Source organism: Salvelinus alpinus, chromosome 22 (genome assembly GCF_045679555.1).
Source record: "Salvelinus alpinus chromosome 22, SLU_Salpinus.1, whole genome shotgun sequence".
NCBI classification, from domain to species: domain Eukaryota; kingdom Metazoa; phylum Chordata; class Actinopteri; order Salmoniformes; family Salmonidae; genus Salvelinus; species Salvelinus alpinus.
This window is the reverse complement of record NC_092107.1, coordinates 29,747,332-29,818,039: the sequence shown is the minus strand read 5'-3', so window position 1 is coordinate 29,818,039 and position 70,708 is coordinate 29,747,332. Positions and strand designations below refer to the sequence as shown.

At 41.8% G+C, this 70,708-nt stretch overlaps 2 protein-coding genes across 5 annotated transcripts; both read right to left on the bottom strand.

Annotated features, from left to right (window-relative positions):
- Positions 1-24,911: 24,911 nt before the first annotated feature.
- Positions 24,912-29,738, bottom strand: LOC139549397 (glutamine amidotransferase-like class 1 domain-containing protein 3, mitochondrial). 4 transcript variants are annotated; one of them, XM_071359866.1, is made up of 5 exons: positions 29,611-29,738; positions 26,398-26,510; positions 25,886-26,057; positions 25,519-25,720; positions 24,912-25,408 (listed from the first exon to the last, which is right to left on the bottom strand). In XM_071359866.1, the coding sequence occupies exons 2-5, from the start codon at positions 26,503-26,505 to the stop codon at positions 25,216-25,218; spliced, it is 675 nt and encodes a 224-aa protein (XP_071215967.1). In that variant the 5' UTR covers positions 26,506-26,510; positions 29,611-29,738; the 3' UTR covers positions 24,912-25,215. The 4 variants fall into 4 exon arrangements, with proteins under 4 accessions (XP_071215967.1, XP_071215966.1, XP_071215965.1 ...); XM_071359865.1 differs by lacking the exon at positions 29,611-29,738 and adding an exon at positions 28,954-28,984; XM_071359864.1 differs by lacking the exon at positions 29,611-29,738 and adding an exon at positions 28,491-28,770.
- Positions 29,739-54,075: 24,337 nt separating this feature from the next.
- Positions 54,076-70,061, bottom strand: LOC139549392 (uncharacterized). Its single transcript, XM_071359859.1, has 11 exons — positions 69,986-70,061; positions 60,571-60,760; positions 58,863-60,416; positions 58,398-58,490; positions 57,704-57,808; positions 57,414-57,523; positions 56,889-57,083; positions 56,391-56,553; positions 55,884-56,049; positions 55,490-55,584; positions 54,076-55,197 (listed from the first exon to the last, which is right to left on the bottom strand). The coding sequence occupies exons 2-11, from the start codon at positions 60,725-60,727 to the stop codon at positions 55,112-55,114; spliced, it is 2,724 nt and encodes a 907-aa protein (XP_071215960.1). The 5' UTR covers positions 60,728-60,760; positions 69,986-70,061; the 3' UTR covers positions 54,076-55,111.
- Positions 70,062-70,708: the final 647 nt, after the last annotated feature.

Here is a 70,708-nt window from a genome sequence, read left to right as displayed (position 1 = left end):
TACCACAGCATTCTGCAGCTATACTCCATCCCATCTGGTTTGCGCTTAATGGGATTATTATTTGTTTTTCAACAGGACAATGACCCAAAACACACCTCCAGGCTGTGTAAGGGCTATTTGACCAAGGAGAGTGATGGATTGCTGCATCAGATGACCTAGCTTCCACAATCATCTGACCTCAACCCAATTGAGATGGTTTGGGATGAGTTGGACTGCAGAGTGAAGGAAAAGCAGCCAACAAGTGCTCAGCATATGTGGGAACTTCTTCAAGACTGTTGGAAAAGCATTCCTCGTGAAGCTGGTTGAGAGAATGCCAAGAGTGTGCAAAGCTGTCATCAAGGCAAAGGGTGGCTACTTTGTTATATTCTTCATATATTTAGATTTGTTTAACTCTTTTTTTGGTTACTACATGATTCCATGTTTTATTTCATAGTTTTGATGTCTTCACTATTATTATACAATGTAGAAAATTGTAAAAAATAAAAATATAACTTTAATGAATGTGTCTCCAGACTGGTTATTTTAGGAGGACTGCTGTGGCTGGGTAGAGGTAGGGGGCTTATTTCACCACCGAACTATTCCTAATGCCTTTCACTTTAACCACCACACACTGCTTTTTAATCTAATCTTTATATCAGCATAATTCACAGTGTGTGTGGCAGGAGTTGGAGTGGGGGGAATGAGAGTGCTCAGTGTTCACCAAACCAGCATGCAGTATGCACAATGTCCAAAGGCCATTTCTTAGCAAGCAAAATCCGGTGTGGACGATTAGGCAATAGCCTCTATACATCCAGATACATTATCAATATTCTAGTGATTGGATTATCTATTGACTCATGAAAAGAAATGGAGGTTGCCTATGCCTACTCACAGGGATAATGGCAATGTAGGAAATAAGAGATCATGAAACGATAATCATATTATTTAATATTTTTTCTTTGAGCTAATTTTTTTTTTTTTAAACATATCGGTTTGTCTTGTTCCATTCATATTTGTTTCCCCGTGCACGTATCTCGTTTCATACTGCTTTTGGGAGAGTTGTACCGTTTATGTGCACACCGTTGACAGGAGGATGGCCAGCTGTCAAACATTAACGCCAGGGTAAATCAAATATGACGTTCAGTCCACATTTTTTGCGGTTGCCTAAAACGCATGTGAGTTGGATTCGATTAATTTGGTCATTTATTTTTCCAACTTTCTACTTAAAACAAAATATTAATCAAAAGTTAGGCTAGGTTATCGTCACTTGCTCACTGGATATTATACATTTTATGGGCATGTGAATTTACGGATTGCTACATTTCAGGAATCATAAACATTTCCGCACATTAGGTCCAATTGTTGCCACAACAAAAAAAACTCACCAAACAAACAGGTTTCCAGAGGCACACGCCTAGGATAAACAGCTCAAGAAGGCAGACGCAAAATGGAATGTGGGATTTGGTGAATATAAGTGACTTTAAACCTATATAACGGTGTCGCGAACTCCTATGATATTCCTCCTGGAATAAATGGAACACGGGGACGAGCACCATGGAAGAAAATGCCTTGATTGAGGGGCGTCATGCGCACAGGAGCGGACTATGGCTTTAAGCAGTGGGTATCCAAATGCGCATTGCAGTAGGGCTATCATCATACTATACGAATACACATGCAATGTGAATTATTTATGTGTTTGTTTAATAGATCAGTTATCATGGTGGTTTATTATACTCCTCAAGTGATATTTTATTAAGTATAGATTGATGAATAGTGATAATTTTACCCTTTCTGGCAATGTGATACACTAACATAAAATGTGACATACAAATGGGAACTGTGTGCATTATTCGTTGATATGCATTTCTTTAAGACTTTGTTGGGGGCCTAGCCCGAACCATGAAAAACAGCCACAGACCACTATTCCTACTCCACCAAACTTTACAGTTGGCAATATGCATTGGGGCAGGTAACTTTGTCCTGGCACCCGTCAAACCCGGATTCGTCCGTCGGTCTGCCAGATGGTGAAGCGTGATTCATCACAACAGAGAACGCGCTTCCACTGCTCCACAGTCCAATGGCGGCAAGCTTTACACCACTCCAGCCAACGCTTGGCATTGCGCATTGATCTTAGGCTTGTGTGCATCTACTCAGCCATGGAAACCCATTTCATGAACTCCCAACGAACAGTTATTGTGCTGACGTTGTTTCCAGAGGCACTTTGGAACTCGGAAATGAGTGCTGCAACCGAGGACAGATGATTTTTACGTGCTGTGCGGCCGAGCCACTTCGCAGCTGCGCCGTTGTTGCTCCTTGACGTTTCCTACTTCACAACAACAGCACTTACAGTTGACCGGGGCAGCTCTAGCTCTGGCTGGGCCACTCAAGGACATTCAGAGACTTGTCCCGAAGCCACTCCTGTGTTGTTTTGGCTGTGTGCTTAGGGTCATTGTCCTGTTGGAAGGTGGACCTTGGCCCCAGTCTGAGGTCTTGAGGGCTCTGGAGCAGATTTTCATCAAAGATCTCTGTGTACTTTGCTCCGTTCATCTTTCCCTCGAACCTGACTAGTCTCCCAGTCCTTGCCGCTGAAAAACATCCCACAGCATGATGCTGCCACCACCATGCTTCACCGTAGGGAGGTGCCAGGTTTCCTCCAGACGTGACACCTGGCGTCAGGCCAAAGAGTTCAATCTTGGTTTCATCAGACCAGAGAATCTTGTTTTCTTGTTTCTCATGTTCTAAAAGTCTTTAGGTGCCTTTTGGCAAACTCCAAGCGGGCTGTCATGTGCCTTTAACTGATGAGTGGCTTCCCTCTGGCCACTCTACCATAAAGGCCTGATTAGTGGAATTCTGCAGAGATGGTTGTCCTTTGGGAAGTTTCTCCCATCTCCGCAGAGGAACTCTGGAACTCATTCAGATTGACCATCAGGTTCTCCCAGACCAAGGCCCTTCTCCCCCAATTGCTCAGTTTGGCGGTTTTGCGGTCTTCGTGGTTCCAAACTTCTTCCATTTAAGAATGATGGAGGCCACTGTGTTGTTGGGGACCTTCAATGCTGCAGAAATGTTTTAGTACCTTTCCCCAGATCTGTGCCCTGACACAATCCCGTCTCTGGGGCTCTACGGACAATTCCTTTGACCTCATGGCTTGGCTTTTGCTTTGACATGCACTGTCAACTGTTGGACATTATAAAGACAGGTGGGTGCCTTTCCAAATCATGTCCAATCAAGTTGTAGAATCATCTCAAGTATGATCAATGGAAACAGGATGCACCTGATCTCAATTGCAAGTCTCATAGCAAAAGGTCTGAATACTCTGGTATTTCTGTTTTTTATTTTAATGCATTTGTTACAATTTCTAAAAAACTGTTTTTGCTTTGGCATTATGGGGTATTGTGTGTAGATTGATGAGAAAAAACTCCCAATTTAATACATTTTAGAATAAGGCTGTAATGTAACAAAATGTTGAAAAAGTAAAGAAGTCTGAATACTTTCCTAATGCAATGTAATTATTTTGGGCTGATTTTGTGGTATGGGCCTATCGTTTTAAGATCTTACATTGAAATATGATGTTTAGACCAATAGAATTATACACTTTCCACAGGGATATCAGAAAATTAAACTTGGCATGCTTTTTATTATTGAGGAGAACTTATTGAAGCAAGAACGATCAGTTCAGTTCACCAGAGTGTTGGGTAATCGATGGACCATAATGAAACTATGGCTTTTTTCTTAAGAAACGGTGTGAGACAACACTTGGCTTGGCTCCTGTGTTGAAGTTGCCAAGAAGTGTCCAAAAAACACCCCATGTAATAGAGACATTAGGTGGGAACAGATTGTGTAAATGTGGTCAAACCTGCCTCTTTAGAGCCACTGAACTGGTCTAGGAATAGATGCTATCTTGATTGTAGTGTGGGACACATTCACCATTGTAATCCCAGAGCCTAAGTAATATCTGCTCTTCACTCCTTTAGGAATTCTGCTCCTGCTGTTGTGCGTGGTTTCTTTTGAGGTACCCAAAGCCAAGACGAGACCAATCGACTTTGTGTGCAACGCACACGCCAGGAGAAACATGAACAACATGAAGGACCTGGAGGTTGCCATGGTGAGAGACAGAAACTTGGCAATCACACAGAAATCCACACATTGTGTCTATCTTATCTGTTTTATGTACACTGAACAAAAATATAGATGCAACATGCAACAATTTCAAAGATTTTACTGAATTACAGTTCATATGGGGAAATCAGTACATTTAAATTAATGAATTAGGTCCTTATGTATGGATTTCACCTTACTGGGAATACAGATAAGCATCTGTTGGTCACAGATTCTTCACCCAGAAGAAGGCACAGTGATGTCGAAACGTTGGTGTTTATTTATCTGATCAATTACTGGGAGATTATACATATGGAGTGTTCGACTCTTTTTGTTTTTATAGGTCACAGATACTTTACCTTAAAAAAAATGGGCCTCACAATGGGCCTCAGGATCTCGTCACAGTATTTTTGTGCATTCAAATTGCCATCGATAAAATGCAATTGTGTTCGTTGTCTGTAGTTTAAGCCTGCCCAACCATAATCCCACGGCCACCATGGGGCACTCTGTTCACAACGTTGACATCAGCAAACCACAAGCCCACACGACACCATGCACATGGTCTGTAGTTTGGACTTACTGTCCAAAAACATTGGAGGAGGCTTATGGTAGAGAAATTAACATTAAATTATCTGTCAATAGCTCTGGTGGACATTATTGCAGTCAGCATTGCAATTGCATGCTCCCTAAAAACTTGAGACATCTGTGGCATTGTATTGTGTGACAAAACTGCACATTTTAGAGTGACCTTATATTGTCCCCAGTACAAGGTGCACCTGCATAATGATCATGCTGTTTAATCAGCTTCTTGATATGCCACACCTGTCAGGTGGATGGATTATCTTGGCGGAGAAATGCTCACTCAAAAATGCTCACTCAAATTTGAAACAAGCTTTTTGTGAGTATGGAAGATTTCTGGGATCTTTTATTTCAGCTCATGAAACATGGAATCAACACTTTACTTCTCATTATATTTTTGTAAATATGTTTCTTTAATCCATCCAGGTTGGCTGTAGTGGTTCAGACCAACTCCCCTCCTCCCTTCAGCTACCCTGTGTCAGGATTCTGAAGGCAACCTGGGATCACAAATCTGTAAGCGTTTCTCTCTATAACACTTACATCTATAATGCTCTATAACACTTACATCTACAGTATAACGCTCTATAACACAAAGTCAAAGTTTCAAATTGATTGTGTGTGTGTTTATTTGTGTGTGTGTGTGTGTGTGTCCTTAGCTACAGCAGAAGCGTGCTGAGGTGAGAGGGGCTCTGGGAGTGTTGTTGGACGGTGTAGGGAGAGTGAGGAAAGAGACCAAACTCAGCTGTCAGTCATCTTTGCTGGAAAGACTTGAGCATGGAATCACAAACTACCTGCACATAGTCACCAAACTGGACATCAAGGTGAGACAACACACGCACGCACACACACACTTTAATTCTTTCCAGCCCTCTCTCTCTCTCTTCCTCTCTCTCTTCCTCTCTCCCAATCTCCCCTCACAAACACTTGACTGTGTGTCTGTTGGTCCACAGAGTGACTTGACAGATCCAGACCCAGGCTGTCCCAGCCAGCAGAGCCGGAGTCTGACCCAGGTGCTGCAGCTGTACGGCAGGCTGCTCCGGGGGAAGCTGGAGTGGCTCTCCCTGGACCTCAGAGACAGCTGTCTGGACCAGAGTTGATAACCTGGGATTTCTTCTATCCCTCTCCATTATTATCAACGCTGAACTGGATGAGGTAGCATTCCCTGGTAGAGGCTATCTCTACTACATGGCAGTGTTTTGCTGCCACCTGTATTTATTAATGGAGTTACATTACCCTCTTCTGGTCATATACAGTATGACATGGTGTTGTACCTGTTGAGGAGTAGTTGGGATCTGAGTAGGCTACAAATGGCTACTATCAAAAGCAGGCACTATCAGAGAGAACAAGACCAAGACCAAAGAGATTGGACCTATGCTCTTATTAGATAAGACAATTTTAAAGACTTTTAACCTGACTTTAAAGTGCCTCTGTGCCAAATTGGAAGAAGACTATCAACAGTATTTTCAAATGGGAATATCAAAAGAGTAAAGGTAGCCTAACTTGCATGGATTTTCACAGCCATGTCAGGAGGGAAAGAAACATCCATGCTGGAAATATAGTTGGTTAAAATTGATTACTGCACTGGTTGGAAGAATGGAAGAGGAATATAAATCAAAGGCATATTTTTGAAGAATTACTATTTTGGAAAAAGTTGAGCCAGATGACAATGAAAATGTCAAGAGGGAGAAAGAGTGTGTTGTATTCTATATGTATCTCTCTGTGTATAATGATTGATATTAAAGTGTCCTTGTCAACAAAACATTTTGGACTATGTCATATTTTATATTGCATTATTATTTGCTCAAATTTCTGTATTTGCTTAAAATGTGTAAAATGCATGATATGGTCTATTATATGGAGTTGTATTACAACATTAAATCATTGATAAAGTGCATTCCATTAAAGGCCCAGTGCAGTCAGATTTCTGTTTTCCAGTGTTTTGTAGCATATTGTACAACAGCTGATGAAACTAACACTGTAAAAGTGTGAAAACATTTGATCAGTGTTATTTTCTGATAATTACTGGTTGAAAATACAATCTACACAGGACCTTCTAATCAGTAGGTAAGTAAGCAGAGTTGCAAAGAAAAAGACATCTCTCAGACTGGCCAATAAAAATTAAAGGTTAAGATGGGCAAAATAACTCAGACACTGGACAGAGGAACTCTGCCTAGAAGGCCAGCATCCCAGGGTGTCGCCTCTTCACTGTTGACGTTGAGACTGGTGTTTTGCGGGTAATATTTAATGAAGCTGCCAGTTGAGGACTTCTGAGAAGTCTGTTTCTCAAGCTAGACTCTCTAATGTACTTGTCTTCTTGCTCAGCTGTGCACCGGGGCCTCCCACTCCTCTTTCTATTCTGGTTAGAGCCAGTTTGCGCTGTTCTGTGAAGGGAGTAGTACACAGCGTTGTACGAGATCTTCAGTTTCTTGGCAATTTCTCGCATGGAATAGCCTTCATTTCTCAGAACAAGAATAGACTGACAAGTTTCAGGAGAAAGTTATTTGTTTCTGGCCATTTTGAGCCTGTAATCAAAACCCACAAATGCTGATACTACAGATACTCAACTAGTCTAAAGAAGGCCAGTTTTATTGTTTCTTTAATCAGGACAACAGTTTTCAGCTGTGCTAACATAATTGCAAAAAGGTTTTCTAATGATCAATTATCTTTTTTAAATTATAAACTTGGATTAGCTAACACAACGTGCCATTGGAACACAGGAGTGACGGTTGTTGATAATGGGCCTCTGTACACCTATGTAGATATTCCATAAAAAATCTGCCGTTTCCAGCTACAAGAGTCATTTATAACATTAACAATGTCTACACTGTATTTCTGATCAATTTTATGTTATTTTAATGGACAAAAAATGGTATTTTTCAAAAACAAGGACATTCCTAAGTGACCCCAAACTTTTGAACAGTAGTATAGGCCTACATGCAAATGTTCCAAAATGCAATTTGTTGGAAAACACCAATCTAAAATGCGCACCACACATGCGAGTAGTTTCAAGATGCAACAACTATCATGGGTTGCAGATTTTATTTAACCTTTATTTTAACAGGGAAGACATATTGAGATCTAGGTTTCTTTTGAAATTTGCCCTGCATGATACTGCATAAATATACACAAAATATATATACATATTAAAATGCAAAAACCCAGTCATGGGAAGCACAAATTCAACATCACATATCACAAAAAAACGGTGATATTCCCCCACAAATAAGTCCCTAATCAATGCTTTAAATTACCCGAATGGCACCAGAACATCAAGATTAAATGTATTTTGAATCTTGTTCCAGTAATAAGGTACATTAAAACTAAAAGCAGATTTACCTAGCTCGTGGAGACCTTAGGAACCTCAAGAGTTAACCAATCCTGTGAACGGGTTAGGCAACTCAGGTGTCTATACTTCAACAGCAAAGTTAGGCAAGACAGAAGTTTATGAAGTAGGTCCTTGTAAACAAAAAGGGAGTAATGTAGAGATCTACAGGTCTTTAACAAAGTCCAGACAACCTTAAGATACAGGATGCAGTGATGAGTATCAAAACTCTTACAGGTAACAAAACAAAGAGCACTATGGTAAATGGCATCTAAAGGTTTAAGAGTAGTGTCGTAGAAAATCACTTCAAATATAACTCTTACAAGAACTTTGTGAACTCAAATAAGATTTTTAATACAAATTGTATCACAATCTGGAATGTCCGCGGAACACACCCCGCGGCACACACACCGCGGAACACCCCCCCTTCCCAGAGCCTTAGCTCCTATATTTATACACACATAGCACTATGTCCATCCCTTATGCAAATGAAGTCTCCCTTCTCAAGTCATTCGCCACCACTATCCTCTAGTTCAAGCTTCCCGCTTGTTCACGCCCAATAACGCCCACATCTGCTCTCAGCTAGACTACAATGGTGGCCGGACCCTCCATCCTAGTGTGTCAGCATAATGTGTCAATGTACTCTTTGTTTTGTTTGCCTTTATTGGAATCAGCAGATTCAGCCCTATAGGCCTTCTTTTTAGAAGCAGCTGACTATGGATCCCTCTATCTTTAGTGTGTCAGCATAATGTGTCAATGTACTCTTTGTTCAGTTTGCCTTTATTGGAATCAGCAGATTCTGTACTATACGCCTTCTTTTTAGAAGGAGCTGACTATGGGTCCTTTTTATCATTAGTGTGTCAGGTCAGCAGACCATGTGTCTCCCCCTTTCATTAATGTGTCCAATTGTCTTAGGCATATTTCTCTGGTATGTGTCTTATTGGAATTGTCAGACTATATGTCTCTTCTACCATTAGCATCCAGTTGCCTTATGTTACTACTACAATCCCCCCTCTGGGGCTAATTAGCCACATAAATTATACAAACAAGACTTTGGGATAGTAAATGAGAATACCTATGATAAACAAGAAAATACAAAAAATAAAAACAAAGTGAAGCATATAAACCAACTAGACCAAACATCTCCAATGTGAAATAGGAGTAAAAGATCTAATCAGAAACATAAAAAACAAAAACTAACTAGACCAAACATCTCCAATTGTCATAAGAGTAATAGATCAAATTTGGTATAAAAAATATAAGGATAAAATATTACATATTTGATGAAGCATGAGCGTGTAGGTACATAGCCTTGCCTGAGGTTATCTCAGTTATGTGAAAATTAAAATAATACAAGGAGTATAATAATAAATGAATAAGGAAAAAAAATCAAAGACCTACATGCAGTTACAAAAGAAAATTGACACAACATCATTCTAAATTTAAGCATTTCAACATGATCCTCCTTGCAGACATGAATTTGGAAATACAGCATATACAGGTAGACCATCCTTACAAAAATCATGGCAAGCATAACCACCTCCAGGAACTACTCTATATAGACAGTTTGGATTCCCAAAGGGGCAGTCCAAAGGTCCACCGACCGCATTACAAGGCTTTCCATACTTATTAGTATACTTGCCTGGGCTACTCGGTACAGGATCAATCACCACAGGAGGGTCATCTCTCCTTACAGACATCTATTTAACTGTTGTCTGAACCACAATTGACTTTACCAGGGGTATAACACAACAAAATGCAATACCCAAAGCCAACAACCCTCCTCCCAACATGATGGTCATCCTAGCAAACACGACACAAACTACACCCTTCTCCACTAAGAGCCAATTAAGTATAGTTAATGAATCCCTGTTGATTATATCATATATAATTAATCCATTCTAAGTTCATATTTGGTGTTATCCACAGAAATATAGATTCAAATCCTGATATATCTAATTCTGTCGCTTTTACAATGTTCTTATCTTGAGGTAGATCATTAACTTTTATCAGAAAGTTCCAAATGTCAGTAAAAAACTCTCCTGACTCTGATGTCTCAGGATGCTTTGTGGGTACAGTGATCTGCTTGGTAAGGGAGGTCGATGTCATCTCAGTGGTAGCTACTGTGGTCGTCACAGCAGCCGCCACCCTTGTTGTTGTCACAGGTTCTTCCTGTTCAGGTGCAGGGGTAGGATCAATCTTAATGACCGTGGTGCTACTCCCTTCGGTCACTGTTGTTCTTGCTATTTCAACTATTAATTCTTCACCTTCAACTGGTTCAATCTGATACATGATGAGCACCCTCTCGTCTTTTTCTTTGATTAATGTCAGGTCACATCCTTTCGGATCCCAAACAACTTGTCCCTTTGTTTGGTGATGTGTCCATTCACAGAGTGCCATCTCCGGTAAGGGTTTGATCCTTATGATTGAGATAGACTTCAGTTCTCCAGCTTCTGTTATAAGTTGAGGTGGAACAGAGATTCTAACCTTGTCAGTCTTTTTGGATTGTTCGGCTGATTCCTTTCTTCTCTTCCTGCTTCCACCATACATCTTGATTGTGCATTAGTCTGTTGTTTCTATACTAGCATTCACTGTTACTTCTGTTATGTCAATGTCATTATTCTTTTGTTGTTCTAACTTCAATTGTCTGTAAAGGAGACCATTCAAGAGTTTAAAAGTCAATTGTGGGGAAATCCCCATTTTTCTTCAGCTTGCAGGACTTTTCCTCCTCTTTCTTCACCTGAGGCTCCCTCCTCAGGCCGGACTTAACTTCCATCTGGAAGGTTTCAATTTTTAGGGAAAAGATGTTCTCATTCTGTGCCTTGTGAGGCCTCTCCTCCTCTTCTGGGTGCATTAGTCGGTGCACTTGTCGTATTTTGGCTTTCACTTCATTTGCTGTTTTCTTGGCTCCTCCCTGGCGTCTCAATCGTTTCCGCTGCTCCTGCTCCCTCCGGGCTCCCTCCTGGTGAATCAGCATCCTCAGTGTCCTCATCTCTATGTGGTTGTATCCTTCTCTCTGTTGGGACTCAGCTGCAGTGGTTCAGATGGTACCACGTCTGGCTTCTTTTCACTTGGACGGCCGTTCTTGTTGCTTTGGCCACCTCATAGGGTCCTTCTCTCCTCGGTTGAACCCACTTCCTCCGGAACACTCGAACGTGGACTAGATCTCCTGGTATCACTGGGAGAGGTCCTTCTGGTCCCCTTGGATCATCAGACGCAGAACCTCTCGTCCTGGTTCAGGTTTCTGCCTTCTTTCTGTGAGGCATTCATACTTAGAAACTTATGGCCTCTGTTCTATGATTGCACCATACATCCTCTTACTTCCATCACTCATCACACAACAAACAGACATTCCAGCTGAAGCTGGCGAACCCCTCTCCTTCTGGTTTCCTAAACATAAGACTTGGAAAACAACAGACAAAACATAACAGCATTGACAATGTTATGTGTTATGCATAAATATATTCATGCAAACTGAAATCTGAGACCATGACAATTCCCACTCTCTCTTTACCTGACTCTATGCCTCCAGGATACTTTTCTGCTGGACTCCACAAAAATAAAAGCCCTAAAAAGCTTCCTCATGCTTCCACCCAGTCTTCCCCTTTCGGCCACAGGTTCTGAGAGGTGTTCCCAAATCATGTCATTTTTACTTAGTTTCCCATCTACTCCATTTCAACTGATAATCATGTGCATAACCTACAATTAACATTCTCTCTTCTTGAATTAATTCAACACTGTATATGCTTTCATATCAATCCCTTTAACATGTTTGTTTAGAGTATAATATCCTATCATCCATTCTCTTTCACATGATGTATTAAAAATAAAACAAGTAGCCTCCAAACTCAACCCAGTATGTCTATAGTGGAATCTAATCTCTCTCTCTTTCTCTCTCTGATTCCACATCCTCTGTCATGGTGTTTTCAAGCTCACCCATTATTCAGCTGGACCTTACTTCTCGTGAGACTTATGCACCCACCAAAGAGAGACATGAAGAATTTTACCACTGCAGTGTTGTAAGAAGTATACCACCAGCCTGGTGTATCTTGATGTACACTCAATCTCCAGAATGCAGCCCAAGCCCTTCCATTTCTGGCTGTTTTTTCCTGAGGACATACACACTAACACATGGGTTATTCCCTGACAACAGACTTCCTTCTTATAGCAAGATCACTAAATCTTAATTTTTAATAACAGCCCTATGTAACCATTCTGCCTCAAATACCTGGCCTCCTGCCACAGAAATATTCATAATGATAGTCAAATGATTGTCCCTACAGCAACTGCTGTAAAATAACATATAATCATTCAAGCGTTTTCCAGTTGGATTAATATCCAATCCTAACAAAACTATGTCATAAGTTTCTTAAACTTTTGCTCTAATGTTCAAAATGCCACCACTTATTCTTTTTACCATATCTTTAGATATGTGAATTGTTCTATTTACTTTTAGAATTGTCCCTATATTTTACACAGCCAGCTGTCTTTCCTTTTCTGTGAATTATCTCTATTTTTATACATATTTTCTAGAAATAACACCCCTTCACTATCATTACCTTCTTTTATGAGTCCCCTAACCCATAACTGCCATTGTTTGATACATACTTAAAACATCCTTAAGTCAATTTATATATCATTTATATCAGTCCCTCCTCAGGAACATATACACAACCTTATGTTCCTCATAACAAAAATAAATTGACCAAACGAGAAAAAGAGAAAAAAAATAATGATAAAAAAAAAATAATAATAATAATAATAATAATAATAATACTTGCACATTTGCAATATTACCACTATTTGTAATGTAATGGAAAACGTCCATCCGTGTCATTCTATGCCAATGTTATTGTTGGTCTCTTTCTTCTTCATTCATGGGTATCTTCGCACAACAGACTACCTATTTATTCAATTGAACATTACATTTTATCATCCCAATTCCAATGACATTATAAAACGAAAGAAACAAAAAACCTTTAATCTAAAATTCTGTAAGTTCTGTCAACCTCCTTGTCTCAGGATTAGTTTCCAGAGCTTCCCTAAGCCTATTAACGTTAAACAGTTCTATATCCAAATAACTAAACAGTTATACTTTTTATTTTATACATTTTCCAACCCAATATTCATGATAACAATCCTTAGTGTTTACTTTAACTCAAATTTGACCTTATCTATTCAATACACAACATCCCTTTAATAATTAACATTTATACTAAACACTTTAAATACCAGTACTATCTATTTTCCCAATAGCCCTTTTGTCTCAGTTTCTCTCATGAGTGGCCTGATAATAAAAAGGTCAGTACCCCAATTCCTTTAAGTCATTATTCTCCCAACAAATATAATGTCATTTCAGCATGTCTTTTTTAGATACAGTTCACAGGTCATCAGACACAGTTGTCCCTCACTATTCAGCCGGTTAGGGTGGGTTTGAGCTCCACACCCACTTGTAGTGATATTCTCTCCCATGCCTTAAAGCATTCTGACGTCACCTTCTTATGATAACTCCCTTATTCCACCAGTGTTCTCTCAGATGAATTATAGATGATGTTTTTATCAACAAAACCCTTTGGAGTAACTTTCATCACTTTCTATATGCAGAATGAACAAAACACATTAGTGTATTTATCCAAAGACCATAACCCCAAGGAACTGATAGTTTTACCCATGAACCCATGTTATATCAAAATTAAAATTAAAATAAACCTATTCGAATAACTTATTCAATTTAAGGGTACAACTCTTCATAATTTTCCCAGGGACATAATAGATTTTCAAAGTAATTATACAGTTTGAATAGAGTCTGGTGTCTTTTATACATTTTATAAGTATATCCCACCTGTTCCAACAATTTCTAGTAAAAGGTGATCAGTCTTTCACAGGAAATTCTTAGGATTCAGGGCATTTTGACACCATTAACATGTTTCCACTCCCCCTTTCTTTAGGAACAACTTAAATACAGTTTTCAAAAACATTACCAACCTTTTGCATACCCAATTTGAAACTGAATTGGAAAAAGCCCTTCCAATAAATCTACTAATGTATATTCATTCCCAGTACATGGTGCACTCACTAGTAAACCATAGCCAATAGCACACAGGGACTGGACTCACTTATCCAGAACTCTATTTAGTAGCCTTATCCAGATATTTTAAATTTTAAAGCGTCTGACTTTAATTAACTGCTTTCCACAGAAATGCAGACTCCAATGATATTTTGACCAGAGAAGACTAAACCCTTTTTTGTTCCTGGAAAAGAAAGTATACATATCATTAATATTCACAATGTTACCTTTGAATCAGCAAATAGTTTTTATTCCATAAACGTCTTAACAGTTTTCAGAGAATGACGGTATAGAATGTCTAACAATTAAAATTCCATCTGTACTCTACTATATGTCGAGTCAAACGTGATCTAATACTTCTACTTGACCACATATAAACTGTAATCTCTATGAACCACTCATTGTTCGCTCAGAGACAATACACCGCCAAGTAAAAATTCCATTCTCACTAACCTCAAACCGATTAGTTGGTTGTTATTTTGACAAGGAAATAAACTCTCGTATATCGGCATTTCCTGCTACCGCACTAAGTTCTAGTGTCACCTTACACTAATTTTCCCCATATTCGCTATAACCATATTCAAAACAGGGAGCTATTTTCTAATTCGTTTTTAGATATTGGCAATAGTTCCACTAATCACCCGCACGTCTGCGAGGACGAGTGGAACCACATTTGTCTTTTATAGTAATGTATTTGCTGATGATAGAATGTTACCGGGTAATGGCGTCCCCCATTATCCAGTTTTTTCATATTCAATCCGAAGTCGGTAGAACTAATGTGCGCGTCTTTTAGTGAATCCATGGCTTTTTTTTTTTTTAAATCCCTCAATGCTATGGTGAAACAATCCTTTTGTTTTCATGCCACTATTTATTTATTTATTTTGTCTCTACTTTCTTACCTCTTCTCCATATTCTTATTGTTTGATCCTATGGTCAATGTACTAGTGAGTCAAGCCACCCCTGTTCTCCTTTTTATCCTGGCCACTCGATTTTGCACCGCTGTCTACCCTGCAGGCTAGTTTTCAGACCGTAGCTTCTGTAGACACAGAGTGTCTGACGGCCTGTTTTTACCTCCTTCTTTGTTTCACCGTACGCGAATTCTTAATGTGTCCTGGATTCCACTATTTATCTTAACCAACTTAGATTTGTTTTAACGTTATAGTACAATTTCAGTTCATTGGCGCTCCTACTTTCTGTTTTGTTTCACACTTTTCTATCCGTATTTATACTATTCGGTTAACGCCTATTTAAGTATTTTTATTTATTATTTGTTTTGACACCTTTTTAGTAATTCTACTATGGTCGCTTATTACTTTATCACATCAGTGTTTTTATCCTTGATTACAACTTATTTTACTTCGATGTTTCTTAATTTCGTTCCCTCTATCTTAGTATTTAGAGGCACCCTTTCTTTACGTTCTACTCTGTCACAGGAAGGCTGCGCGCACCCTCTTCAGGACGCTCTGCCTACACGCACACAACCTGTCCTATCTTTCTTCCTAATGTTCTATCTTTACACAGATCCACTCATTTCTTACAACATTTTCATTCATCCTTTTATGTTTCATCCGTTCATTCAATCCCTTTGTTTTTACCTCAAAACAACTCAGTCTTTCTTCATTGACTTAATTCACTTCCTCCTACATAAGCCTAGACTTCTACAATATGACGAGACTACTGTCTAATCGGATCAGCTTGTCCTCATATCCTATTCAACCCCCAATACTTATCTTTTCTTCTATTATTAGAGTAGCATTGTGGCATGACCTACTGAATTACCAAACCCTGGTAGCTAGACAGAGCGGTTTTTTATTCGCAGGATTTCTTTTGCATTTGAACGCCGCACAATCGGGCCAACGTTTTTCCTGCACCTACTACTTCACTCATACAGTCCTCCTTTCAGAGCGGAAACTATGAATATTTATTTAACTACTGATTTATGTTTTGACCGTATAAGTTACTTTTGCAGTTGAACGCCGCACAATCGGGCTAACGTTTTCCTACAACCTACTGATTTATGCTTTGACCGTATAAGCTACTTTTGCAGTTGAACGCCGCACAATCGGGCTAACGTTTTCCTACAACCTACTGATTTATGCTTTGACTGTATAAGCTACTTTTGCAGTTGAACGCCGCACAATCGGGCTAACGTTTTCCTACAACCTACTGTTTTATGCTTTGACTGTATAAGCTACTTTTGCAGTTGAACGCCGCACAATCGGGCTAACGTTTTCCTACAACCTACTGATTTATGTTTTGACCGTATAAGTTACTTTTGCAGTTGAACGCCGCACAATCGGGCCAACGTTTTCCTACAACCTACTGATTTATGCTTTGACCGTATAAGTTACTTTTGCAGTTGAACGCCGCACAATCGGGCTAACGTTTTCCTACAACCTACTGATTTATGCTTTGACCGTATAAGCTACTTTTGCAGTTGAACGCCGCACAATCGGGCTTACGTTTTCCTACAACCTACTGATTTATGCTTTGACTGTATAAGCTACTTTTGCAGTTGAACGTCGCACAATCGGGCTTACGTTTTCCTACAACCTACTGTTTTATGCTTTGACTGTATAAGCTACTTTTTGTAGCCCTGCGCCTGAGCCCAGCCGCTCAACTAGAGAGTACAAACAGTTGCGCCGATCAGCCCACACAAGGCTGCTCAAAATGAATGGTCCGACGAGAGGGGCAGTCCGAATCACACACACCCGACACGAGTCGCCCGCTCAGGTTGACTGAGGTGTGTTTACGCACATCCCAAAACAGATCCTGATACGGTCGAACCCGGCCAAGCAGAATCAGACGGAACAACTCCCCCAATCAAACCAGACACATGAACCTGTCTCGAGCAGTCCAACCAGAACAAATGCCCGCTCCCCCCAGCCAAACACCCGACACAAGCAAAGTTCACAGTTCCAGTTCACTCAATCTCTAGACATGCGCATTCATACAAAACCCAAACTCACACATGCATGCACATTTATTTGAATTCAAAAGTTCTTTCGTTTTTATCGTTTTTTAGGAAATTTGAGAGAGAGACCTACATGACATTCCTCCCGCTGAGACAGGACTCTGAAGCAATCTACACAAACATTTCAACTATTGTAAGAACTTGCTTACCGTATATAGTTGGGTGGCCACCTCTGTTTGTTTAGATTGTCCAAAGAACCCGTCAGCCAAGAACATCTCCGTCCCTGTCACTCCTGGCAAGCTCGCCAATTATGTCGTAGAAAATCACTTCAAATATAACTCTTACAAGAACTTTGTGAACTCAAATAAGATTTTTAATACAAATTGTATCACAATCTGGAATGTCCGCGGAACACACCCCGCGGCACACACACCGCGGAACACCCCCCCTTCCCAGAGCCTTAGCTCCTATATTTATACACACATAGCACTATGTCCATCCCTTATGCAAATGAAGTCTCCCTTCTCAAGTCATTCGCCACCACTATCCTCTAGTTCAAGCTTCCCGCTTGTTCACGCCCAATAACGCCCACATCTGCTCTCAGCTAGACTACAATGGTGGCCGGACCCTCCATCCTAGTGTGTCAGCATAATGTGTCAATGTACTCTTTGTTTTGTTTGCCTTTATTGGAATCAGCAGATTCAGCCCTATAGGCCTTCTTTTTAGAAGCAGCTGACTATGGATCCCTCTATCTTTAGTGTGTCAGCATAATGTGTCAATGTACTCTTTGTTCAGTTTGCCTTTATTGGAATCAGCAGATTCTGTACTATACGCCTTCTTTTTAGAAGGAGCTGACTATGGGTCCTTTTTATCATTAGTGTGTCAGGTCAGCAGACCATGTGTCTCCCCCTTTCATTAATGTGTCCAATTGTCTTAGGCATATTTCTCTGGTATGTGTCTTATTGGAATTGTCAGACTATATGTCTCTTCTACCATTAGCATCCAGTTGCCTTATGTTACTACTACAGTAGCTGCACTTTGATAAATAATATTGCCATAATCAAGAACAGATAAAAATGACTGAATAATCTGCTTCCTAATGCTTAGTCAGGCATGATATGTTTCTGTAGAAAAAAGCCAACTTTAAATCTTAGCTTCTTAACCAGCTCAACAAATCAAATCATATTTTATTTGTCACATGCGCCGAATACAACAGGTGCTTACTTACAATCCCGTAACCAACAATGCAGTTTTAAGAAAAATACCAAAAAAAGTAAGGAATAAAAGTAACAAATAATTAAAGAGCAGCAGTAAAATAACAATAGCGAGGCCATATACAGGGGGTACCGGTCAATGTGCGGGGCACCGGTTAGTCAGGTAATTGAGGTAATATGTACATGTAGGTAGAGTTATTAAAGTGACTAATGTCGTGGCAATTTCCTGTATGAGGAGAGTTACAAACCACACACCAGTCAGAGTTATACTTAAACTTCATATTTAATAATATGAGCTTTACCATAGCCCTGTGACTTTCAACAATTCACTATCTATAATGAATTGTTGAGAGTCCCAACATAATGGCAACTGAGATCTTTTATAGCAAAGATACACCCCTCTCAACTTACATGACGAACCACAGATCTTAGGAACTCTTCACAAAGGGCCTTTTACTTGAGAAAGGAGTATCCCTTAGCCAGATTGCATTCGCTATAAATTATCGCTCAGTTTGGTCTCTAAAACGAGGTTCTAATCTTGTTCCTGGTACTTCATAGTGGTACTCATCCAAGGCATAACTCAATTGTCAACTCTATATACCCCCATCTCAAGTAAACCCCCTCTTCTCCCCACTCCTGGACAAGCTCACTGAGGGGAGTGACTTGCGCACAGACATTGTGGAGCCAAGAGACAATTGGTTCCCCCTTAATCACGCCATCCCTTCACATGGTTTAACAGATACATTCACATATGAAGACAATGTTCCATTCTGTACTCCTCCCTTTCTGATATTCTGCATATTACCAGAGACATGTAAAAGACAAGCCTGACCTCTCCCCTCTCTGGGCCCCAAGTGACTGAGCCCTAGCTGAGAAAGGAAAAGTGCAACTGCCAACAGTATAGTCCAATGGGATACATTCTAATGACAAGTATCTCACATAAGCATATTATGTAAATAAAACATCTTATTTATCTATGTTACCCAACTAATTTTGATTCATCTGCCACACTATGCATAGATAACAACAGAGTAGCAGAAGCGTTAAAGAGGAGGGGGGGAGGGGGAAATGCATATAGTCTGGGTAGCCATTTGATTATATGTTCAGCAGTCTTATGGCTAAGGGGTAGAAGCTGTTTAGAAGCCTCTTGGACCTAGACTTGGCGCTCTGGTACCGCTTCCCGTGCGGTTGCAGAGTGAACAGTCTATGACTAGGGTGACTGGAGTCTTTGACAATTTATAGGGCCTTCCTCTGACACCTCCTGGTATAGAGGACCTGGATGGCAGGAAGCTTGGCCCAAGTGATGTACTGGGCTGTACGCACTACCCTCTGTAGTGCATTGCGGTCGGAAGCCGAGCAGTTGCCATACCAGGCAGTGATGCAACCCGTCAGAATGCTCTCGATGGTGCACCTTTTCAGGATCTGAGGACCCATGCCAAATCTTTTCAGTCTCCTGAGGGGGAGACTGATACCTCGAGACTTCCTTAGATATCGTGCACCAGCTGTTGTCTACAAACATAGACCGCCACCCCGTCTTACCAGAAGCTGCTGTTCTGTCCTGCCGACGCAGTGTATAACCCGCCAGCTGTATGTTATTCATTTCGTTGTTCAGCCACGACTCGGTGAAAGATAAGATATTACAGTTTTTAATGTCCCGTTGGTAGGATATCTATCTATGTTTTATAAACGTCAAATCCATACCAATCCATGTACGTAAGTATTTATATATGGGAACATGTTTGATTGGAGCACCATCTAATGAGAGAACATGTAGTTAATCTGAAACATTCTTATGAGAGTATTGCCTGTATTAAGCACAAGATTTAAATCAGCAAGGGATTCCTGCATAGCTATCAAATCTAACTGTAGTTTTGACACAGCCAGATCAACAGTCGGGTTAATAGCATAGAGTTGAAGTCGGAAGTTTACATACACTTAGGTTTGAGTCATTAAAACTCGTTTTTCAACCACTCTACACATTTCTTGTTTTAACAAACTATAGTTCTGGCAAGTTGGTTAGGACATCTACTTTGTGCATGACACACGTGATTTTTCCAAGAATTGATTAGACAGATTAATTCACTGTATCACAATTCCAGTGGGTCAGATGTTTACATATACTAAGTTGACTGTGCCTAAAACAGGTTGGAAAATTCCAGAAAATTATGTCATGGCTTTAGAAGCATCTGATAGGCTAATTGACATCATTTGAGTCAATTGGTGGTGTACCTGTTGATGTATTTCAAGGCCTACCTTCAAACTCAGTGCCTCTTTGCTTGACATCATGGGAAAATCCAAAGAAATCAGCCAAGACCTCAAAAAAAAGATTGTAGACCTCCACAAGTCTGGTTCATCCTTGGGAGCAATTTCCAAACGCCTGAAGGTACCACGTTCATCTGTACGCAAGTATAAACACCATGGGACCACGCAGCCATCATACCACTCAGGAAGGAGACGCGTTCTGTTTCCTAGAGATGAACGTACTTTGGTGCGAAAGTGCAAATCAATCCCAGAACAACAGCAAAGGATCTTGTGAAGATTCTGGAAGAAACAGGTACAAAGTGTCTACATCCACAGTAAAACGAGTCCTATATCAACATGACCTGAAAGGGAGCTCAGCAAGAAACGAGCCACTGCTCCAAAACCGCCAGCAAAAAGCCAGACTACGGTTTGAAACTGCACATGGGGACAAAGATCGTACATATTGGAGAAATGTCATCTGGTCTGATGAAACAAAAATAGAACTGTTTGGCCATAATGACCATCGCTACGTTTGGAGGAAAAAGGGGGAGGCTTGCAAGCCGAAGAACACCAGCATCGTGGCAGCATCATGTTGTGGTGGTGCTTTGCTGCAGGAGGGACTGGTGCACTTCACAGAATAGATGGCATCACGAGGAGGGAAAATTATGTGGATATATTGAAGCAGCATATCAAGACATCAGTCAAGAAGTTAAAGCTTGGTCGCAAAGGGGTCTTCCAAATGGACAATGATACCAAGCATACTTCCAAAGTTGTGGCAAAATGGCTTAAGGACAACAAAGTCAAGGTTTTGGAGTGGCCATCACAAAGCCCTGACCTCAATCCTATAGAAAATTTGTGGGCAGAACTGAAAAAGCATGTGCGAGCAAGGAGGCCTACAAACCTGACTCAGTTACACCAGCTCTGTCAGGAGGAATGGGCCATAATTCACCCAATTTATTGTGGGAAGCTTGTGGAAGGCTACCCGAAACGTTTGACCCAAATTAAACAATTTAAAGGCAATGCTACCAAATACCAATTGAGTGTATGTAAACTTCTGACCCACTGGGAATGTGATTACAGAAATAAAAGCTGAAATAAATAATTCTCTCTACTATTACTCTGACATTTCACATTCTTAAAATGAAGTGGTGATCATAACTGACCTAAGACAGGGAATTTTTACTAGGATTAAATGTCAAGAATTGTTAAAAACTGAGTTTAAATGTATTTGGCTAAGGTGTATGTAAACTTCAGACTTCAACTGTACATAATAGTATCATCCGCATATAGATTAATTTTTTTATTTTTAACAGACTGACCAATAATGTTTATTTAAATAGTGAAGAGAACAGGTCCCAAAATTGACCCCTGTTGTACACATTTATGTACATCAAGAAATGCAGACTTAACCCATCAATCACGATGGTCTGAGTTCGGTCACTAAGATAATCATTAAACCATGAACAGGTGTCAAAGCTCAGGCCTATCGAGGACAATTTATTCAATAAAATAGCATGATCAACAGTTTTAAAAGCTTTTGACAGGTCCATTTCATTTGTCTATTTAAATTATTGCCTAGATAATTAACAACTAATGTGGTTGCTGTAATAGTGCTATGCCAAGGCCTAAACCCTAATGGTTAACATTCAAAATGAATTTCTCAGATTAAAAAAGAGCAAAGTTGTACATTTACTAAGGTTATTAAGCCAACATTGATGGGTGTTCCACACTTAAGCAGACCGGGATCCAATTGGTCAGCCCCTTTGGATTTCTTGTTGTCTGTTGCTAGCAAAGCATTCAGGAATTATTTTTCTGTAAATAGCCTGAAAGAAAAGCTCTGACTATCATTTGTCTGATCATTTAGCATCCAACCCAATATCATTGTGAATTGTGTTAGAAGTTATTTCAAAGAGAAAGCCAGCTGAAATAAAATGGTGAATAAGTGCATCATGATTACATTTTTTTCTGTAATGAGGCCAATGTCTGAATGAATTTGTTGTGGCAGGGAGGAGGAAGTAGAACCCTTAAGGGATTTGACAGTTTTCCCTAATTTAGCAGGGTTCCCATTACAATCCAAAATAGTGGTTACATACAAACATCTGATTTAGCCTTTCTGATTTGTCTTACACAATGCTTCCTCAGTTGCTTAAAAGCTTGCCAGTCCGGGCCTAAGCCTGTGTTCCTGGCCTTGACCCAAGGATCATATATTTTATGAATGACTTCTGATAATTCCAGGCATTTGATCTAACCTTAACCCTTATTTATTGTCCACAATAGTATTGAAGACATCTGAAAAAAGGCTCAAGGCTCACTGACGTTTTTAACGTTTATTTTAGTGTTGACACAGGCTTACATTTTTGTATTCTCACATCTGTAACACAACCTGGGCAATGGTCACTAATATCTTGGGTGGAGACACCAATAGAAACATATTTCTCTGGTGTATTCACTAGAATAAGATCAATGAGAGTCAACTTTGAAGGATCTTTAGGTTTGGGCCGTGTAGGCATAGTCACCAGCTGGGTGAGGTTTAGATCATTACACGTCTTTTAGATTGTCTGAAGCCTACATTTCCCAATCATAATTTAGGTCACCCAGGATAATAACTTCTGATTTAGTAAAAGAAGACAACTAGTTAACTCCGTAACTGCACGAAGATTAGCCGACAGTTATGGATACATTTTCCACAAAGGCTTAAAGATAACTCACATTTTTTTGACAAGGGACATGGATTTCAGTACAGACAAATATTTTTTCTTATAAAAATTGCCACTCCACCACCTCTCCCCTGTCTGTCAGCTCTGAACACATAACCTTCAATATTAATATTGTCCAAAATGTCGCTAGAGATCCAAGTTTGTCAATACCAGAATGTACGAATTTGTTTGTATAGCCCAGATCTTTATGTAATTCAGTTTAGGAAATAAGCTACTAATGTTGATGCAGCAACCCAAGTGCTTTAAGATTTCTTGCCTTTTGCTGCAGTCAAATGTCCTAGTGGCCTCACGAGTGGAACGTTATTAACGGCTGGGTTTCCCTTTGTAGTCTAATAGTTTGCAAGCCCTGTCACATCCGACGAGTGTCAGAGCCGGTGTAGTAGGATTCAGGTTGTATACTCAATACCATTGGATGAATCCCGGAACATATTCCAGTCCTGTAGCGTGGCATCCGCATCATCTGACCACTTCCGTATTGAGCGAGTCACTGGTAATTGCTGAATTAGTTCTAGCTTGTAAGCAGGAATCAGGAGGATATAATTATGCTCACATTTTCCAAATGTAGGGCGAGGGAAAGCTTTGTAAGCATCTCTGTGTGTGGAGTAAAGGTGGTCTAGAGTTGTCTTTCTCCTCTGGTTGCACATGTGACATGCTGGTAGAAATGAAGTCAAACATAATTAAGTTTGCCTGCATTAAAGTCCCCAGCCAACTCTCAATGAGGATTTTCTTGTTTACTTATACAGCTCGTTGAGTGTGGTCTTAGTGCCAGCATCGGTTTGTGTTTGTAAGACTGCTACGAAAAATATAGATGAGAACTCTTGGTAGATCATTTGGTCTACAGCTTATCATGAGGTACTCTACCTCAGGTGAGCAATACCTCGAGACTTCCTTAATATTAGACATCGCGCACCAGCTGTTGACAAAATAGACACACCACCCCTCGTCCTACCAGATGTAAATGTTCTGTCCTCCCGATGCATGGAAAACCCAGCCAACTGTATATTATCAGTGTCGTCGTTCAGCCACGACTCGGTGAAACATAAGATAGTTATTAATGTCCCGTTGTTAGGACAGTATCGAACGGAGATCATCCAGTGATTGCACGCTGGCCAATAGAGGTGGGTTACACTCTTGCTGACAAATTCTCACAAGGCATCCCGATCTCCGACCGCTATAGTTACATCTTTTCTTCAAGCGATTGACAAGGATTTGGGCCTGGTCTGAGATGCAGTATATCCTTTGCGTTGGATTCAAATAAAAAAATTCATTGTCTAGTTCGAGGTGAAGTTGCGGTTCTGATACCCAGAAGCTATTTTCGGTCATAAAGAGACGGTAGCAACAGCATTAACTACAAAATAAGTTAATGCGAAACACACAAAATAGCACACCTACAAAGGTGGTTTGAAATATCTGATTCCAGTGGATGAAAAATATCCCCATCGCATCAAAGATCCAACACCATATTTTACGGTAGGTATGGGGTTGTTTTCTGCTCATGCATCCTTATTTCAACGCCAAACCCACCACTGGTGTGCATGTAATCTGACCATAGCATGGGTTTCAATCCAAGTGCCATTTATCTAACGCCAGCAGTTTAAATTAGTTGGATGACATGAAGAGCTCACACACACGTGGTAGTTTGGCATCGAAATAAGGATGCAAAAGCGTCGAAATAAGGATGCACAAGCGTCGCTGCTGAACCCCTAATAATAAAACACCAACAAATAGGGTTTCACACGGCGTCGCTGCTTGAGCCCCTAATGATAAATCATTCATTCCAGAATTGATTGTTTTACATCACTTTTATTACAATTTTAAATAGTAGCACAGATCACAGTACATATGGTGCAACAGAAACATGTAGCTTCTGATGTCTGTTTCAGCTTTCTAAACAATCCAGTAAGTGACACTAGTCAAATCAGTTCAGGATGGTCTCCTGGAAAACAACAAACATGATTCTAAGTGAGAGTCCTAAATGACATCCTATACAGTGCACTTCTTTTGATCAAGGCCCATAAGCACTATAACAAGGGAATAGAGTGCCATTTGGGACAAAAACAAAATCAGCATTCTGATTCCCAGACTTTCTAGGCCAGTTTGAGCAGCTCTGTAACCATGACACCCACCCCATCAAACACCTCGTGTATTGGAGCGTTACACATGAAGGCAGAGGTGGTGACCAGCTTGTTCTTTACGTCGACGTGCACCTCCCCCACATTCTTATTCACGTGTTTACAGCCCAGCTCAGTCATGGTGGTTGCCGTCTGGGCATAGGGCCATCTAGTGGTGGGAGGGAGAAGAGCAGCAGGGGCTAAAAACACATACCTCTTATATTCAAACAGAGACATAGTGTATACACACGGTCTCACACACCACTGACACTAACCCACCTCTCACACTCGTTGTCCTGTCCCACAGTGATCTCACATCCCGGCAGGGCCCTAGCAGCCAGGACAGGGGAGATGCAGCACATAGCCAGGGGCTTGCCTACTTCGTGGAACCCCTTAATCAGCTTCTCTACCTGGGGCTGAACTGTGTACTCCTTCCCCTTCACAGCCCAGTCAGAAAGGTTCTTGGCCACGCCAAAACCACCTGCAGGACACAACAGTTGGGTTGAGCACAGTGTAGAGCAGTGGAAACCAGCCCTGGTCCTGGAAAGGTAAAGGGTGAGTAATGGTTGTATGCTGATGATAATGGAAGCATGATAGTGACGAAGGTATATAATGATGAAGGTATAAATTAAGGAGTAATGCTTACCTGGGATGACGAGGGCGTCGAAAGCGGTGATGTCCAGTTTGGTAAGATCTGACACGTCACCGCGGGCGATACGAGCACTCTCCTGCAGGACGTTGCGTTTCTCCTCCGTGGGTTTCCCCTCGCAGTGGTTCACCACATGCATCTGATCCACGTCAGGGGCAAACATCTGGACCTGTGGTGATGAGGGTTTAGACCGTCAATACTATACATCTACACCTACAGTACAGGCCAGAAGGAGTTTCATAGTAGTGTTCATGGTAATGAGGTTGGAACCTGCATTCCCAACGACAAGCCCTCAGGGGGAGACTACGATTGAAAGTACAGCAGTAAGAGGAGCAATCAGAGGCATATTGACAACATGCACATCAATGCAAACTCTGCACCACTTTCTAGACTAGAGGATGTCTGAAGTTGTCACAGGAATCTGACTATAGATTGGGCTTGTACAGTCAGAAGGTTAGCATGAGAAGCTTGAGTTTGAACTACCCATGGAAACGTTAAAGAGTCCTTACCTTAGCTCCAGCCCTGCTGAGGTGGACCAGCACAGCAGACGCCTCGTGGATCTCTGTCCCATCGTAGACCCCACACCCTGACAGAACTATTGCTATGCACTTCACCATGACTTCTGCAAAAGACACACAAGAATTACAGTATGGAGACAGTGATGCACAACAAGCAGTTAGATTAAACTGAATTCTAGATTGTACCCGTCACAAAACACCTATTGTTCTCTCATCAATACACATCACATGGCATGTCGGGTAATGCGTCAGGTAAGGTACACTAGTGTCCCAAATGGCACCCTATTCCCAATATAGTGCACTGCTTTTGACCAGAGCCCTGGTTTAATAGTAGTGCACTACATTGGAAATAGGGTGCAATTTGGGACAACGAAGACAGGTGAGCATGATGTGAGAATGACTTCCCAGCAGCAGAATCTATCAAATATTTAAAGACCTGAGGCCTCATTTATCAACGGAGAGTAAATTGCTTACTAAATTCTGGTATACGTGGAGATTCTAGGATTTGCAAGCGCAACAAATTGGGATTTAGCAAACTGTCGTACGCGATACACACGTCCATATTGCGAGGCTACAACCCGCCTTAAATTCTCTCCAGTCACCTTTTATGGTAGCAAAAACACACTAATAATGCTGTATGATTTGGAGATGTTGGAACAGGGCCATGATCATTTCTAAAATAAAGCACAATGGCATTATCCCATTTCTGTAGGGGTGTGGGCAGAATGCTTTAACCTATAGTGCACAGGTGTCAAACTCATTCCACGGGGGGCCGAGTGTCTGCGGGTTTTCGCTCCTCCCTTGTACTTGATTGATGAATTAACATCACTAATTAGTTAGGAACTCCCCACACCTGGTTGTCTAGGGCTTTATTGAAAGGAAAAACCAAAAACCTGCAGACACTAGGCCCTCCGTGGAATGAGTTTGACACCCCTGCTATAGTGAGTGCCAAATGATAAACACTGGCCTCCTGAGTATCATCACATCAGTCTCTAAAGGACTGTGTCCAGGCAACACACCAATGCCTCTAGTCAACAATACCTGGTACAGGTAGAGAGCCAGGTGTGGAGGGAGGGAGGAAAAGTACAGAATCCACAGAGATGATGTGATAAGCATCGGGTCACTGATCATTCTAAAGCACGGTTCAGATAGGCCTACAACAGGTTAAGACAACTTATGCAGCAGGTTAGGAGAATTAGGTTGAGGATAAGCTAAACTTTTCCAATGCGACTCGAACATATCTAGTTACAACCAGGTCTGCCCTTAAAACAGCCTTGGTTTCCACAAATGCGATGTTGCTAACGCAGTACGCTAAAAGAAACAGAACCCCTGAGCTGTATTCGAATACTCATACTAACCGTACTATTTGTGACGTGCTTGAGTATATAGTATGCTTATTGGTCATAGTATGTATATAGTTAGTATGCCAAAAGTTCCCGGATGTCGTACTAAATTCGCCAAAATATGAAGTATACACACAGAGGACACTATTTCAGTACTTTAGGTCCTGTAATGCAATTCTTAAGGAAATGGCTTCACGTAGTTTTCAGATTTGAAGAAAATATGAAGAGGTATAAAGAGAGCGGATACAAATTCAGTGCTTTAACGAATTATGACAAACTTATGAAAATTGAGCAATGTAATAAAGTAAGGACTTTCCAAATAAGTTACCTTACACGTTGTTGGCTGATAAGGACAACATAGCTAACAAATTACTAACCACATAGCATAGCTTTACAATAGTACCGGTAACGTTATGTTGTTAGCTACTTATACATCAAACTTGCCAGTATATTCACTATAGGCTAACTACCCATCGTCTATTGACTCATTCTTAGTTTAGCTAAATAGTATAGTCGTTGTGCGTTCTCAATCGACATTCAGGGGCTTTCGTAAATTCGCGCTGGCCATCTAATGTTACTCCGATTTCAGAACACACTCGTATAAACGCTGAATAATTACATTTACGAGCGCTCAACACCAGTTGAATATGGGCGGTGTCAGTAAACATCAGCAAAAAAACGTAATTAAATTGTTGCCAGCTGCAGTTGCAGTCACCAACGGATAACATGAAAACTTCCTACCCAGCTCTGCTAGGGCGAGTAAAATGGTCTGTGGTCTCATGCGTGTCTGGAAGTAGCTAGCCAACGTTAGATTGGGTGCGTGACTGCCGTTATATACAACGCTCAATCAACCCTACTCCTCGGCGGGAGCGTCCAGTCTGTGCCATGAGAGCCAAACGCTCTGAATTTACAAACGGACAATCTGACAACGCTCTGAATGTACGAGCGCAATCTGGCACTCCTGAAGTGGTAAAATGTACAACTAATCATTTGTTGTTATGCTAACTAGCTGGCAAGATGTTGCATAGAAACGACTTCCGGTAGACTGTCAAAGAGCTAGTAAACTCAACTGAAAGGATACTGTTCGTTTACAGTATACTAAAATGAACTAATAGTATACAGTATGTTAGTATGGGTACACAGTATGTTAGTATGGGTATACTAACACAGCTCTGGTCTGTTAAACCCGATTGGCTGAACGCACCATCTGGGATTAGCATAGTGGTGGAAAATTGTGTTTCATAAGGAAAGTACGCATACAATCGAAGCCTCTCGGTACGAGCCGGTCCACAAGGGATACTAATCTATTGACGGTTGCATACAATGCGTTTGGATGGTAAAAATTACACGACTCAATATCGCCTTCTGCCGGCCTTTGGGTTAAACGTTATGAAACAAACAAAGTTGCCACTGTTGTAGCCAGGTGTCGTAGCAAACGAGAATCATGAAATACATGCACCAGAAACAGACCACATATCAGCAAGCTAGCCAAGATAAGAATGTTCTTAACTGACTTGCCAAGTTAAATAAAAAAAGGTACCACACGTTTGTTTTTTTTGTAAAAAAAAACTGCAGCAAAAATAAGACAAAGAACACAGAAAGCGCACTGTTATTTTGGTAAAACGTAGCCTTTCCGTCTCGTCGCAAGTCTTTATCTAATTAACATGTGGAATTTTACTACCTCCAACAGCAGAGATGCGTCTTAAAACTGCCTAAAACAGTATCGGCTGTTAGATGTGAACCAGTCATCACATATCCACAGCTATTGTGTTACATTAAACTCTAAATACAACATTAATGCTAAACTGTTTACTTAGGCTACATAGATGCAGTATTAATTGATCGACAACGTTATTCTCACCTTGTTACAATAGTAGGTCTTCCTATTCACTCCGAACGCTACTGCGTTAATATCCTCCTTCTGTGGCCCCTCCCATGGAGGCGGGGACTGGAGACTAGTGACGCTGGGAGGGAAAAGGGAAACTTACTTGCCTTACTGCCCTCTGTTTGCTCTTTTTCTAAATCTCTCAGAATCAGACACTGGATGGATGGTGTCAGTGTGTCAATATTGATGAAGACACTGTATACTGAACAAAAATATAAACGTAACATGTAAAGTGTTGGTCCCATTTTTCATGAGCTGAAATAAAATATCCCAGAAATATTCCATTCACACAAAAAGCTTATTTCTCTCAAATGTTGTGCATAGATGTGTTTACATCCCTGTTAGTGAGCATTTATCCTTTGCCAAGATAATCCATCCACCTGACAGCTGTGGCATATCAAGAAGTTGATTAAACTGCATGATCATTACACAGGTGCACCTTGTGCATTGGGGAGTCACAAAATCAGAACATTGTCTTACCTGCTACACTGGAAGCACAACTTTTGGTCAGGGCAAGCAGCATGCAAACCACAACCACGTTTCTTTGAAATGTGTAGGCATGTCTCACACTCTGCAAATGTTATGCATACAATGTAGCAGGCCATTAAATTAGATTTTTCTGTTTCCTTGCTGTTGTTTGATTAAAGACAGACGATATTCAGGCAAGTGACTCTAATATTTGGACAACCAACAAATACTGCTGACTTGCCCGATGTGCCAGTGCTTTTCAGGCCTTATTATCAAACTGTGTGTGTGTGTGTGTGTGTGTGTGTGTGTGTGTGTGTGTGTGTGTGTGTGTGTGTGTGTGTGTGTGTGTGTGTGTGTGTGTGTGTGTGTGTGTGTGTGTGTGTGTGTGTTTCTCACAGGTGAATTTCAAATTGTAACAACATCAACCACACAGAGTCAATGCCATGCTTCCTTCTGTGCAACCTATGATATGTTATAGGGTGCATCTGTCTCACGTTAGACTACCTTTCCATGACCATGAAGTGGAACTGTGATACATAAATGACCAAGACAAGGTGCATTATGAGTTTCATCTCTCTGTTCAAATGGGCAATCTCTAGTTAAAACAATAAACAGCTGCGGGATGGGGCTGAAATAAATGTAACCATGCTCAAATTTATTGACAGAACTATTAATGCAAGGACTGATCATCCATTATGTAAAACGTATAGTTTTGACCATGTTTTGAGGCTATAGCCTACAGTGTTTGTTTGCAATTCAAAAAGCTATATCCACCAACTTTTCACATTTGTGTTTTTCTTGTCAGAAATGATTGCTTATGAGTACCTTCATGCGTGTCTAAAATATTACTCTTTTCACATTTGCCATCACATAGATTTTAGATGTGTATGACATTTTTTATATTTTTTTGCAAAACGCTATATATCCATTGTTGTTCATGTCCTGTGATATGTGGTTTTCTCACCTAGCAATCTTGAGATGAATGCACTTACTGTAAGTCGCTCTGGATAAGAGCACCTGCTCAATGACTAAAATGTAAAATATTATTATTATTTTAAACATGTTAAAATATTTATTTATTTATTTTTAAAATGTAGTTATTTGTTACATTTGACAGTGTATAACCTAGCAGTACTACCTATTTTTCTGAGAGTGAGGTGGAAATATAGCATTTTGCAAAAAAACATGATTATTTGTCTTTCTCAAAAAAATGTATGTAGCAATCACAGATTGCCCCTTTAAAAGACAATAACAAAAAAGGTGTCCATTTCAGATTTTCAGCATTTTGACATAGATAAGAAGGACGTGACTAGCTTTGACATTTCGGCTTATTCAATGCATGTCCAACATCAGGCTACAACTTCGTGGGCATCCTTGGGATCTCCGGCGGTAGGTCTATGTGAAAATTCTGATTTCTGACTGATCATGTCAAGTTACAACACTTTTTATATAGCCTAAAACCGTCTAAAGAAGTAGGCCTGTATTGCAATATATTATTGAGTGTATTCAGCTTTGAGAAGTTTATCATAAAAACAATACCTGGCATGGAAAACCGATTATTGACGACTTCATAATAGTATATTGATCAACAATCAAAGCATATTCTATACAAAAAGAAAGGAGTGGGAACTTTTATTTTTGGTTATTTTCCTTTTATTTGGATTATCCTAGTATGTCTCATATAAAATATTATGATCACACATATTTTTATGAAGGTTTATATCGTCAATGTCTGATGAACTCCATTTTTGCCAATTTACATTATTGTACATTTATTAAAAGAATATGCTACGTGTATGACAAAACATACATTTTTATTATGACCAGTTTATAAAAGCAATAAGGCATCTCGGCGGTTTGTGGTATATTGCCAATATACCCCGGCAAAGGGCTATATCCAGGCACTCCCTTAGCCGTGGTATATTGGCCCCAAGGGCCTTATTGCTTCAATAACAGCTGAATTGATCAGCTGTTGTACTATATGATACAACATTTTATATGATACGGAATTTTGACTCCACTGGGCATTTAACAAGGTTTGCCTTTACTCATGGCCTCTCTGGAAGTTTTTAGAAAACATACACTGAAAAAAAATACAAACGCAACATGCAACAATTTAAAAGATTTTACTGAGTTACAGTTCATATAAGGAAATCAGTCAATTTAAATCAATTCATTACGCCCTAATTTATGGATTTCACATGACTGGGAATACAGATACTTTATGTACCTGTTGGTCACAGATACCTTAAAAAACAGGTAGAGGCGTGGATCAGATAACCAATCAGTATATGGTGTGACCAACATTTGCCTCATGCAGCGCCACACATCTCCTTTGCATAGAGTTGATCAGGCTGTTGATTGTGGTCTGTGGAATGTTGTCCCACTCTTCTTCAATGTCTGTGTGAAGTTGCTTTCCTGTAACAGTCTCTGTTTTGGAAATAAGAGGTTTTCATCAGACAGCGACGATATTATATTTATTATAGATTAATGAATGTGGCAATTAATTAATTGGCTTATTATTTTATTTGGTTCTTTCTCAAAATGGCTTAATGAAAGATGTGAGCAGAGGTGGCACCACAGGTCCCAGAGTGGACGATTTATTTTTCTCCTGATGGTAACTAGGTAAAACTACTGAATCTAGTTGAAGCAGGGACCTTAAGAGTTGTCCAATTGCCTGGGGAAAGTAAACTGGGCATTTGGAAAGTTGAGCTTGCTCTAAAGTTGTTTGTTGAAAACAACCAAACTGTTAAGAATTGCAGTAAACCTAAAACTGAGCTTTCTGGTTAATCCGCATTGTTTAAGTAAGAGATGGACAATTTCTGGCATTTCTGGCAGCCGGGCAAGTTGAGCCTGCTCCAGGGTTGCCGCATTAAGCAGGTGATTTTTTTGAATCAATAACCAAACAGCAAATAATTCCAGTAGACTCATTTAGGGCTAGGAGCTATACTGGGGACTCGCAAAAGCAGTCAATTTTCTTACTTGCTACACTGGAAGTGTAACTTTTGGTCAGGGTGAACAGAGTGCAAACCAAGCCCAGGTTTCTCTGAAATAAATAAGAGTATTTGGCTCAAACCCCCCCCCACAGATTCTTTATTGCATTTAAAACGAATTTCCTGCATTTTGAAGGCCCAATGCAGCTGTTTTTATTAGATTTTTTCTGTTTTATCTCAATTTTAAATAATTTCTGGTTAACAACTGGTACCTTCCTGTAATACTTTTCTGTTAAAGGGGTCAAAATGAAACAAAAATAGTTATTTTTTAGCAAAAAACGATTACTCATAGCAACATGTTGCTAGGACTGTCTGGGAGTGGTCTGAGTGGGGACGGGAAGGGTAACAAAGTGGTGCATTAACCACAGTGTGGATCAAGTCATCAGAGAAGAAGAGCCTAATGGGAGGGAAATGTAGTCAAACCTGAAACTAGCTGTTATTAGCGGAGAGGTTTGGAACTGGTCTATTAACTTATACCGCAACTCCACCTATGCTAAACCTGCGTATTAAAACATCCTGTGTTGATTGTATTTTCAACCAGCAGGTATCAGGAATTATAAACCGTGTGTTTCGAGCCCTAAATGCTGATTGGCTGAAAGCCATGGTATATCAGATCGTATGCTACGGATATGACAAAACATACATTTTTATTATAACCAGTTTATAAAAGCAATAAGGCATCTCGGCGGTTTGTGGTATATTGCCAATATACCCCGGCAAAGGGCTATATCCAGGCACTCCCTTAGCCGTGGTATATTGGCCCCAAGGGCCTTATTGCTTCAATAACAGCTGAATTGATCAGCTGTTGTACTATATGATACAACATTTTATATGATACGGAATTTTGACTCCACTGGGCATTTAACAAGGTTTGCCTTTACTCATGGCCTCTCTGGAAGTTTTTAGAAAACATACACTGAAAAAAAATACAAACGCAACATGCAACAATTTAAAAGATTTTACTGAGTTACAGTTCATATAAGGAAATCAGTCAATTTAAATCAATTCATTACGCCCTAATTTATGGATTTCACATGACTGGGAATACAGATACTTTATGTACCTGTTGGTCACAGATACCTTAAAAAACAGGTAGAGGCGTGGATCAGATAACCAATCAGTATATGGTGTGACCAACATTTGCCTCATGCAGCGCCACACATCTCCTTTGCATAGAGTTGATCAGGCTGTTGATTGTGGTCTGTGGAATGTTGTCCCACTCTTCTTCAATGTCTGTGTGAAGTTGCTTTCCTGTAACAGTCTCTGTTTTGGAAATAAGAGGTTTTCATCAGACAGCGACGATATTATATTTATTATAGATTAATGAATGTGGCAATTAATTAATTGGCTTATTATTTTATTTGGTTCTTTCTCAAAATGGCTTAATGAAAGATGTGAGCAGAGGTGGCACCACAGGTCCCAGAGTGGACGATTTATTTTTCTCCTGATGGTAACTAGGTAAAACTACTGAATCTAGTTGAAGCAGGGACCTTAAGAGTTGTCCAATTGCCTGGGGAAAGTAAACTGGGCATTTGGAAAGTTGAGCTTGCTCTAAAGTTGTTTGTTGAAAACAACCAAACTGTTAAGAATTGCAGTAAACCTAAAACTGAGCTTTCTGGTTAATCCGCATTGTTTAAGTAAGAGATGGACAATTTCTGGCATTTCTGGCAGCCGGGCAAGTTGAGCCTGCTCCAGGGTTGCCGCATTAAGCAGGTGATTTTTTTGAATCAATAACCAAACAGCAAATAATTCCAGTAGACTCATTTAGGGCTAGGAGCTATACTGGGGACTCGCAAAAGCAGTCAATTTTCTTACTTGCTACACTGGAAGTGTAACTTTTGGTCAGGGTGAACAGAGTGCAAACCAAGCCCAGGTTTCTCTGAAATAAATAAGAGTATTTGGCTCAAACCCCCCCCCACAGATTCTTTATTGCATTTAAAACGAATTTCCTGCATTTTGAAGGCCCAATGCAGCTGTTTTTATTAGATTTTTTCTGTTTTATCTCAATTTTAAATAATTTCTGGTTAACAACTGGTACCTTCCTGTAATACTTTTCTGTTAAAGGGGTCAAAATGAAACAAAAATAGTTATTTTTTAGCAAAAAACGATTACTCATAGCAACATGTTGCTAGGACTGTCTGGGAGTGGTCTGAGTGGGGACGGGAAGGGTAACAAAGTGGTGCATTAACCACAGTGTGGATCAAGTCATCAGAGAAGAAGAGCCTAATGGGAGGGAAATGTAGTCAAACCTGAAACTAGCTGTTATTAGCGGAGAGGTTTGGAACTGGTCTATTAACTTATACCGCAACTCCACCTATGCTAAACCTGCGTATTAAAACATCCTGTGTTGATTGTATTTTCAACCAGCAGGTATCAGGAATTATAAACCGTGTGTTTCGAGCCCTAAATGCTGATTGGCTGAAAGCCATGGTATATCAGATCGTATGCTACGGATATGACAAAACATACATTTTTATTATAACCAGTTTATAAAAGCAATAAGGCATCTCGGCGGTTTGTGGTATATTGCCAATATACCCCGGCAAAGGGCTATATCCAGGCACTCCCTTAGCCGTGGTATATTGGCCCCAAGGGCCTTATTGCTTCAATAACAGCTGAATTGATCAGCTGTTGTACTATATGATACAACATTTTATATGATACGGAATTTTGACTCCACTGGGCATTTAACAAGGTTTGCCTTTACTCATGGCCTCTCTGGAAGTTTTTAGAAAACATACACTGAAAAAAAATACAAACGCAACATGCAACAATTTAAAAGATTTTACTGAGTTACAGTTCATATAAGGAAATCAGTCAATTTAAATCAATTCATTACGCCCTAATTTATGGATTTCACATGACTGGGAATACAGATACTTTATGTACCTGTTGGTCACAGATACCTTAAAAAACAGGTAGAGGCGTGGATCAGATAACCAATCAGTATATGGTGTGACCAACATTTGCCTCATGCAGCGCCACACATCTCCTTTGCATAGAGTTGATCAGGCTGTTGATTGTGGTCTGTGGAATGTTGTCCCACTCTTCTTCAATGTCTGTGTGAAGTTGCTTTCCTGTAACAGTCTCTGTTTTGGAAATAAGAGGTTTTCATCAGACAGCGACGATATTATATTTATTATAGATTAATGAATGTGGCAATTAATTAATTGGCTTATTATTTTATTTGGTTCTTTCTCAAAATGGCTTAATGAAAGATGTGAGCAGAGGTGGCACCACAGGTCCCAGAGTGGACGATTTATTTTTCTCCTGATGGTAACTAGGTAAAACTACTGAATCTAGTTGAAGCAGGGACCTTAAGAGTTGTCCAATTGCCTGGGGAAAGTAAACTGGGCATTTGGAAAGTTGAGCTTGCTCTAAAGTTGTTTGTTGAAAACAACCAAACTGTTAAGAATTGCAGTAAACCTAAAACTGAGCTTTCTGGTTAATCCGCATTGTTTAAGTAAGAGATGGACAATTTCTGGCATTTCTGGCAGCCGGGCAAGTTGAGCCTGCTCCAGGGTTGCCGCATTAAGCAGGTGATTTTTTTGAATCAATAACCAAACAGCAAATAATTCCAGTAGACTCATTTAGGGCTAGGAGCTATACTGGGGACTCGCAAAAGCAGTCAATTTTCTTACTTGCTACACTGGAAGTGTAACTTTTGGTCAGGGTGAACAGAGTGCAAACCAAGCCCAGGTTTCTCTGAAATAAATAAGAGTATTTGGCTCAACCCCCCCCCCCCCACAGATTCTTTATTGCATTTAAAACGAATTTCCTGCATTTTGAAGGCCCAATGCAGCTGTTTTTATTAGATTTTTTCTGTTTTATCTCAATTTTAAATAATTTCTGGTTAACAACTGGTACCTTCCTGTAATACTTTTCTGTTAAAGGGGTCAAAATGAAACAAAAATAGTTATTTTTTAGCAAAAAACGATTACTCATAGCAACATGTTGCTAGGACTGTCTGGGAGTGGTCTGAGTGGGGACGGGAAGGGTAACAAAGTGGTGCATTAACCACAGTGTGGATCAAGTCATCAGAGAAGAAGAGCCTAATGGGAGGGAAATGTAGTCAAACCTGAAACTAGCTGTTATTAGCGGAGAGGTTTGGAACTGGTCTATTAACTTATACCGCAACTCCACCTATGCTAAACCTGCGTATTAAAACATCCTGTGTTGATTGTATTTTCAACCAGCAGGTATCAGGAATTATAAACCGTGTGTTTCGAGCCCTAAATGCTGATTGGCTGAAAGCCATGGTATATCAGATCGTATGCTACGGATATGACAAAACATACATTTTTATTATAACCAGTTTATAAAAGCAATAAGGCATCTCGGCGGTTTGTGGTATATTGCCAATATACCCCGGCAAAGGGCTATATCCAGGCACTCCCTTAGCCGTGGTATATTGGCCCCAAGGGCCTTATTGCTTCAATAACAGCTGAATTGATCAGCTGTTGTACTATATGATACAACATTTTATATGATACGGAATTTTGACTCCACTGGGCATTTAACAAGGTTTGCCTTTACTCATGGCCTCTCTGGAAGTTTTTAGAAAACATACACTGAAAAAAAATACAAACGCAACATGCAACAATTTAAAAGATTTTACTGAGTTACAGTTCATATAAGGAAATCAGTCAATTTAAATCAATTCATTACGCCCTAATTTATGGATTTCACATGACTGGGAATACAGATACTTTATGTACCTGTTGGTCACAGATACCTTAAAAAACAGGTAGAGGCGTGGATCAGATAACCAATCAGTATATGGTGTGACCAACATTTGCCTCATGCAGCGCCACACATCTCCTTTGCATAGAGTTGATCAGGCTGTTGATTGTGGTCTGTGAATTGTTGTCCCACTCTTCTTCAATGTCTGTGTGAAGTTGCTTTCCTGTAACAGTCTCTGTTTTGGAAATAAGAGGTTTTCATCAGACAGCGACGATATTATATTTATTATAGATTAATGAATGTGGCAATTAATTAATTGGCTTATTATTTTATTTGGTTCTTTCTCAAAATGGCTTAATGAAAGATGTGAGCAGAGGTGGCACCACAGGTCCCAGAGTGGACGATTTATTTTTCTCCTGATGGTAACTAGGTAAAACTACTGAATCTAGTTGAAGCAGGGACCTTAAGAGTTGTCCAATTGCCTGGGGAAAGTAAACTGGGCATTTGGAAAGTTGAGCTTGCTCTAAAGTTGTTTGTTGAAAACAACCAAACTGTTAAGAATTGCAGTAAACCTAAAACTGAGCTTTCTGGTTAATCCGCATTGTTTAAGTAAGAGATGGACAATTTCTGGCATTTCTGGCAGCCGGGCAAGTTGAGCCTGCTCCAGGGTTGCCGCATTAAGCAGGTGATTTTTTTGAATCAATAACCAAACAGCAAATAATTCCAGTAGACTCATTTAGGGCTAGGAGCTATACTGGGGACTCGCAAAAGCAGTCAATTTTCTTACTTGCTACACTGGAAGTGTAACTTTTGGTCAGGGTGAACAGAGTGCAAACCAAGCCCAGGTTTCTCTGAAATAAATAAGAGTATTTGGCTCAAACCCCCCCCCACAGATTCTTTATTGCATTTAAAACGAATTTCCTGCATTTTGAAGGCCCAATGCAGCTGTTTTTATTAGATTTTTTCTGTTTTATCTCAATTTTAAATAATTTCTGGTTAACAACTGGTACCTTCCTGTAATACTTTTCTGTTAAAGGGGTCAAAATGAAACAAAAATAGTTATTTTTTAGCAAAAAACGATTACTCATAGCAACATGTTGCTAGGACTGTCTGGGAGTGGTCTGAGTGGGGACGGGAAGGGTAACAAAGTGGTGCATTAACCACAGTGTGGATCAAGTCATCAGAGAAGAAGAGCCTAATGGGAGGGAAATGTAGTCAAACCTGAAACTAGCTGTTATTAGCGGAGAGGTTTGGAACTGGTCTATTAACTTATACCGCAACTCCACCTATGCTAAACCTGCGTATTAAAACATCCTGTGTTGATTGTATTTTCAACCAGCAGGTATCAGGAATTATAAACCGTGTGTTTCGAGCCCTAAATGCTGATTGGCTGAAAGCCATGGTATATCAGATCGTATGCTACGGATATGACAAAACATACATTTTTATTATAACCAGTTTATAAAAGCAATAAGGCATCTCGGCGGTTTGTGGTATATTGCCAATATACCCCGGCAAAGGGCTATATCCAGGCACTCCCTTAGCCGTGGTATATTGGCCCCAAGGGCCTTATTGCTTCAATAACAGCTGAATTGATCAGCTGTTGTACTATATGATACAACATTTTATATGATACGGAATTTTGACTCCACTGGGCATTTAACAAGGTTTGCCTTTACTCATGGCCTCTCTGGAAGTTTTTAGAAAACATACACTGAAAAAAAATACAAACGCAACATGCAACAATTTAAAAGATTTTACTGAGTTACAGTTCATATAAGGAAATCAGTCAATTTAAATCAATTCATTACGCCCTAATTTATGGATTTCACATGACTGGGAATACAGATACTTTATGTACCTGTTGGTCACAGATACCTTAAAAAACAGGTAGAGGCGTGGATCAGATAACCAATCAGTATATGGTGTGACCAACATTTGCCTCATGCAGCGCCACACATCTCCTTTGCATAGAGTTGATCAGGCTGTTGATTGTGGTCTGTGAATTGTTGTCCCACTCTTCTTCAATGTCTGTGTGAAGTTGCTTTCCTGTAACAGTCTCTGTTTTGGAAATAAGAGGTTTTCATCAGACAGCGACGATATTATATTTATTATAGATTAATGAATGTGGCAATTAATTAATTGGCTTATTATTTTATTTGGTTCTTTCTCAAAATGGCTTAATGAAAGATGTGAGCAGAGGTGGCACCACAGGTCCCAGAGTGGACGATTTATTTTTCTCCTGATGGTAACTAGGTAAAACTACTGAATCTAGTTGAAGCAGGGACCTTAAGAGTTGTCCAATTGCCTGGGGAAAGTAAACTGGGCATTTGGAAAGTTGAGCTTGCTCTAAAGTTGTTTGTTGAAAACAACCAAACTGTTAAGAATTGCAGTAAACCTAAAACTGAGCTTTCTGGTTAATCCGCATTGTTTAAGTAAGAGATGGACAATTTCTGGCATTTCTGGCAGCCGGGCAAGTTGAGCCTGCTCCAGGGTTGCCGCATTAAGCAGGTGATTTTTTTGAATCAATAACCAAACAGCAAATAATTCCAGTAGACTCATTTAGGGCTAGGAGCTATACTGGGGACTCGCAAAAGCAGTCAATTTTCTTACTTGCTACACTGGAAGTGTAACTTTTGGTCAGGGTGAACAGAGTGCAAACCAAGCCCAGGTTTCTCTGAAATAAATAAGAGTATTTGGCTCAAACCCCCCCCCCACAGATTCTTTATTGCATTTAAAACGAATTTCCTGCATTTTGAAGGCCCAATGCAGCTGTTTTTATTAGATTTTTTCTGTTTTATCTCAATTTTAAATAATTTCTGGTTAACAACTGGTACCTTCCTGTAATACTTTTCTGTTAAAGGGGTCAAAATGAAACAAAAATAGTTATTTTTTAGCAAAAAACGATTACTCATAGCAACATGTTGCTAGGACTGTCTGGGAGTGGTCTGAGTGGGGACGGGAAGGGTAACAAAGTGGTGCATTAACCACAGTGTGGATCAAGTCATCAGAGAAGAAGAGCCTAATGGGAGGGAAATGTAGTCAAACCTGAAACTAGCTGTTATTAGCGGAGAGGTTTGGAACTGGTCTATTAACTTATACCGCAACTCCACCTATGCTAAACCTGCGTATTAAAACATCCTGTGTTGATTGTATTTTCAACCAGCAGGTATCAGGAATTATAAACCGTGTGTTTCGAGCCCTAAATGCTGATTGGCTGAAAGCCATGGTATATCAGATCGTATGCTACGGATATGACAAAACATACATTTTTATTATAACCAGTTTATAAAAGCAATAAGGCATCTCGGCGGTTTGTGGTATATTGCCAATATACCCCGGCAAAGGGCTATATCCAGGCACTCCCTTAGCCGTGGTATATTGGCCCCAAGGGCCTTATTGCTTCAATAACAGCTGAATTGATCAGCTGTTGTACTATATGATACAACATTTTATATGATACGGAATTTTGACTCCACTGGGCATTTAACAAGGTTTGCCTTTACTCATGGCCTCTCTGGAAGTTTTTAGAAAACATACACTGAAAAAAAATACAAACGCAACATGCAACAATTTAAAAGATTTTACTGAGTTACAGTTCATATAAGGAAATCAGTCAATTTAAATCAATTCATTACGCCCTAATTTATGGATTTCACATGACTGGGAATACAGATACTTTATGTACCTGTTGGTCACAGATACCTTAAAAAACAGGTAGAGGCGTGGATCAGATAACCAATCAGTATATGGTGTGACCAACATTTGCCTCATGCAGCGCCACACATCTCCTTTGCATAGAGTTGATCAGGCTGTTGATTGTGGTCTGTGGAATGTTGTCCCACTCTTCTTCAATGTCTGTGTGAAGTTGCTTTCCTGTAACAGTCTCTGTTTTGGAAATAAGAGGTTTTCATCAGACAGCGACGATATTATATTTATTATAGATTAATGAATGTGGCAATTAATTAATTGGCTTATTATTTTATTTGGTTCTTTCTCAAAATGGCTTAATGAAAGATGTGAGCAGAGGTGGCACCACAGGTCCCAGAGTGGACGATTTATTTTTCTCCTGATGGTAACTAGGTAAAACTACTGAATCTAGTTGAAGCAGGGACCTTAAGAGTTGTCCAATTGCCTGGGGAAAGTAAACTGGGCATTTGGAAAGTTGAGCTTGCTCTAAAGTTGTTTGTTGAAAACAACCAAACTGTTAAGAATTGCAGTAAACCTAAAACTGAGCTTTCTGGTTAATCCGCATTGTTTAAGTAAGAGATGGACAATTTCTGGCATTTCTGGCAGCCGGGCAAGTTGAGCCTGCTCCAGGGTTGCCGCATTAAGCAGGTGATTTTTTTGAATCAATAACCAAACAGCAAATAATTCCAGTAGACTCATTTAGGGCTAGGAGCTATACTGGGGACTCGCAAAAGCAGTCAATTTTCTTACTTGCTACACTGGAAGTGTAACTTTTGGTCAGGGTGAACAGAGTGCAAACCAAGCCCAGGTTTCTCTGAAATAAATAAGAGTATTTGGCTCAAACCCCCCCCCCACAGATTCTTTATTGCATTTAAAACGAATTTCCTGCACTTTGAAGGCCCAATGCAGCTGTTTTTATTAGATTTTTTCTGTTTTATCTCAATTTTAAATAATTTCTGGTTAACAACTGGTACCTTCCTGTAATACTTTTCTGTTAAAGGGGTCAAAATGTAACAAAAATAGTTATTTTTTAGCAAAAAACGATTACTCATAGCAACATGTTGCTAGGACTGTCTGGGAGTGGTCTGAGTGGGGACGGGAAGGGTAACAAAGTGGTGCATTAACCACAGTGTGGATCAAGTCATCAGAGAAGAAGAGCCTAATGGGAGGGAAATGTAGTCAAACCTGAAACTAGCTGTTATTAGCGGAGAGGTTTGGAACTGGTCTATTAACTTATACCGCAACTCCACCTATGCTAAACCTGCGTATTAAAACATCCTGTGTTGATTGTATTTTCAACCAGCAGGTATCAGGAATTATAAACCGTGTGTTTCGAGCCCTAAATGCTGATTGGCTGAAAGCCATGGTATATCAGATCGTATGCTACGGATATGACAAAACATACATTTTTATTATAACCAGTTTATAAAAGCAATAAGGCATCTCGGCGGTTTGTGGTATATTGCCAATATACCCCGGCAAAGGGCTATATCCAGGCACTCCCTTAGCCGTGGTATATTGGCCCCAAGGGCCTTATTGCTTCAATAACAGCTGAATTGATCAGCTGTTGTACTATATGATACAACATTTTATATGATACGGAATTTTGACTCCACTGGGCTTTTAACAAGGTTTGCCTTTACTCATGGCCTCTCTGGAAGTTTTTAGAAAACATACACTGAAAAAAAATACAAACGCAACATGCAACAATTTAAAAGATTTTACTGAGTTACAGTTCATATAAGGAAATCAGTCAATTTAAATCAATTCATTACGCCCTAATTTATGGATTTCACATGACTGGGAATACAGATACTTTATGTACCTGTTGGTCACAGATACCTTAAAAAACAGGTAGAGGCGTGGATCAGATAACCAATCAGTATATGGTGTGACCAACATTTGCCTCATGCAGCGCCACACATCTCCTTTGCATAGAGTTGATCAGGCTGTTGATTGTGGTCTGTGGAATGTTGTCCCACTCTTCTTCAATGTCTGTGCGAAGTTGCTTGATATTGGCGGGAACTAGAACACACTGTCTTACACGTCAATCCAGAGCATCCCAAACCAACTCAATGGGGGACATGTCTGGTGAGTATGCAGGCCATGGAAGAACTGATGAATGTTCAGCTTCCAGGAATTGTGTCCAGATCCTTGCGACAGGGCCATGCATTATCATGCTGAAACATGAGGTGATGGCAGCGGATTAATTGGACGACAATGGGACTCAGGATCTCGTCACAGTATCTAAAACAACATTGGAGGCAGCTGGTAGAGAAAATAACATTAAATTATCTGTCAACAGCTCTGGTGGACATTACTGCAGTCAGCATTTCAATTGCACGTTCCCTTAAATCTTGAGACATCTGTGGCATTGTGTTGTGTGACAAAACTGCAAATTTTATAGGGGCCTTTTATTGTCCCCAGCACATGGTGCACCTGTGTAATGATCATGCAGTTTAATCAACTTCTTGATATGCCACAGCTGTCAGGTGGATGGATTATCTTGGCAAAGGAGAAATGCTCACTAACAGGGATGTAAACACATGTATGGATTTTTTTAAATTTCAGCTCATGAAACAAGGAACCAACACTTTACATGATGTGTTTATATTTTTGTTCAATTTAGAGTGGACATTAAAAGAAATTGAGTGGTGTTTTAAGGACAATATAGAAAATACAATGGCTGTGACAATGTATACCAATTCAATTTCAGCCTCAAAGCTTTTTTTTCTAAATTAAAGAAAAATATTTGGTTCGCTTGCCACTTTATATACAACACAAATTATTAAAACATAAAAACACATTTTTTTTTTTTTTTTAAGGTTCACATGAAGAGGACTGTTCTCAACATTTGCAATTTTTTTTGTTTGTTGCAGATAGCTTATACCATTCTGGCCCAGGCACAAAACAAGCCATGGGTAAGTAAGTAAGTAAGCCTTGGACAAGTAAACCTTGTCTGAGCCAAAAAGGCCATAGGGGCAAGAGCCTATCTTTTGTTAATGTAGGGTGAAGCAGCTTGATGTACAAGTCCACCCCCTGGACAGGACAATAGTATTTTGCAGGGCCTTACCCCAAATACATCTCCTTAATGCTGAATGCCAAGCAGAGAGGCATCAGGTCCCATTCTCAACTGGGCATCGAACCCTGACCCTTTCGATCTCATGTCTCCCTCCCTTATATGCCGACTATGCATCACACTCTGCAAAAGTAATGAGTCTGATGTAGCTGCCCAGTAAATTAGATTTTTTTGTTGTTTCCTCCCTGTTGTTTAATTAAGTGATGGACAAATTATGGCATTTCTACATGTAAACAAGAATTTTCCAATTTTCGGGCAAGTTACCCCAATCTTCAGGCAACCAAAACATACTGCTGACTTGCCTAATGGGCCAGTGCCTTTCAGGCCTTAATGTTAATCCCTGTGTAGGGTATGACAAGCTAGAATGGCGCCGGAGAGGAAGGCTGACATTTTACGTGCTCCTAACCAACTGTGCTATTTTGTTCGTTTTTTTTGTGTTGTTTGTAACTTATTTTTGTAACTTATTTTGTACATAATGTTGCTGCTACCATCTCTTATGACCGAAAATAACTTCTGGACATCAGAACAGCGATTACTCACCACGAACTGGTAGAAGCTTTTTCCTTTAACGAGTCCGACGAGTCCGATGTGAAGGATATACTGCTTTCCCGGGAACAGGCCCAAATCCCTGTCATTTGCGTGAAGAGAAGACAGAGAAAAAGGGGGCGGAGATCGGGCTGCCTTCTGAGAATTTATTGGCGAGAGAGTAAACCCATGCAATCATTGGAAAATAAAATCGATGACCTACGAGCAAGATTAAACTACCAACAGGACATTAAAAACTGTAATATCTTATGTTTCACCGAGTTGTGGCTGAACGATGACATGAATAACATACAGCTGGTGGATTTTATACTGTATCGGCAGGATAGAACAGCAGCCTCTGGTAAGACAAGGGGTGGCGGTCTATGTATATTTGTAAACCACAGCTGGTGCAAGATATCTAAGGATGTCTCAAGGTTTTGCTCAGCTGAGGTAGAGTATCTCATGACAAGCTGTAGACCACACTATCTACCTAGAGAGTTTTCATCTGTATTTTTCGTAGCTGTCTACATACCCCCACAGACCGATGCTGGCACTAAGAACACACTCAATGAGCTGAAAACCATTAGAAGTAAACAGGAAAACGCTCATCCAGAGGACGTGCTATTAGTTGCCAGGGACTTTAATGCAGGGAAACTTAAATCTGTTTTACCAAATATCTACCAGCATGTTAAATGTGCTACCAGAGGGAAAAAAACTCTAGACCACCTTTACTCCACACACAGAGACAAGTGCAATGCTCTCCCTTGCACTCCATTTGGCAAATCTGACCATAATTTAATCCTCCTGATTGCTGCTTACAAGCAAACGTTCAAGCAGGAAGCACCAGTGACTCGGTCAATAAAAAAGTGGTCAGATGAAGCAGATGCTAAGCTACAGGACTGTTTTGCTAGCACAGACTGGAATATGTTCCGGGATTCTTCCGATGGCATTGAGGAGTACATCACATCAGTCACTGGCTTCATCAATAAGTGCATCAATGACATCATCCCCCACAGTAACTGTATGTACACACCCCAACCAGAAGCCATGGATTACAGGCAACATCCGCACTGAGCTAAAGGGCAGAGCTGCCGCTTTCAAGGAGCGGGACTCTAACACGGGAAGCTTACAAGAAATCCCGCTATGCCCTCCGACGAACCATCAAACAGGCAAAGCATCAATACAGGACTAAGGATTGAATCATACTGAACCGGCTCCGACACTCGTCAGATGTGGCAGGGCTTGCAAACTATTACAGACTACAAAGGGAAGCAGAGCCGAGAGCTGCCCAGTGACACGAACCTACCAGACGAGCTAAATTACTTCTATGATCGCTTCGAGGCAAGTAACACTGAAACATGCATGAGAGCATCAGCTGTTCCGGACGACTGTGTGATCACGCTCTCCTCAGCCGATGTGAGTAAGACCTTTAAACAGGTCAACATTGACAAGGCCACAGGGCCAGACGGATTACCAGGACGTGTACTCCGAGCATGTGCTGACCAACTGGCAAGTCTTCACTGACATTTTCAAACTGTCCCTGTCTGAGTCTGTAATACCAACATGTTTCAAGCAGACCACCATAGTTCCTATGCCCAAGAACACTAAGGTAACCTGCCTAAATGACTACCAACCCGTAGCACTCACGTCTGTAGCCATGAAGAGCTTTGAAAGGCTGGTCATGGCTCACATCAACACCATTATCCCAGAAACCATAGACCCACTCCAATTTGCATACCACCCTAACAGATCCACAGATGATGCAATCTCTATTGCACTCCACACTGCCCTTTCCCACCTGGACAAAAGGAACACCTATGTGAGAATGCTATTCATTGAATACAGTTCAGCGTTCAACACCATAGTGCCCTTAAAGCTCATCACTAAGTTAACGACCCTGGGACTAAACACCTTCCTCTGCAACTGGATCTTGGACTTCCTAACATGCCGCTCCCAGTTGGTAAGGGTAGGTAACAACACACTCACCACGCTGATCCTCAACACAGGGCCCCTCAGGGGTGCATGCTCAGTCCCCTCCTGTACTTCCTGTTCACTTATGACTGCACGGCCAGGCATGACTCCAACACCATCGTTAAGATGGCCGATGACACAGCAGTGGTACCTGTAGGCCTGATCACCGACAACAACGAGACAGCCTATAGGGAGGAGGTCAGAGACCTGGCCATGTGGTCCCAGGACAACAACCTCTCCCTCAACGTGATCAAGACAAAGGAGATGATTGTGGACTACAGGAAAAGGAGGATAGAGCACGCCCCCATTCTCATCGACGGGGCTGTAGTGGAGCAGGTTGAGAGCTTCAAGTTCCTTAGTGTCCACATCACCAACCATCTAACATGGTCCAAACCCACCAAGACAGTCGTGAAGAGTGCACGACAAAATCTAGTCCCCTAGATTCTAGATTTGGCATGGGTCCTCAGATCCTCAAATGGTTCTACAACTGCACAATTGGGAGTATCCTGACTGGTTGCATCACTACCTGGTATGGCAACTGCTCGGCCTCTGACCACAAGGCAATACAGAGGGTAGTGCATACAGCCCAGTACACCACTGGGGCCAAGCTTCCTGCCATCCAGGACCTCTATACCAGGCGGTGTCAGAGGAAGGTCCTAAAAATTGTCAAAGACTTCAGCCTCCCTAGTCATAGACTGTTCTCTCTGCTACCGCATGGCAAGCGGTACCCGGGGGGCCAAGTCTAGGTCCAAGAGGCTTCTAAACAGCTTCTACACCCAAGCCATAAGACTCCTGAACAGCTAATCAAATGGCTACCGAGACTGTTTGTATTGCCATACAAATTGCTATTTGCTTGCTGTTTGGGGTTTTAGGCTGGGTTTCTGTACAACATTTTGAGATATCAGCTGATGTAAGAAGGGCTTTATAAATACATTTAAATTGATTTGCCCCCCCTTTTACGCTGCTGCCACTCTCTTTTATTATCTATGCATAGTCACTTTAATAACTCTACCTACATGTACATATTACCTCAATTACCTCGACTAACCGGTGCCCCCACACATTGACCCTGTACCGGTAACCCCTGTACAGTATATAGCCTCGCTATTGTTATTTTACTGCTGCTCTTTAATTATTTGTTACTTTAATTTCTTATTCTTTTTTCTTTTTTTTTTAACTGCATTGTTGGTTAAGGGCTTGTAAGTAAGCATTGCACTGTAAGGAGTTTTTCCAGGAGTTTTTTTAAACTATGTGACCTGGTTGGTAAACTCTGGTCCCATCATAGCCCATATAAACCATTTTACAACTGATTACTCGCTCTGGCAAATCAAATCAAATCAAATTGTGCATGTGACAAATACAATTTGATTTGATTTGATTTGCCATAGCGAATAATCAGTTGTAAAATGGTTTATATGGGCTATGATGGGACCAGAGTTTTCCAACCAGGTCACATAGTTAAAAAAAAACTCCTGGAAAAACTCCTGGCCCTAGAGAGGGTGAAAACCATGTCTGAAGCAACCTTGCACTTGTTCATAATAGTATTCTATTTCAAAACTAGACTAACACATTTTTTGTTACACTGTCATTAGACAACTGTCAACTGAGACAACTGTCATTAGTGGTTAGAGCGTTGGGCCAGTAACCGAAAGGTTGCTGGATCGAATCCCCGAGCTGACAAGGTAAAAATCTGTCATTCTGCCCCTGAGCAAGGCAGTTAACCCACTGTTCCCCTGGCTCCGAAGACGTGGATGTCGATTTATGCAAGCCCCCCGCACCTCTCTGATTCAGAGGGGTTGGGTTAAATGCGGAAGACACATTTCAGTTGAATGCATTCAGTTGTACAACTGACTAGGTATACCCCTTTCCCCCTTCCATTAGACAATAGAACTAACATGGCTGAGCTTGAACTGCTTTAACACAGTTCAGACTATGTCATCACTATTTGTTGATTGAATTACTCCAGTCAATAATTTTGGATGGAAAAGGCCTAGTTAGCCTAGCCAACCGAAGTTTGAATGCAATTCAATGCCTGTGCATTTAGTCGGACAGAAACTCGACCATAGGCTACTAATTGTGTGCGTGTCGACGAATCGTGAGGCAACACTGTCCCTCACGACCCTGGATGTGAGTAAAAGGGGTCAAGTGTGTCTGTCAAGTTCCAGTACAGAAACTTTGCCAATAGAGGGCGAATACGGAGCTGTGTTCATGGGTTCTTGTCAAACAATGGACTTTTTGTGAGTTGGTCTGGTCTAAAGCCAGTGTTTTTACCTTGTTTTGTTGTTGGTTTCTCTTGCAGGTTCTCTGCTGCTGTGCTGCTGCTGGTGAATAACTATGGCAGCTCTCCTGACAAAGACTTCATCTTCACTCTGGTAGCCTACCTACTGTTTATTACTCATACAAATCCTAACCCTACTTTGGCACCCTATGCTACTTAAAACTGCAATGTGTACCTTTGTAACCTGACCAAATTCACATAGAAATGTGAGTTAAAGGGGGGTTGGAGGGACGCCATGTGCGACTGACGTGTTTTCCGTTTGCTCCCGCAGTATTCTTAAAATGTATGTGAATTTTGCAGCAGAACCGTATTTATTTTCAAATATTAGTTTGGTGATCCCTTTCCGTAAAAACCAAGACTACTTTGCTTTCGAATGTCAGCATGTCAACGAAACATAAGGCAAAAAACATGACTTTGAGAAAACCCGGTCTACAAGACCCACTCTCATCAGCGCCCTCTGCTGAGTCTGAGGGCCCGGAGACTCACACTTTACCCAGGGGTGCGGCTTGGCCTGGCGGCGCTGAAATGAACATTCTCGAGGCCATCAAACTGCTACTCTCTGAGATAGTTCAAATGAAAACGGAGGTAGTTGCTACGATTGAGACCCAAATACAGGAGGTTTCTGATACTTTAAAATCAGATCTAACCATCCTGCGGAACGAGACGGTGCCAGCAATCACATCACTCAAAACAACAACAGAGTGACTCAACCCACTCAAGTGACGCACCCCTCCTAGGGACGGCATGAAAGAGCACCAGTAAGCCAGTGACTCAGCCCCTGTAATAGGGTTAGAGGCAGAGAATCCCAGTGGAGAGAGGGGAACTGGCCAGGCAGAGACAGCAAGGGCGGTTTGTTGCTCCAGAGCCTTTCCGTTCACCTTCACACTCCTGGCCCAGACTACACTCAATCATATGACCCACTGAAGAGATGAGTCTTCAGTAAAGACTTAAAAGTTGAGACCGAGTCTGCGTCTCTCACATGGGTAGGCAGACCATTCCATAAAAATGGAGCTCTATAGGAGAAAGCCCTGCCTCCAGCTGTTTGCTTAGAAATTCTAGGGACAATTAGGAGGCCTGCGTCTTGTGAACGTAGCGTACGTGTAGGTATGTACGGCAGGACCAAATCGGAAAGATAGGTAGGAGCAAGCCCATGTAATGCTTTGTAGGTTAGCAGTAAAACCTTGAAATCAGCCCTTGCCTTAACAGGAAGCCAGTGTAGGGAGGCTAGCACTGGAGTAATATGATCAAATATTTTGGTTCTAGTCAGGATTCTAGCAGCCATATTTAGCACTAACGGAAGTTTATTTAGTGCTTTATCTGGGTAGCCGGAAGGTAGAGCATTGCAGTAGTCTAACCTAGAAGTAACAAAAGCATGGATAACTTTTTCTGCATAATTTTTGGACAGAAAGTTTCTGATTTTTGCAATGTTACATAGATGGAAAAAAGCTGTCCTTGAAACAGTGTAACGGTCGTTTTCCTCCTCGTCTGAAGAGGAGCATGGATCGGACCAAAACGCAGCGTTGGTTGAATACATATTTGTTTATTAATAATAATGAAGACGGAAAAACTCTTAAACAATCTACAAAACAAGAAACGATGTGAACAGACCTGAACTTGTGAACATATAACATGAACGCACGAACAGGAAGGAACACACGAATGAAATAAACGAAACGAACGAAAACAGTCCCGTGTGGCACAAACACTGACACAGGAACAATCACCCACAAACAAACAGTGAGAACAGCCTACCTTAATATGGTTCTCAATCAGAGGAAACGTAAAACACCTGCCCCTAATTGAGAACCATATCAGGCTAATACATTGAACCCAACATAGAAACACATAACATAGAATGCCCACCCCAACTCACGCCCTGACCATACTAAACAAAGACAAAATAAAGGAAGTAAGGTCAGGAACGTGACAAACAGTCTTGATATGTTCGTCAAAAGAGAGATCAGGGTCCAGAGTAACGCCGAGGTCCTTCACAGTATTATTTGAGACGACTTTACAACCATCAAGATTAATTGTCAGATTCAACAGAAGATCTCTTTGTTGCTTGGAATCTAGAACAAGCATCTCTGTTTTGTCCGAGTTTAAAAGTAGAAAGTTTGCAGCCATCCACTTCCTTATGTCTGAAACACAGGCTTCTAGCGAGGGCAATTTTGGGGCTTCACCATGGTTCATTGAAATGTACAGCTGTGTGTCGTCCGCATAGCAGTGAAAGTTAACATTATGTTTTCGAATTACATCCCCAAGAGGTAAAATATATAGTGAAAACAATAGTGGTCCCAAAACGGAACCTTGAGGAACACCGAAATGTACAGTTGATTTGTCAGAGGACATACCATTCACAGAGACAAATTGATATCTTTCCGACAGATAAGATCTAAACCAGGCCAGAACTTGTCCGTGTAGACCAATTTGGGTTTCCAATCTCTCCAAAAGAATGTGGTGATCGATGGTATCAAAGGCAGCACTAAGGTCTAGGAGCACGAGGACAGATGCAGAGCCTCGGTCTGACGCCATTAAAAGGTCATTTACCACCTTCACAAGTGCAGTCTCAGTGCTATGATGGGGTCTAAAACCAGACTGAAGCATTTCGTATACATTGTTTGTCTTCAGGAAGGCAGTGAGTTGCTGCGCAACAGCTTTTTCCCAAAAAAACTGAGAGGAATGGAAGATTCGATATAGGCCGATAGTTTTTTTATATTTTCTGGGTCAAAGTTTGGCTTTTTCAAGAGAGGCTTTATTACTGCCACTTTTAGTGAGTTTGGTACACATCCGGTGGATAGAGAGACGTTTATTATGTTCAACATAGGAGGGCCAAGCACAGGAAGCAGCTCTTTCAGTAGTTTAGTTGGAATAGGGTCCAGTATGCAGCTTGAAGGTTTAGAGGCCATGATTATTTTCATCATTGTGTCAAGAGATATAGTACTAAAACACTTGAGTGTCTCTCTTGATCCTAGGTCCTGGCAGAGTTGTGCAGACTCAGGACAGCTGAGCTTTGGAGGAATACGCAGATTTAAAGAGGAGTCCGTAATTTGGTTTCTAATGATCATGATCTTTTCCTCAAAGAAGTTCATGAATTTATTACTGCTGAAGTGAAAGCCATCCTCTCTCGGGGAATACTGCTTTTTAGTTAGCTTTGCGACAGTATCAAAAAGAAATTTCGGATTGTTCTTATTTTCCTCAATTAAGTTGGAAAAATAGGATGATCGAGCAGCAGTGAGGGCTCTTCGATACTGCACGCTACTGTCTTTCCAAGCTAGTCGGAAGACTTCCAGTTTGGTGTGGCGCCATTTCCGTTCCAATTTTCTGGAAGCTTGCTTCAGAGCTCGGGTATTTTCTGTATACCAGGGAGCTAGTTTCTTATGACAAATGTTTTTAGTTTTTAGGGGTGCAATTGCATCTAGGGTATTGCTCAAGGTTAAATTGAGTTCCTCAGTTAGGTGGTTAACTGATTTTTGTCCTCTGACGTCCATGGGTAGGCAGAGGGAGTCTGGAAGGGCATCAAGGAATCTTTGTGTTGTCTGAGAATTTATAGCACGATTTTTTATGCTCCTTGGTTGGGGTCTGAGCAGATTATTTGTTGCGATTGCAAACGTAATAAAATGGTGGTCCGATAGTCCAGGATTATGAGGAAAAACATTAAGATCTACAACATTTATTCCATGGGACAAAACTAGATCCAGAGTATGACTGTGGCAGTGAGTAGGTCCAGAGACATGTTGGACAAAACCCACTGAGTCGATGAGTTGATGAAAGCCTTTTGGAGTGGGTCTGTGGACTTTTCCATGTGAATATTAAAATCACTAAAAATTAGAATATTATCTGCTATGACTACAAGGTCTGATAGGAATTCAGGGAACTCAGTGAGGAACGCTGTATATGGCCCAGGAGGCCTGTAAACAGTAGCTATAAAAAAGTGATTGAGTAGGCTGCATAGATTTCATGACTAGAAGCTCAAAAGACGAAAACGTCATTTTTTTTTTTGTAAATTGAAATTTGCTATCGTAAATGTTAGCAACACCTCCGCCTTTGCAGGATGCATGGGGGATATGGTCACTAGTGTAACCAGGAGGTGAGGCCTCATTTAACACAGTAAATTCATCAGGCTTAAGCCATGTTTCAGTCAGGCCAATCACATCAAGATTATGATCAGTGATTAGTTCATTGACTATAACTGCCTTTTAAGTGAGGGATCTAACATTAAGTAGCCCTATTTTGAGATGTGAGGTATCACGATCTCTTTCAATAATGGCAGGAATGGAGGAGGTCTTTATCCTAGTGAGATTGCTAAAGCGAACACCGCCATGTTTAGTTTTGCCCAACCTAGGTCGAGGCACAGACACAGTCTCAATGGGGATAGCTGAGCTGACTACACTGACTGTGCTAGTGGCAGACTCCACTAAGCTGGCAGGCTGGCTAACAGTCAGAATTGGTTTCCAGTTGACCAACTATGCAGGAAGTGGATTTCCCCAGTGCCTGCTGTAACGTTAAAAGCAGGATATAAAGCATCCTCTAAAACTAGACCCAAAAGAGCCCTACTCCATAGTTCTACAGACCTGTTTTCTACATGGAGATCCTGTAGTAATGTTCTATTTATTAATGTGGTTTTTATCTGTTCAGATGCTGGGTCTTATGGTGGACACATCTTGTTTTAGGCTGATCATTGACACTTGTTTATTCATTATAAGACATGAGAAATATTGGTTACAGTATTAAAAACAGAAAAGAAACTGGAGATGTTAGTTTAGTTGAGTTTTAATATGAAGTAGATTTAAACAATAACAGACATATACACATAACCATTGCAACACATTGTCAGGACAAATTATAGAAATCAGGTAATTTAAATGCTGCATGTATGCTGTTTGGCCTGTGTAAATCTCCCAAATGGAACAATACATTCAATCCCACATAAATCTTACCTCACCATTACAATAAATAATCCTTAATTTCTCCCCAGAAGCATCACACATTCATCCACAGTACATAGTCCTTAATAAATGCTAATTTAGACTTAATTCAACATCAAGTGTCACGCCCTGACCATAGAGAGCTTTTTATTCTCTATGCTGGTTAGGTCGGGGTGTGACTAGGGTGGGTCATCTGGCCTGGTAAGGTTCCCAATCAGAGGCAGGTGTTTATCGTTGTCTCTGATTGGGGATCATATTTAGGCAGCCATTTCCCCATTGTACTTTGTGGGATCTTGTCTAGGTATAGTTGCCTGCGAGCACTACATTGAGCTTCACGTTTAATTTTGCGCTTTATTGTTTTTTTTCTTTGTTTTCTCTTCCAAATAAAGAGGATGGAAACATACTACGCTGCATCTTGGTCCACTCATTATAACGAACGTGACATCAACGTATTATGGTGTTTCTAACCTAGAGTTTTCTGGTCGCACTTTATTACAGAACAAAAATCTAACATCAATCTAGAATTCACAACATCTGTATCGTACCTCTAAAACTACAACAAATATACTGAATACATAGGTCATTTCCTTGATTAAAACATGTTATAACAATAAGGTCAGCAAAGATTGCATTTGGCTTTCACTACAGTCTTCTCATCACAACGAATTGATTAGCATTCAGTTATCCCAACATTACAACAATTATGCCACGTTTTTACACTCTCACATTTAATCTTCAGTTATCTTCAAGAGAACACTCTTCATTGGCTGGTGGCCTGAGATGTGTGGGTCCAGTATCTGATCTGAGCATCATCATTGGTCAACATAGGATGGGGGAAGGAGAGGATGGAGTGGGAAGGTCCTCTTCATAGCATACTGCTCTTCACCCTCTCAAAGATCTGTCGAACCTTGATAGCCGGTACACAGCCCTCCCTCACGATGCTAATCGTACCTGGGGGAGAAGGAAACAATTCTGACTAAGTGATCATTGACACACAAGGAACCATTGGGTGGGACTAGGGTTGCAAAGTCTCAGTAACTTTAACTAAAATCCTGCTTGTAGGATTTTGGAAATTCCTACTTAAATCCTTCTGAAATCCAGGAATCTTCCAACTAGGATATCTGGAAAACCTGGGAATTTGGGGAAAGTTATTGGAATCTTGCAACCCTAGGTGGGACAACACAAAGCCTAAGAGGCTTTAGTTATGACTTATTGTAGTGGGCTTCTGTACTGTACATCATACCTTCATCTATCTTGAGGCAGTTGACCACTGTGGAGGCTACGACCTCGTTGGACTCCCCGTCACACAAAACACCCTGGAGCTTATGGCCCAGACGACTGAAACACACACAGATAGAGGAGACAGTGTCACTATCAGTATTAGGAAGACAGTTTGAGAGTAAGTTCAGGTATAGGTTCAGGTTCAAAACAGCATCAAGAGTAAAGAACATCATCTACATTATGACCCAATAACTAGTAGAGGACTAACACAGATACATTAGCATAACTGTACATTTACACAGCAGGCTGACTGATACTGATGACATGTTATAAATGGTGATCATTTACCACTATAATGTTTTATGAATAACCACCAACACGCTTGAGTACAGGTGAGTATTATGCTAGACTGTTACCTGATGACCATGTCATGGTGCGTGCTGTCGGGTTCTCCGCTGGGATTGGCTGAGGTGATGGCGAGTGGGCCGGTGATGTCACACAGGTGTCCGGTAACGGTGTGGTCAGGGACTCGGATCATAATGCTGTCCTTGGTCCCCACGCGGTCGTAGGCCGGACCCACACCTGGACAACACATGTAGACAATCACCTCACAATCACCTCGAACACAACGATTAAAAACACTGTTTTAGTTTAGATAAACCCCCAAAAGTCAACATGTAATTCAAATAATTTCTGTTAACCTATCCCAGTGCAGCAGAAATAAAATAACTGTAATTTGCAGTGGAGGCTGCTGAGGGGAGAACGGCTCATAATAATGGCTGGAATGGAGTCAATGGAATGGTATCAACCACATGTTTGACACCATTCCATTCACTCCATGCCATCTATTACACTCCATTCAAAATATTATAATGAGCTCCCCTCACCAGCCTCCACTGGTAATTTGCCACCATGGTACTGACCCAGTCTGAGTAGCCAATCTCCCTTGCAGACGATGCAGCTGATTCCTCCAGGGTAGACGTTCCTCATGAACTCCCAGAGTAGAGGACTGAAGGGGGGCTTGGCAGCCACCAGCTGCTCCACACTGGAAATACAGATACAGATCGGCTTCTCTGCTGGGCGGTCCTGGTTAGGGGTCAGAGAGACAGGTCAGGGGTTAGAGGTCAGGGGTCAAGGGGCTTGGCCCAGCTGTTCTACACTGGAGATATAGATTGGCTTCTCTGCTGGGCAGTCCTAAAAGAGGTCAAAGAGAGGTTAGAGGTCAAAGATCAAGTGTTATTTAGTTTCATCCAAAAACAAAATTTTGTGAGCCAGTGCATGACAATTCACAGTATAACATTAGGATTGTTCCAGGACAATTGTTCATATCAGGCTCTAAGGACCAGTAGCCTACTTGCTGGAGTAACATTGGCTTGTTTAAGAGTATGAGGACAGTATGTTACTGATAATGTGAGTGTTACCTTGATGTTGTAGATGCTCTCGATGGCGTGAGGGTTCTTGCAGGAGGCAGCCAGGGCGTAGACAGTGTCGGTGGGGATTCCACAGACCCCCCCGTCGTCTAGCAGTTTGTTGATTTTCAGGAGTCCACTAGTCAGCCTGGAGTCTGCTACGGGACAGGGCGAGTCAGGCGACAACGCCTTCCTCTGCTTCACATCCTGAGACACAACACAAAGAGAGAAGATATGGAGCAGAACAGAATGGAGTAGGACATAATGGTATGGAATGAAATGTAACAGAACAGAAACAAATGGAATGGAACGAGAACCGAATGGAATAGAATAGAATGGAACGGAATGGAATGGAGTAGAATGAAACGGAACGGAATGGAATGGAGTAGAATGAAACGGAACGGAATGGAATGGAGTAGACTGAAACGGAACGGAATGGAATGGAGTAGAATGAAACGGAACGGAATGGAACGGAATGGAATGGAACGGAATGGAATGGAACAGAATGAAATACGGAATGGAGTGTATTGTTCTCACCTTGAACAGTGGTGGGCCGAGGGGCAGCAGTCTCTGAGAGAAGGTACAGTTGACCAGCGATGCCAGGGCTCCATACACACAGATGATAGAGAACACAGCTAGCATGGCAACTGTAGGAAGAACGCAAGAGCAATGTTAGAACAGTGACATTCAACTGACATCTAGGTCTCAAAACAATGTGTACATGATGCAATGTTTTGAACTTAAAGCATACATGTTCACTATGGTAGAGATACTGTGCAGTAGGTCTGAGACCGTAAGGGTAGTGAGGTGAGAAGCAGGTTCCTTACTCTCCAACTGGTAGGGGAGCTGTTGGAGGGTGGACAGGAGGAAACAGACCAGGACTACCTCCATGACTGTGGTCAGAGACAAGAGGACCAGGTTCCCATACGCAGCTGGAGGGTGGACACATGGAAATATGGAGAGATATAGAAATGGAGAGGTGGAGGGGAGAAGACATGGAGAAAGTTAGCAATACAGGATGAATACACTGCATGTGTCCCTAATGGTCACCTATGACCTATATCAGGCTTCCTCAACGGCGGCCCACGGACACATTTATTTGGCATATACATTTTTCTGAGCAAAAACAATTGTTGGATATAAAAGACTGTAAAAACACCAGCAAATCAGCTCCAATTGATTTTAATTTTGGAAATCTGTTCCAAGGTATTCCCACGCATAATAGAGAGATATATGTGATTGTGTAGAAATGTAAACAATGTTTGAAATTACTATGTTTTAGTCAAATGTTATATCTGTTCGGGCTTCTTGCGGTTCATTTGCAGTCTACAAATGATTTGTAATTTGCCCTCGGCTGAATATAGTTGATGATCCCTGCACTATGGTGAAGCACTACTTGTGACCAGGGCCCATAGGGCTACATAAGGAATAGGGTGCCAAACACAACCTCCGTTTTTCACTCTCTTTATCTGTTGAAGCAGGTGAACAGGTAGATTTTGGTCATTTCATGAAGAGACTGACCGATGAGCATGAGGAAAGCGTTGATGACCAGGAAAGCGATGGTTCCAGCTGTGAACCCTAAAGACCCTGCTGGAGAGATCTGTAGCATGAGGCCTGAGAATAGAACAGAGAGTACTGGTTACTAAACAGGTCACAGAGCATGGAGACAACAACAACAGTAACACTGACTAACTGTCCTGCAAGTCTCCTCTTGACATTATTGTATGATTTAGGCTAAACTTAAAGGCACATTCTTCCTGTTAGGATCTGTCAATGTGTGAAATGTGTCAAATTCTATATGTATGTCAGCACCAAAGCCAAATTTCCATTTTGCGTAAACCTAATGGATAATAAAGTCTTCTAATCTAATCCTTCAGTGTACATCCCAAATGGTACCCTATTCCCTATATAGTGCACTACTTTTGACAAGAGCCCTGTATAAGGAATAAGGTGTCATTTAGGAGGCAGCACAAGTCAACCATGTACCTGCGAAGCGGTACCATGTCCATGTAGCCCAGACAACCATGTAGAAGGATGGGATGACGGACCCAAATCTCTGTCCTCCCCTGACCTGCAGTCTGCTGATCAACCCCTGTACCAACGCTCCTGACACCAGCACCCACGGAACGCTCAGCCGCAGGAACACCCCACTCTGACTGGACGAGGCCGAGTGGAGTGCCGAGAGAGCTGCCACCCCGTTGGTCAGGTAGAATAGGGTGTCAGTGATCTGAATTGTCGGTGGTGATGATGACAGCGCCCCCTGGAGTTTCCCCGGGGAACAGCAGCAGCACAGGATGGAGCGGAGGCGGTCAGAGGAGACGAGCTGAGAACCCACAGGGATCAGAATCTTCTCAGCAATGGAGTTGATGAGGCGGCAGAATGTCCCGTAAAGCGAGGCAGCGGCAAACAGGGAGCAGGACACCCCGAAGAACATGTAGTACCCCTGGAGGGGGATCTGGGGGACCGTGGACACGGACAGCAGCAGGAACAATGCATTGTGGGCCACCTCCAGGGTGTCATTACTGAGACTAACCAATAAAAGGAGCAGCGCTGCCGTCACAAAGAACCAATCACCAACCATTGCCTGTCTCCCAGCAGCCACCTCTACCTTCGGCTCCGACACGATCAGGGGCGACAACACAAACTCCTCCCACGCCTTGGTCAGCCAGTAAGTGGCATGCAGCCCGGCCTTGATGGCCAGGTAGCCATCATGCCGCAGGTGAGCATAGTAGCTGGAGAGGAGCTGAGCAGCAGAGATGATGGACACCCACACGGCCCCCAGGGAGAAGGACGTGACATAGCCGAAGCTGTAGAACAACAGGATGAATGGAGACACGGTGTCGCAAAAAAAGCAGAGCGCTTGGGGTTCAGCGTACTTCGTGTTCTTCTTCTTCTCCTGTCCCAGGCTCTGAGCGCTGGCCGTGGGAGTTTGATTGGTCCCCAGTAGGAGCACGTTAAACAGGGGGTTGCCGAACCCCTTCAAGACGTAGCGCTGTGCCAGGCCTTTCACCAGCAGGGCTGCGCTGCCGTACACGGCGAAAAGAAGGATGAGGAGTTCTAGAATACCGGAGACGATCAGCGGCCAGGCGGAGGACACTCCCAATATCACGGCCTCGAACAGCAGCGTCAGCGTGATGGCGCCGAACACAAAGGGCATGATGACGTTTACCGTGGCCGAACAGAAGGCCAATAGGAAGGAGAGGAGGATGTACGGGACCAATCCCGCGATGGCAGTCTGGGGAATGTGCAGGAAGAACAGCCAATCAGGGCTCCGCGAGGTGCCGTTGATGAGTTCCGCTGACAGGGATAGGTTGGTTATGAGGGAAGTGTGCATTGTCATGTTGCTCATCAGGTCATGTGACAGGGTCAAGTTGGTTGTGATTTGTTGGGAGGCACCCTGGAAGATGCGTGTGGCGCCATAGCTCCCCCAGAGCGCTGCGTAGCCGATGAAGGCAGTGCTGCTTAGGTGGTCGTATTTGCGGAACGACAGGAGGCCGGCGATCAGCTGACACACACCACCTATCAGAATCAGGTGAACACCTGCAAGCACACAACACAGTTAGTGATGTTGAACAACCACCTACAAACACACAACACTGTTACTGATGCTAAACAACCAACTGAAACACAACAGCAAGAACATAGAGTAGAGTTAGATAGTGATCATGATGAACGGATGGATTGATTAGCGTACCTGCCAGAATGTTTTCCACCCCCTGTACCGGTACTCCGGTTCTAGCGGTGTTGAAGTTCTGCAGTAGAACCAGGAACGCACTGATCCCATTGGATAACATGCCCAACACCCCTGGCTCACCATAGAAACTGGCGGGAAAACCATCCACGGTTGCCATGGCGTCTGTCGTTTCAGCTACAGCTGTAAAATACTAGCAAAAGTAATAATATTATATGAACATGAGAGGACAGCGAAGAAAAAAATTATAATGAGAAAATAAATGATGAAAATACAAGCTATTCAGTAGCATATTATTCCAGCATCAGTCTGGGGCGAAGTGTTTAACTATAAGGCTCTAGCTGGGGTCCCAAATGGCACCCTATTCCCTATGGGCCCAGGTCAAAAGTAGTGCACTATATAGGGAATAGGGAGCCATTTGGGACACACCCCTAGACTGGTGTGGTTGGCTGGTCTGTCTGTCAACAGTCTCCTCCAACCCAGGGCTAAGACTTCCTCTTGCTCTAAATTTAAACCCAATATTGGCTCATTCCTGTCCTGCCTGTTTCTTTATTCTGTGGAATGGAAATAAAGTATGAATGTGTTTCTAGTATAAATGTGTTTTGGACAATAAACAAGCAAAGGATATATTTGCAGAGTTGATGATGTCACTGGCCCAGTCATGGAGGATAAATGTTATGTTGACTGGGACAGATGAGTTGAAACAGGTCATCACCAGAGAAACAGGTGGCATTGGAGCTTACTGTCTAGAACGGGCTCTGGTTAAGATTCACCTCAGTACTTATCACTGAACATAAAGATCCCATCGCCCTCTACAGTGGGGCAAAAAAGTATTTAGTCAGCCACCAATTGTGCAAGTTCTCCCACTTAAAAAGATGAGAGAGGCCTGTAATTTTCATCATAGGTACACTTCAACTATGACAGACAAAATGAGAAAAAAAATCCAGAAAATCACATTGTAGGATTTTTAATGAATTTATTTGCAAATTATGGTGGAAAATAAGTATTTGGTCAATAACAAAAGTTTCTCAATACTTTGTTATATACCCTTTGTTGGCAATGACAGAGGTCAAACGTTTTCTGTAAGTCTTCACAAGGTTTTCACACACTGTTGCTGGTATTTTGGCACATTCCTCCATGCAGATCTCCTCTAGAGCAGTGATGTTTTGGGGCTGTTGCTGGGCAACACGGACTTTCAACTCCCTCCAAATTTTTTCTATGGGGTTGAGATCTGGAGACTGGCTAGGCCACTCCAGGACCTTGAAATGCTTCTTACGAAGCCACTCCTTCGTTGCCCGGGCGGTGTGTTTGGGATCATTGTCATGCTGAAAGACCCAGCCACGTTTCATCTTCAATGCCCTTGCTGATGGAAGGAGGTTTTCACTCAAAATCTCACGATACATGGCCCCATTCATTCTTTCCTTTACACGGATCAGTCGTCCTGGTCCCTTTGCAGAAAAACAGCCCCAAAGCATAATGTTTCCACCCCCGTGCTTCACAGTAGGTATGGTGTTCTTTGGATGCAACTCAGCATTCTTTGTCCTCCAAACACGACGAGTTGAGTTTTTACCAAAAAGTTATATTTTGGTTTCATCTGACCATATGACATTCTCCCAATCTTCTTCTGGATCATCCAAATGCTCTCTAGCAAACTTCAGACGGGCCTGGACATGTACTGGCTTAAGCAGGGGGACACGTCTGGCACTGCAGGATTTGAGTCCCTGGCGGCGTAGTGTGTTACTGATGGTAGGCTTTGTTACTTTGGTCCCAGCTCTCTGCAGGTCATTCACTAGGTCCCCCCCGTGTGGTTCTGGGATTTTTGCTCACCGTTCTTGTGATCATTTTGACCCCACGGGGTGAGATCTTGCGTGGAGCCCCAGATCGAGGGAGATTATCAGTGGTCTTGTATGTCTTCCATTTCCTAATAATTGCTCCCACAGTTGATTTCTTCAAACCAAGCTGCTTACCTATTGCAGATTCAGTCTTCCCAGCCTGGTGCAGGTCTACAATTTTGTTTATGGTGTCAATCAATCAATCAATTTTATTTTATATAGCCCTTCGTACATCAGCTAATATCTCGAAGTGCTGTACAGACACCCAGCCTAAAACCCCAAACAGCTAGTAATGCAGGTGTAGAAGCACGGTGGCTAGGAAAAACTCCCTAGAAAGGCCAAAACCTAGGAAGAAACCTAGAGAGGAACCAGGCTATGAGGGGTGGCCAGTCCTCTTCTGGCTGTGCCGGGTGGAGATTATAACAGAACTATGCCAAGATGTTCAAAAATGTTCATAAGTGACAAGCATGGTCAAATAATAATCATGAATAATTTTCAGTTGGCTTTTCATAGCCGATCATCAAGAGTTGAAAAACAACAGGTCTGGGACAGTTGGCGGTTCCATAACCGCAGGCAGAACAGCTGAAACTGGAATAGCAGCAAGGCCAGGCGGACTGGGGACAGCAAGGAGTCACCACGGGCGGCAGTCCCGACGCATGGTCCTAGGGCCCAGGTCCTCCGAGAGAAAGAAAGAGAGAAGGAGAAAATTAGAGAGAGCCAAGATTTTCAAAATTTCCATAAATGACAAGCATGGTCAAATAATAATCAGGAATAAATCTCAGTTGGCTTTTCATAGCCGATCATTAAGAGTTGAAAACAGCAGGTCTGGGACAGGTAGGGGTTCCGTAACCACAGGCAGAACAGTTGAAACTGGAATAGCAGCAAGGCCAGGCGGACTGGGGACAGCAAGGAGTCACCACGGCCGGTAGTCCCGACGTATGGTCCTAGGGCTCAGGTCCTCCGAGAGAAAGAAAGAGAGAAGGAGAAAATTAGAGAGAGCCAAGATTTTCAAAATGTTCATAAATGACAAGCATGGTCAAATAATAATCAGGAATAAATCTCAGTTGGCTTTTCATAGCCGATCATTAAGAGTTGAAAACAGCAGGTCTGGGACAGGTAGGGGTTCCGTAACCACAGGCAGAACAGTTGAAACTGGAATAGCAGCAAGGCCAGGCGGACTGGGGACAGCAAGGTGTCATCATGCCCGGTAGTCCTGACGTATGGTCCTAGGGCTCAGGTTCTCAGAGAGAAAGAGAGAACGAGAGAATTAGAGAGAGCATACTTAAATTCACACAGGACACTGGATAAGACAGGAGAAGTACTCCAGGTAACCAACTGACCCTAGCCCCCCGACACAAACTACTGCAGCATAAATACTGGAGGCTGAGACAGGAGCGGTCAGGAGACACTGTGGCCCCATCCGAAGAAACCCCCGGACAGGGCCAAATAGGAAGGATATAACCCCACCCACTTTGCCAAAGCACAGCCCCCGCACCACTAGAGGGAAATCCTCAACCACCAACTTACAATCCTGAGACAAGGCCGAGTATAGCCCACAAAGGTCTCCACCACAGCACAAACCAAGGGGGGGCGCCAACCCAGACAGGAAGATCACGTCAGTAACTCAACCCACTCAAGTGACGCACCCCTCCTAGGGACGGCATGAAAGAGCACCAGCAAGCCAGTGACTCAGCCCCTGTAACAGGGTTAGAGGCAGAGAATCCCAGTGGAGAGAGGGGAACCGGCCTGGCAGAGACAGCAAGGGCGGTTCGTTGCTCCAGAGCCTTTCCGTTCACCTTCACACTCCTGGGCCAGGCTACACTCAATCATATGACCTACTGAAGAGATAAGTCTTCAGTAAAGACTTAAAGGTTGAGACCGAGTCTGCGTCTCTCACATGGGTAGGCAGACTGTTCCATAAAAATGGAGATCTATAGGAGAAAGCCCTGCCTCCCGCTGTTTGCTTAGAAATTCTAGGGACAATTAGGAGGCCTGCGTCTTGTGACCGTAGCGTACGTATTGGTATGTACGGCAGGACCAACTCGGAAAGATAGGTAGGAGCAAGCCCATGTAACGCTTTATAGGTTAACAGTAAAACCTTGAAATCAGCCCTTGCCTTAACAGGAAGCCAGTGTAGGGAAGCTAGCACTGGAGTAATATGATCAAATTTCTTGGTTCTAGTCAGGATTCTAGCAGCCGTATTTAGCACTAACTGAAGTTTATTTAGTGCTTTATCCGGGTAGCCGGAAAGTAGAGCATTGCAGTAGTCTAACCTAGAAGTAACAAATGCATGGATTAATTTTTCTGCATCATTTTTGGACAGAAAATTTCTGATTTTTGCAATGTTACGTAGATGGAAAAAAGCTGTCCTTGAAACAGTCTTGATATGTTCGTCAAAAGAGAGATCAGGGTCAAGAGTAACGCCGAGGTCCTTCACAGTTTTATTTGAGACGACTTTACAACCATCAAGATGAATTGTCAGATTTAACAGAAGATCTCTTTGTTTCTTGGGACCTAGAACAAGCATCTCTGTTTTGTCCGAGTTTAAAAGTAGAAAGTTTTCAGCCATCCACTTCCTTATGTCTGAAACACAGGCTTCTAGCGAGGGCAATTTTGGGGCTTCACCATGTTTCATTGAAATGTACAGCTGTGTGTCATCCGCATAGCAGTGAAAGTTAACATTATGTTTTCGAATAACATCCCCAAGAGGTAAAATATATAGTGAAAACAATAGTGGTCCTAAAACGGAACCTTGAGGAACACCGAAATGTACAGTTGATTTGTCAGAGGACAGACCATTCACAGAGACAAACTGATATCTTTCCGACAGGTAAGATCTAAACCAGGCCAGAACTTGTCCGTGTAGACCAATTTGGGTTTCCAGTCTCTCCAAAAGAATGTGGTGATCGATGGTGTCAAAGGCAGCACTAAGGTCTAGTAGCACGAGGACAGATGCAGAGCCTCGGTCTGACGCCATTAAAAGGTCATTTACCACCTTCACAAGTGCAGTCTCAGTGCTATGATGGGGTCTAAAACCAGACTGAAGCATTTCGTATACATTATTTGTCTTCAGAAAGGCAGTGAGTTGCTGCGCAACAGCTTTTTCTAAAATCTTTGAGAGGAATGGAAGATTCGATATAGGCCGATAGTTTTTTATATTTTCCGGGTCAAGGTTTGGCTTTTTCAAGAGAGGCTTTATCACTGCCACTTTTAGTGAGTTTGGTACATATCCGGTGGATAGAGAGCTGTTTATTATGTTCAACATAGGAGGGCCAAGCACAGGAAGCAGCTCCTTCAGCAGTTTAGTAGGAATAGGATCCAGTATGCAGCTTGAAGGTTTAGAGGCCATGATTATTTTCATCATTGTGTCAAGAGATATAGTACTAAAACACTTAAGTGTCTCTCCCGATCCCAGGCCCTCGCAGAGCTGTGCAGATCCAGGACAGCTAAGCCCTGGAGGAATACGCAGATTCAAAGAGGAGTCCGTAATTTGCTTTCTAATGATCATGATCTTTTCCTCAAAGAAGTTCATGAATTTATTACTGCTGAAGTGAAAGCCATCCTCTCTTGGGGAATGCTGCTTTTTAGTTAGTTTCGCAACAGTATCAAAAAGAAATTTTGGATTGTTCTTATTTTCCTCGATTAAGTTGGAAAAGTAGGATGAGCGAGCAGCAGTGAGGGCTCTTCGGTACTGCACGGTACTGTCTTTCCAAGCTAGTCGGAAGACTTCCAGTTTGGTGTGGCGCCATTTCCGTTCCAATTTCCTGGAAGCTTGCTTCAAAGCTCGGGTATTTTCTGTATACCAGGGAGCTAGTTTCTTATGACAAATGTTTTTCGTTTTTAGGGGTGCAACTGCATCTAGGGTATTGCGCAAGGTTAAATTGAGTTCCTCAGTTAGGTGGTTAACTGATTTTTGTCCTCTGACGTCCTTGGGTAGGCAGAAGGAGTCTGGAAGGGCATCAAGGAATTTTTGTGTTGTCTGAGAATTTATAGCACGACTTTTGATGCTCCTTGGTTGGGGTCTGAGCAGATTATTTGTTGCGATTGCAAACGTAATAAAATGGTGGTCCGATAGTCCAGGATTATGTGGAAAAACATTAAGATCTACAACATTTATTCCATGGGACAAAACTAGGTCCAGAGTATGACTGTGGCAGTGAGTAGGTCCAGAGACATGTTGGACAAAACCCACTGAGTCGATAATGGCTCCGAAAGACTTTTGGAGTGGGTCTGTGGACTTCTCCATGTGAATATTAAAATCACCAAAAATTAGAATATGATCTGCTATGACTACAAGGTCTGATAGGAATTCAGGAAACTCAGAGAGGAACGCTGTATATGGCCCAGGAGGCCTGTAAACAGTAGCTATAAAAGGTGATTGAGTAGGCTGCATAGATTTCATGACTAGAAGCTCAAAAGACGAAAACGCCATTTTTTTTTTTGTAAATTGAAATTTGCTATCGTAAATGTTAGCAACACCTCCGCCTTCGCGGGATGCACGGGGGATATGGTCACTAGTGTAACCAGGAGGTGAGGCCTCATTTAACACAGTAAATTCATCAGGCTTAAGCCATGTTTCAGTCAGGCCAATCACATCAAGATTATGATCAGTGATTAGTTCATTGACTATGACTGCCTTTGAAGTGAGGGATCTAACATTAAGTAACCCTATTTTGAGATGTGAGGTATCACGATCTCTTTCAATGATGGCAGGAATGGAGGAGGTCTTTATCCTAATAAGATTGCTAAGGCGAACACCGCCATGTTTAGTTTTGCCCAACCTAGGTCGAGGCACAGACACAGTCTCAATGGGTATGGCTGAGCTGACTACACTGACTGTGCTATTGGCAGACTCCACTAAGCTGGCAGGTTGGCTAACAGCCTGCTGCCTGGCCTGCACCCTATTTCATTGTGGGGCTAGAGGAGTTAGAGCCCTGTCTATGTTGGTAGATAAGATGAGAGCACCCCTCCAGCTAGGATGGAGTCCGTCACTCCTCAGCAGGTCAGGCTTGGTCCTGTTTGTGGGTGAGTCCCAGAAAGAGGGCCAATTATCTACAAATTCTATCTTTTGGGAGGGGCAGAAAACAGTTTTCAACCAGCGATTGAGTGCTGAGACTCTGCTGTAGAGCTCGTCACTCCCCCTAACTGGGAGGGGGCCAGAGACAATTACTCGATGCCGACACATCTTTCTAGCTGATTTACACGCTGAAGCTATGTTGCACTTGGTGACCTCTGACTGTTTCATCCTAACATCGTTGGTGCCGACGTGGATAACAATATCTCTATACTCTCTACACTCGCCAGATTTAGCTTTAGCCAGCACCATCTTTAGATTAGCCTTAACGTCGGTAGCCCTGCCCCCTGGTAAACAGTGTATGATCGCTGGGTGATTCGCTTTAAGTCTAATACTGCGGGTAATGGAGTCGCCAATGACTAGGGTTTTCAATTTGTCAGAGCTAATGGTGGGAGCCTTCGGCGTCTCAGACCCCGTAACGGGAGGAGTAGAGACAAGAGAAGACTCAGACTCAGACTCCGACTCGCTACATAATGGGGAGAACCGGTTGAAAGTTTCTGTCGGCTGAATGAGCGACACCGGTTGGGCATTCCAACAGCATTTCCCTCCAGAAGCCATGAGAAAGTTGTCCGGCTGCGGGGACTGTGCGGGGGGATTTATACTAACGTTACTATCTGTACTTACTGGTGGCACAGACGCTGTTTCTTCCTTTCCTACACTGAAATTACCCTTGCCTAACGATTGCGTCTGAAGCTGGGCTTGTAGCACAGCTATTCTCGCCGTAAGGCGATCGTTCTCCTGTATATTATGAGTACAGCGACTGCAATTAGAAGACATCATGTTAATGTTACTACTTAGCTTCGGCTGTTGAAGGTGTTGACGAACCATGTCCAGATAAAGCGTCCGGAGTGAAAAAGTTGAATGAGGGAACTGACAGCTCTTTGGTCTTGGCCATAGTGGAGTTTGGAGTGTGACTGTTTGAGGTTGTGGACAGGTGTTTTTTATACTGATAACAAGTTCAAACAGGTGCCATTAATACAGGTAACGAGTGGAGGACAGAGGAGCCTCTTAAAGAAGAAGTTACAGGTCTGTGAGAGCCAGAAATCTTGCTTGTTTGTAGGTGACCAAATACTTATTTTCCACCATAATTTGCAAATAAATTCATTAAAAATCTTACAATGTGATTTTCTGGATTTTTTTTCTCATTTTGTCTGTCATAGTTGAAGTGTACCTATGATGAAAATTACAGGCCTCTCTCATCTTTTTAAGTGGGAGAACTTGCACAATTGGTGGCTGACTAAATACTTTTTTGCCCCACTGTATATGTAAAACACTAACCTACACTTTTTTGAATCAAAACACATTTGTGAATTACCACATCGCTCCCTGCCTTTCTCTCTCTCACTCACTCTTCCCCTCCCTCTCACTCCCTCTCTCTCCCACCTCCCCTACCTTATTCAGCAAAGTAACCCCTCTCAGAGAGCCCATCAGTGCCTCTCCACTCCCTGTCTTGCTTAGTGCCAGATAAACGCTGATTCTCATATCCACCCACTCCCAGTGACAAAGACAGATTCCACAGTACAGTATGTGTGACTGGAGGGCGTCAGTGCATGGCAGGTGCCTGTGCCTAGAGAGATAGAAGGCTGGTGCCTAGAGAGATAGGAGGCTGGTGCCTAGAGAGATAGAAGGCTGGTGCCTAGATTGATAGGAGGCTGGTGCCTAGAGAGATAGGAGGCTGGTGCCTAGAGAGATAGGTGGCTGGTGCCTAGATTGATAGGAGGCTGGTGCCTAGAGAGATAGGAGGCTGGTGCCTAGAGAGATAGGAGGCGGGTGCCTAGATTGATAGGAGGCTGGTGCCTAGAGAGATAGGAGGCTGGTGCCTAGAGAGATAGGAGGCTGGTGCCTAGATTGATAGGAGGCTGGTGCCTAGAGAGATAGGAGGCTGGTGCCTAGAGAGATAGGAGGCGAATGCTTAGAGAAATAGGAGGCTGATGCCTAGAGATATAGGAGGCTGGTGCCTAGAAAGATAGGAGGCTGATGCTTAGAGATATAGGAGGCTGGTGCCTAGAAAGATAGGAGGCTGATGCCTAGAGAGATAGGCTGCTGCCTAGCCAATCTTATTTTCTTCCTCGCTCTCTCTCTCCCTCTTTCGCTGAGTCAGTGACAGGAGACAGAGCAGAGCACACTTACTTACCCTGTATATGTCAGCCTGTCTATCATCATATACAGTCTATCACATATATCTATTAGACTTCCATACATATGTGTTTACACGTCTATTATCAAGCAGCTGATTCTAGTAAGTAATATCAGACCTCTCTCTCTCCATCACTATCTTACCATCACAACACTACTAGCCTTCTCTAACTGTTCAGACAACTTCTCCACAGTATCATAAGCTGCTCTTTACAAGACAAATATTTACATAAGATACCAGTTATTTCTGCCATGTATGTCATGCCATGAATGTTTGAGTATAATATTCTGCTGTCCTGAAACTAGCCTACACAGTGCATTAACACAGAGAGGAGAGGAGATGGATACAGCACGCAGTTAAAAGAGGAGTATTTACCTTCTGATGATGAGGACAATGATGATGATGCTCAGACAAAGAAAGAGAAGGCGAGATGATCGGACAGAGAGAGAAGACGTTATTTGACATATGTTTTGGAGGAATGTCCTGAGAGTGGGAGGACTTCCAGATGTCCCCCCCTCACCCCTCCAGAGGTGACATCAGACCTTACCTGGGTTGTTCCATGAAATTAGTACCTTTTGCTTCCCTTTGATATTTTAAAGGTCCAATGCGGCTGTTTTTATCTGAATATCAAATCATTTCTGGGTAACAATTACATACTTTACTGTGATTGTTTTCAATTAAAATATTGGATTTTTTTGTTGTTGCTTCTTAGCAAAGAACCATTTCTGAAGCAAAAATGTTGCTGGGACTATATGGGAGTGGTCTGAATTGAAAGGGGGAAAATGACAATGTGTTATTGGCAGAGAGGTTTGGAACTCTCTTTCTTATTTGTCTATTAACTAATTTATCGATTGATGATGTCAACAGGTAGGCCAAAACTATATCCCGTTAAAACTCCATCTCACCAAAACATTTTTCAAACAGCTCTTACACTAAAAGGGCATTATCATAATTTTCACAATTTCACAGTATTATTCCAACCTCAGTGTGGAACACCTTCTTAATATTGAGTTGCACCCCCTTTAGCCCTCAGAGCAGTCTCAATTTGTCAGGGCATGGGCTCTACAAGGTGTCGTAAGCGTTACACAGTGATGCTGG

Coding starts and splice junctions, on each gene's coding strand:
- LOC139549392 (XM_071359859.1), bottom strand. CDS start 60,727: ATGGCAACCGTGGATGGTTTTCCCGCCAGTTTCTATGGTGAGCCAGGG. Junction 57,809..58,397: donor CGCTTTCCTCATGCTCATCG/GTCAGTCTCTTC, acceptor TCCACCCTCCAG/CTGCGTATGGGAACCTGGTC. Junction 55,585..55,883: donor CACCATGACATGGTCATCAG/GTAACAGTCTAG, acceptor TGTGTGTTTCAG/TCGTCTGGGCCATAAGCTCC.
- LOC139549397 (XM_071359864.1), bottom strand. CDS start 28,530: ATGAGACCACAGACCATTTTACTCGCCCTAGCAGAGCTGG. Junction 26,058..26,397: donor TCAGCAGGGCTGGAGCTAAG/GTAAGGACTCTT, acceptor TCATCACCACAG/GTCCAGATGTTTGCCCCTGA. Junction 25,409..25,518: donor CAGGACAACGAGTGTGAGAG/GTGGGTTAGTGT, acceptor TCCCACCACTAG/ATGGCCCTATGCCCAGACGG.